This window comes from Cantharellus anzutake (assembly GCF_015039405.1).
Source record: "Cantharellus anzutake strain C23 chromosome Unknown EI90scaffold_20, whole genome shotgun sequence".
Lineage (NCBI taxonomy): Eukaryota > Fungi > Basidiomycota > Agaricomycetes > Cantharellales > Hydnaceae > Cantharellus > Cantharellus anzutake.
In genome coordinates, this window is record NW_024066970.1 from 341697 (window position 1) to 409449 (window position 67753).

General features: G+C 48.8%; 13 protein-coding genes across 13 annotated transcripts; 10 read left to right on the forward strand and 3 right to left on the reverse strand.

Moving 5' to 3' along the window:
- Positions 1-2151: 2151 nt before the first annotated feature.
- EI90DRAFT_3289032 (uncharacterized protein) lies at positions 2152-4253 on the reverse strand (the record flags this gene model as incomplete). The annotated part of the gene is made up of 7 exons (XM_039067140.1): positions 3850-4253; positions 3786-3818; positions 3347-3707; positions 3160-3294; positions 2892-3106; positions 2549-2832; positions 2152-2500 (listed from the first exon to the last, which is right to left on the reverse strand). The coding sequence occupies exons 1-7, from the start codon at positions 4105-4107 to the stop codon at positions 2152-2154; spliced, it is 1635 nt and encodes a 544-aa protein (XP_038916735.1). The 5' UTR covers positions 4108-4253.
- Positions 4254-4406: 153 nt separating this feature from the next.
- Positions 4407-4988, forward strand: EI90DRAFT_844621 (uncharacterized protein). The gene is made up of 3 exons (XM_039068146.1): positions 4407-4544; positions 4601-4921; positions 4974-4988. Exon 2 carries the CDS (start codon positions 4608-4610, stop codon positions 4857-4859), a length of 252 nt encoding a protein of 83 aa, XP_038916736.1. The 5' UTR covers positions 4407-4544; positions 4601-4607; the 3' UTR covers positions 4860-4921; positions 4974-4988.
- On the forward strand, positions 4906-7175 carry EI90DRAFT_3122726 (uncharacterized protein; the record flags this gene model as incomplete). Its single annotated transcript, XM_039063540.1, has 12 exons — positions 4906-4921; positions 4974-5015; positions 5071-5262; positions 5318-5373; positions 5430-5504; positions 5557-5853; positions 5908-5923; positions 5976-6061; positions 6118-6578; positions 6630-6813; positions 6866-6966; positions 7025-7175. The coding sequence occupies 12 exons, from the start codon at positions 4906-4908 to the stop codon at positions 7173-7175; spliced, it is 1677 nt and encodes a 558-aa protein (XP_038916737.1).
- Positions 7176-7588: 413 nt separating this feature from the next.
- EI90DRAFT_844652 (uncharacterized protein) lies at positions 7589-8553 on the reverse strand. The gene is made up of 2 exons (XM_039068147.1): positions 8242-8553; positions 7589-8171 (listed from the first exon to the last, which is right to left on the reverse strand). Exons 1-2 carry the CDS (start codon positions 8298-8300, stop codon positions 7655-7657), a joined length of 576 nt encoding a protein of 191 aa, XP_038916738.1. The 5' UTR covers positions 8301-8553; the 3' UTR covers positions 7589-7654.
- A 2407-nt stretch (positions 8554-10960) lies between these two features.
- EI90DRAFT_844841 (uncharacterized protein) lies at positions 10961-12789 on the forward strand. The gene is made up of 10 exons (XM_039068148.1): positions 10961-11151; positions 11204-11248; positions 11304-11489; positions 11544-11599; positions 11656-11730; positions 11783-11799; positions 11888-12077; positions 12131-12146; positions 12199-12287; positions 12344-12789. Exons 1-10 carry the CDS (start codon positions 11136-11138, stop codon positions 12683-12685), a joined length of 1032 nt encoding a protein of 343 aa, XP_038916739.1. The 5' UTR covers positions 10961-11135; the 3' UTR covers positions 12686-12789.
- On the forward strand, positions 12334-13498 carry EI90DRAFT_844971 (uncharacterized protein). Its single transcript, XM_039068149.1, has 4 exons — positions 12334-12794; positions 12846-13026; positions 13079-13179; positions 13238-13498. Exons 1-4 carry the CDS (start codon positions 12664-12666, stop codon positions 13389-13391), a joined length of 567 nt encoding a protein of 188 aa, XP_038916740.1. The 5' UTR covers positions 12334-12663; the 3' UTR covers positions 13392-13498.
- A 3911-nt stretch (positions 13499-17409) lies between these two features.
- EI90DRAFT_3122728 (uncharacterized protein) lies at positions 17410-19833 on the forward strand (the record flags this gene model as incomplete). Its single annotated transcript, XM_039063541.1, has 15 exons — positions 17410-17489; positions 17555-17582; positions 17635-17974; positions 18029-18084; positions 18142-18219; positions 18250-18281; positions 18337-18565; positions 18610-18625; positions 18678-18763; positions 18820-19067; positions 19121-19234; positions 19287-19364; positions 19433-19472; positions 19525-19625; positions 19680-19833. The coding sequence occupies 15 exons, from the start codon at positions 17410-17412 to the stop codon at positions 19831-19833; spliced, it is 1680 nt and encodes a 559-aa protein (XP_038916741.1).
- A 4193-nt stretch (positions 19834-24026) lies between these two features.
- EI90DRAFT_3054932 (uncharacterized protein) lies at positions 24027-26508 on the forward strand. Its single transcript, XM_039060118.1, is given in 14 exon segments — positions 24027-24211; positions 24218-24233; positions 24286-24336; positions 24388-24618; positions 24673-24728; positions 24785-24859; positions 24912-24928; positions 25017-25210; positions 25328-25407; positions 25464-25912; positions 25964-26052; positions 26091-26131; positions 26184-26284; positions 26343-26508. The coding sequence occupies 13 exon segments, from the start codon at positions 24218-24220 to the stop codon at positions 26491-26493; spliced, it is 1551 nt and encodes a 516-aa protein (XP_038916742.1). The 5' UTR covers positions 24027-24211; the 3' UTR covers positions 26494-26508.
- A 6988-nt stretch (positions 26509-33496) lies between these two features.
- EI90DRAFT_3015909 (uncharacterized protein) lies at positions 33497-34160 on the forward strand (the record flags this gene model as incomplete). Its single annotated transcript, XM_039056939.1, has 2 exons — positions 33497-33688; positions 33771-34160. 2 exons carry the CDS (start codon positions 33497-33499, stop codon positions 34158-34160), a joined length of 582 nt encoding a protein of 193 aa, XP_038916743.1.
- Positions 34161-34774: 614 nt separating this feature from the next.
- Positions 34775-35548, reverse strand: EI90DRAFT_3015910 (uncharacterized protein; the record flags this gene model as incomplete). Its single annotated transcript, XM_039056940.1, has 5 exons — positions 34775-34908; positions 34962-35041; positions 35203-35260; positions 35316-35401; positions 35463-35548. The coding sequence occupies 5 exons, from the start codon at positions 35546-35548 to the stop codon at positions 34775-34777; spliced, it is 444 nt and encodes a 147-aa protein (XP_038916744.1).
- Positions 35549-36323: 775 nt separating this feature from the next.
- On the forward strand, positions 36324-37942 carry EI90DRAFT_3054940 (Mov34-domain-containing protein). The gene is made up of 5 exons (XM_039060119.1): positions 36324-36379; positions 36451-36478; positions 36610-36840; positions 36902-37080; positions 37140-37942. Exons 1-5 carry the CDS (start codon positions 36356-36358, stop codon positions 37767-37769), a joined length of 1092 nt encoding a protein of 363 aa, XP_038916745.1. The 5' UTR covers positions 36324-36355; the 3' UTR covers positions 37770-37942.
- A 1396-nt stretch (positions 37943-39338) lies between these two features.
- EI90DRAFT_3054948 (uncharacterized protein) lies at positions 39339-41960 on the forward strand. Its single transcript, XM_039060120.1, is given in 8 exon segments — positions 39339-39968; positions 40037-40330; positions 40391-40908; positions 40964-41166; positions 41220-41295; positions 41357-41790; positions 41836-41921; positions 41941-41960. The coding sequence occupies 6 exon segments, from the start codon at positions 39691-39693 to the stop codon at positions 41782-41784; spliced, it is 1797 nt and encodes a 598-aa protein (XP_038916746.1). The 5' UTR covers positions 39339-39690; the 3' UTR covers positions 41785-41790; positions 41836-41921; positions 41941-41960.
- A 22518-nt stretch (positions 41961-64478) lies between these two features.
- On the forward strand, positions 64479-66584 carry EI90DRAFT_3122737 (uncharacterized protein; the record flags this gene model as incomplete). Its single annotated transcript, XM_039063542.1, has 7 exons — positions 64479-64572; positions 64635-64809; positions 64862-65155; positions 65211-65734; positions 65787-65995; positions 66046-66121; positions 66178-66584. The coding sequence occupies 7 exons, from the start codon at positions 64479-64481 to the stop codon at positions 66582-66584; spliced, it is 1779 nt and encodes a 592-aa protein (XP_038916747.1).
- Between the last annotated feature and the right edge of the window lie 1169 nt (positions 66585-67753).

Consider the following 67753-nt stretch of genomic DNA (forward strand, 5'->3'; position numbering starts at 1 on the left):
CCAGCCCCTCTCATCCCTCAAGGTCCAGACACCATGCCTAGTGAGATAGCCAAACTCTGGGCCCGGATCTACTCGCAGGACCTCTTCGAATACAATCGCTTCCAGATCATGACGACGACAACCAACTCAGGATGCATATTGTTCAACGTGATTGAGGTGATGTTCAGATCTGATGTGCTTGAAAAAATGTGCCTGCGTAGGCCCCTCGAGTTGAGTGAAGAGGAATATCTAGGTCTCCTTCGTTTCTGCCTCATCCTTTGTCGCCTTCGCCACTTCAAGCGTGCATTCCGCCAAAGGATCTACCCTGCGGAAGGTTCTATCTACCCCCGTGTTGTTCGTTTCATTGCCGATTCTGCAAGGCACCTTTTTGAGGGCATCGAACTTCGAACAACGGAGATGTTGAAGAGGTCAGGAAACCCGCCTCAAGATGAGTTTGAGTCTATTCACTGGCAGCCCAAAACTGGCCTCTTTGCACTTAAAGTGGCAGAGAGCCCTCCTGCTCCCCCAAACAGGCCGACTGTGGAAGAATTACACTCCCATTTCCAGTTGTAGACGCAGTGGCCATCTGTGGCCGTTTCCTATGTACGCTAAAACCTGCAAGCTGCCCTACTCCCGTTACCTGTTGCTCAGCCCATGGGTTGGGTTCTATAACAGCGTGTTTATTGTAAATAACTTCGAAAATACAATCTATTACTCTGGCAACATGTAGGCCCACATATTGATAATGTCTTCCTCCTCGCCAGCCTCGATCTCATCAAGCAACTGTAACACCTGCATTGCAACGCCCCCGCCATCGGCACCCCTTTCGCAAAGCTCCTGTCCAGCAGTGTGAACCATTCTCCAGTGTTGCCCAATGTTCAAGACATTGGGAGGTGGCTCCCGCCTCTCAACATACTGGGCGACGATGTCAATCCTCACAAGGAGTTCAACATCTTCCGCCGCTAGCGCCTGCAAACGAAGGCCTGGAAGGATTCTCTGTGCGCTCCGCCACACTGAGTGGCGTGCACACTTGAAGAAGGCATCAAAGGTAGGAACCTCGCCACTCATGCTCGTTGTTGAAGACGGTGCCTCCGATGGTTCACGAGCCGCTGTCCCTCCATTCACAGCAAGGTGTGTGCCTCCGTTATTTATGATCCTTGACACCTCTCGAACCCCAACAGGAGTACTAGCCACTGTCCCTTCGTTCACAGTGAGGTGCGCGCTTCCAGTATTTATGATCTTTGGTGCCTCTTGAACTTTGACGGGAGTACTGTGCGGCGTTGGATGGATTAACCTAATAGGCGGGATGACCATTGGCGTAGGTGGCTCCATATTCGATTTACTGGCCTGTGCTGTGAAGACGTCGTTTTCCGGTTCGTCAGGGAGTCGCGGCCCACATTCATGCCAGGGGGCTTGATGTGCGGCCTGCAGAGATCCAGCTAGGTCTATCACCTCCATTTTTACTGGCGAGGAAGACGTGCTCAGTTCAGGCGAGTGTTTGGGCAGTGTTTCAGGCACTGTTCCCTCATCCTGTGGACCCGATGCCTTGCACTCAAGTAGGGCAGTCTTCCTTGCCTGTTTCTTGGCCCTAGGTGTCGCACGAGGACGTTTGGTTGAGGTGCGCGTACGCGTGGCTCTAGACCCCCTTTTGATTCGCTTAGGAGATGGGGTGGGTATTGTGCCATCTCCAATTGAACCTCGTTCCATAGACACAGTGGTAGGGTCTGGGGTGCTTCCCTTACGTTTGTGGGATGATGCCGGGATGATGGCCGTTTTCCCAACTGCTCTCCTTACTTCATTTTGAGGTAACGCATATTTACTGACGTTGCCGTTCCCATCCGGTGCATAGTGTAACACCTCACACTTCAGGTACTCATCTGGTAAGCCCATACCCATCAATCATGCCTTTTGAGTTTCATTGACATTCACCGTACCATCTGTCATGTGTTCCACCCTTAAGGTCTGCACTGGATCCTCATGATCGAACTGTAACATGCACCGTGCAGTTTCGCATGGGGTCCAATCACACGGAAGCCCTCTGTTTAGGTGTCGAACACCACGATGCCAACTGGCAAAACGGAGACGGTGTTCAAGCAAGAACGGAAGTATGTTGACGCCTCTCCAGTTGTGCCCAAGGTCCATTATGCCTGTCGCCTCCTCTACAAGTAGACATCACCAATGAGCAAAGCGGATAGTGCTGCAAAAGTAGGACATACAAATCATGGCTTTGAGCTTCCCAGCACAATCAGTGCGGCGAACGGTATGCGCCCCATATGCCCAGTCTATAGTGCTCAGGCCTTCCTTCATCTTCAATAAAGGTGTGTGATAATCCACGTCCTCTGCATCACACTCAACCTCTGATTTCGCAGTAGTGTTACCCAAATATCGGTCCAGATCATCACTGAAATGGACGCTTTGCTTCGCCTGCGTCACAATGGACTTCATGAGACCAGAGGCCCCAAACACCTCGCTGGTAGACGTTTTGGAGTTGTTAAATGCTCCAAGATGATGAAGGAAGTCTCTGCAGCAATTTCAGCCTGTGCAGACTGCGAGGAGAAGTCACTCATACCTCTGTTTGATGGCATCAGGTTGATATGGGCTGAGGGGATACAAGTAAGCCAACAGTACCCTTCTAAACATAAACCCGTACCTGAATGCCTTTATTCCATCGTAAAAGTTTCTCATCGCCAATGTGGCATCCTCTGCAAGGGGTAGGCCCATAGCTTTGACCATTTCCGCGATCATCGGAGAGCTAGTAAAAGCGATAGTCGAGTCTCGAGGGGAAAGTGTGTCATCTGCTATGAATCCCACTACAGCCACACCAATGGGGTGAATGGTGCTGAGTGCGGCAAGCTACCACAAAGCCTTAGTTGAACCAAATCTAGTAGTCCCTAGAATCCTGTCCACTGTACCTGAGCGGCGTACTTTCCGGTTACCTTCTGCAACAGATAGAGGCCTTCGTTGGGTTTAGCATCCCTTTCATCCTTTGACAAAACAATGTCTCCACAATGTATCAGGACTTTTTCGTAAAATGCATTCACCTCTGCCGTGCAATCGGGGTAGTGCTTCTCAACAGCTTCTTGGTGTGATTTACGCAGCCTTGCAGCCTCTTGACTATCAATTCCAGCTGGGAAACAATTAGTCCCGAATATGGGCTGCAAGTATTACGGCTAAACTTACGGTGAAGCTTGAGCCATGCCTGCCAGGCCGTTTGGCCCGCTTCGGAAGGATTGTGTAATCGGAAACGTTTCATGACTTCTTGGGGTGACCTCTCCCTTTTCTTGGCATAGCCTGCGATGCAAGCTTCCAAAAAAACTGTGCAGTGGCTTCTAAGTGTTTTTAAACATTCCAATAGGTACAAATGTACCTTCGAGGCTCAAATCATCTGTGACGTGTCCGTTCTCTAGAATCTCGCCAATATCATCAACTGTCTGAACAGATGAATGACCCCATATCTTCTGCACAATCTCCTTCAAAATTTTCTCCGGGGGGGCGAGGGGTTGAAATCGTGGTCTGTTTGCAATTGAAGTATGCTGCATAACTAGCTCTTTCAACTCCGCAAATGGACCCTCTGTAGCTCTGAGGAATTCATTGGCAGTGGGAGCTGTTGTCAAAATGGTGAGGCCACTGGAAAAGTCGGCCTGAAGGGTGAGGATTGACGCGTCAAATGTGCTAGAAGACGCATTCTGCAAGGGGGAGGACATTCTGGTGATCTCTTGTCTTAGCGGCTGCTAGGTCAAAATTGCATCCGATCCATCAAATTAATCAAGCTAAACAAACATAAAGGTAGCTGCCTGTATCCCCACCGTTTCACCCTCTCCTGCCCCGTTCAATACACCCTGTATACTGCAACATTGTAGACACAAACACCGAATAAAGTATTTGCCATTCTGCCCATCCCTGCCCATTATGTGGGCCACATCCATCCGGAACCATCCAGTAGCCGATTTCCACCCCAGCTCCCCGTTTGACTTGCCTGGAGTGTTCAGTGCCCTGGGTAGAAGTTCTAGGTGGTGCCCGGGAAATTTGGTAGGCGACGATCAAAGCCGACATTTGTATTCTGAGAATGTCGGGGATTCGATGAAAATATTCTGTGTGCGCACAATATTGCTCCTGAGTCCTGCTCATGTGAGTTGATACAGGCCATCTGCCGTGGGGAACATCTTTCAATGAGCCAAACGGCGGGATCTGCGGAAGGCCTGCATGTGGTCAGCCTAAAGCGCGGTGGCAGTGCTACCGCCGTTTGACCACATTCATACCCCATCACTCATATATCACGCGACCACATGCATTCCCTCCAAACGGGACAATGCCGGCTGATAGATATCCACATGCGCATTTGAAGTGAATACGTTGAGGAGCACTGCCCGTGAGAAGCACTGGCACGGTAATTACGGTACACATGTCAATCACCATTATAAGAACAAGCGAGGTAAACTTTTGTCCTGCGCGCGAATCACCGGAAATATCCGGGGCGTATATGGAAGATTTTACTGAGCTAAGCTATACACTTAGACTGTGAGTGAACCGCTGGGAGACGGGTTGGAGCGTGGTTCTAAGAGCGTGTGTGTACAATGGATTACCTTACTTTACATCAGGGTAATTTTTGTCCCTGTGCCAGACCCATTATGTCACGCCGACGCCGATGCCGCCGGCTGCTGACACTTGTGGTGGCGTCTTTGAATGGTGGGTTGCGGTGTCATTCAATGTGTTCCATCAAACTGGACAATGCTGGCCGTTGGTATCTATCTATAGAGGCTGGTATCCTGCCTACTGTTGGTACTACTGCTCCAGTTTCGAATGAAATGCCCGTTAGGGGTGCGCCATTACTACGGGTGTCTCTTTCTCACTTAGGGTTCCCGGGATTCCCAAGTTCATAAAGGATAAAAGCCAGCTGAGAGTGTGATTAGGTTCCCCCCCGGAACGATGGCAGACGAAAGAGGTTAGCGTCTGTTTCTTTGCTAAAGCGTTGTACCGTTGATCTATTTCCGTAGCCGACATCTACCTACAAACGCCTACACCTGATACCGGTAGTGGTGAGCATGATAAACTCACCACCGCTGCACTTCTATTCATCCGTCGCGGAAATAGCTGATGTGGAAAAGACTCAGGTTGATGGGAGCGACCTCCAGCGCCCATCTCAGGAAGGCACACCCGAGAACAACCCTGAAACACTGGGGCTACCCAAGTCCCATTGGTGGAGAACAATTCCATTGGGCCTCGTCTTCATTGCTATCGCTGTCGGATCGGAAGTCGTATTAGACCACACCCGCAACGGAATAGGTGGAAAACTACCGACTCTGGTGTATGAATAGTCAGGCTCATTCATCCTCACTAGGATTTGAAATCATTCTCAGCGATGCCGGACTCTCTCGCGCTAAACAGTTCCTGAAGGTATGGCTTTCCTACTTCATGACCGCATGCGTGGCGACTGAAATGGGGTTCCTCAGTCATTTGGGCCATCTATTCTTTTCGGTCCATTATTCCATTGGTTCACAAAGCCCTATGTTATCAAGCTGCTCAAAGTACACCTAATCATTCCTAGTTGTTCAATAACGCTAATGTACACTATGATAGCCCTTCGAAACGAAGAGGTATGATTCTAAATCTGATGTGCCTATTATTTGTTCGCACTTCATACTTCTTTTCGTGGTCCGGGTTGGGCTGTCTTTCTCTAATTTTAGGATGCACCATTGGGCGGTCTCCATACTCTCCTGGATCGCAATCAGCGGTAGCCTTTTCCATGCTCTGGCTGGAGCATATTTCGAGATTGTTCCGGCGCTCCCGCAGCAGGAAGTGAAAGTGCGTATCTCAGGTAAAACCGCTCTGGGCTATGGCGATCTCGAATTCACCCCGTTCGTGAATGCTGCAGGGGTGCGTGATTCTGTGGTGCACCATTCACCTATGACAACTGATCCTACGTTCCAGTTTGTGGGCACCGCTAGTTAGTCAAGATCATGAGGAGTCCGTCAATAGGTACTGAGTTATCTCTCTAGGCAGGATCGGTGGTATGTATTCTCCATTTATCCTTAATGACACCAATAGCAAGACTGGGAACATCTGGGTGGTGCCGGACTTTACTGTGCGTATTCGTTATCGGCTCGTCGCTATGCTACCTTTGATCATTGCTGCCTTCAGCTCGAGGATCCAAGTGCATCTGCCCAAGGTGGGAACGTGAACGTCACACTCAGGGGATTCTCAGTGCAAGCCAGATGTGCCCCGGTTCCGTCACCAGTAATATCGGGTCCAGACACCGCCAACAGGTACAACATAACAGGGACTCTTTCCCATAACTGCTCCGCTACATCCAATGCCATCTCCAATGGCACAAAATGGGATGGCTGGATGGTCTCCGCCCCTTTTGGATGTGTGCGAAGCATCGACCCTGGTAACAACAACCCAGTCCCTAGTGACCCGCGGTTTTCTCCCGTGGCATTCTCTTTCCTCAAAAACATATCGAGCTACTCAATGGTCTTCTGTTACAGCCTGGTAGAGGAGCATGATCTCACCGCTACACTCGCACTCCATGATGACACTCCAGCCATTTCCGATGTCGTGGATCGAGGTAACGTCTCATTCCTCAGTTGGGGTCCCAGCGGGTAAGGCGTTCGAGCAAGCGTATTCGCATTCATACTGATATGCAGTTCCAGGATAGACTGGCCAAGCAGTGACCCCCGGGTGGAAGGCATCGGAGACGCAATCCGCTTTGCCTTGGCTGGTTCCATCATGAACCTTGCGGGTTTATACGAGATTGGGGCTGAAATAATCACATCACTACAGGACAGCACTCTCAGGGACTCAAACTCCGTGGTTGGACTTGCCGAGGAGGCCGTTGTAAGTGATGCGAAATATACAATGTCTACTTTCCCCAATGTCTTCATTACAGAGAATTTTCCAAGCAACCGTCGTCCCTTCCATGCTAATCGTTGGGCCACCGTATTTCCCAAATGCCATACTGGTGGTGCAGGCATATGGCATGGTTGCCATGTACGTGTTCATTTCGTGTATCTTATCACTCGCAATGTCTCACGCTTTGGAACCTTAGCCCTCATGTGGCACATGTGATAACTGTCCTGTGCGCTATCGTTGGATCCATTCTTATCGCGCTTTCCATATATCATTTCTGGCGGCGCAAGGAGTTATTGACCAATGCCGCACCTTCAGCGACTACGACGGCTCCAGCGTTGGCTTCATGAAACGAAGCCCCTGGCTACAAGGTTGTCGGGATGTTGATGCTTCAACCTGCTGGTAGCGATATGTGGCAAGCGTGGAGTCAACTGGCCCGGCAACCTCACATCGGCAGCTACGGAACATATCCGAATGGATTTTTTCCCTAAGTAGTCGCATGTATTACCTTGTTTGTAGGGTCAGCCTGGAATCTCTGTTCATAAATGCCTCTAAAGGAGCGAAGCGGTTTCGATATAAATAGATGTCATTCATAATCTGTTCGATGATATAATCCATGAATAATTTCCCTTCACGTCTTAGACAGACCTTGGCCGAAATATGTTAAGCCGCCGCGCCTTTCTCAGGTGCCGAGGCTGGACACAATGCATCAAACACGCGGCAAACGCGCCGCAGCAAGTGTTCAGCAAGATGAACAAACAATGGTTGATTGGATCCTAGACCTCAGATATTATATATTATTATGAAGTCATAGAGGCTGGAGTCCTGCCTACTCAGATATGTGACAGTCCAACAGGAGACAATGAGGCATGCCAGGCGTAAGAGAGGACTTCGAGAATGAAGCCACCTTCTCAAGTGCGTATATGCATATCAGTACAAGGAACGGGAGCCGCAAGGTGGAAAATAGCCTCAGCATTCCCATTTCTTGACTTTGTACTGATGAAAGTGGCGCCAACTCGGTGGGGCTGCAAATGGTCAAACATGACAGCTTGTGTGACAGTGTCTGCAACTTGGCGATGGAAATGGCACCTGCAGAGATAATGAACAATCCTGAACATGCGCTCGCGGCGATGCAAGCGTCTTCCTTTCCATTACAGTCACCGATGTCCCTCAATGGATTAAATCGCGCTGTCACTCTAATGAGTTTCCCGCCAGCTCTGATTTCGAATTGACCGGCGATGTCAACGACGGTTGGCAGGACTGGGGTACTTATTCTGCTCTGTCTATCTAGGGCCAACGTCACGAGCATTAGAGTGGTAGAAATTATCCTGCATCCAACTCTTGGGCTATTTACACATAAAAGGAAGGCCATGTCAAGATGGGTTGCAAGTGGGGAATGCATCGATTAGAACTCACCACTTGAGCGGCTCTGCAAGTATGAAGTATTTGATCAGGGGAACCGCTACCTGTGCCATGTTGGACACGAATATAAACAGTTTGGACGGGCAGACATGGAGCGCATTCCAATGGAAGCTTGGTTGTGACTGGTGTTGGCTGTATCGGCCTGAATGGATTGTACATAATAGAGTGCGTGTGTTCACACGCGTAACCTTCACAGCTTGGTGTGGACATTGCGATTGGCGTTCGAGGTCAAATTGTAAACATATGGGCGGTTCCAAGAGAAGGCATTCGATGCAAAGGAGTGGAGGAATCAACAATTCCTATCTTTCCCATTCAACAACATTATAAACATGTGAAATGGGGCAAGAAGGTAATTGAAGGACGGCAAATAACGGTGGGTGGTGTGTGCTCGTTCACCGATTGTCGCGGTCAAGGTCAAAAAGGGACTCACGGAATCACGATCCAAACTACTAGGGTTTCAAATTGGCAGACCTTGTTCCATGCTACCAAGAAGAGTAGAGTCCTTGCAGACTATTGGCATGAGGTTGTAGAGTGAGGTGAATGTCGCAGCTACCTGACCAGGAGGTGCAACTCAACTTCAGAAGGTCATACCCCAAGCATGACTTGGATCGAAGCCGCACTTGCGATTCCCCCCATGTCTGACCACATGAGCACAATAGGGTCATACCCCCGACGCACCAGAACCGGTGCGAGCGCGATACGATGTGTTGGAATCATGAGTCACCGGAACCCTCCGCAGTGTTCTGGATTGCCGTGGGAAATCCCCAGATATTTTCAGTGAATTCCTGCTTGGTCTGTGCTTGCGTAGTAGTTTATTTTACAGATATTATCGTTGTAATACATTTCACGCATGTATACTGTACTGGCACGACCAACAACCTGTCACGCGTCACGCGAAGGTCTTGGATTGAATTAAAAATCAACAAAATTGAATTGATTTATGGCTCCGGTAACTCCCGGAGGTCGTGGGAAGAGGTTGTTGGTCGTGCCAGTACAGTAAATACGCATGGACGAACCCTGCTAGGGCCTGCTCCTGTGCCGGCGAGAATTCTGCAAAGAACTCAAAGCCTAATTAATGGCTCTCTATTGCCTGGAAGCAGCAGTACAGTAGTAAACAGAGGGTTGAGGTGGGCGTACCGGCGGCTCCGAGGTGAGGCTGGAAGTCTTCTCCCTAATTGACAAAAAGGAGTTACCTTGCACTGCCTAGCGCGGTATTTACGTACTCCCAAACATTGAGTTCTCAATGAGGAAGTTGCAGCCCTTCCTGTCAACAACATGTCAACAGAGATGCACGAGTAGGAGCCTGCAGTTAATTAGAGTCAGCGTCGAGGTGGATTCAGTGGTCTCAGGGTCATTGGCATGTATCCTTCATGTCTCTTACTGGTCTCTCAGGCACTGAGTCTCCAGAACCCAAATTAAGAAGTCAACAACAAACTAGGGAATTCTATTATGGGGGGTTGTCGATCAGGGTGAGTGATGTGCGCGTAAATTTGAAAATAGTTGTCCGATTTGACAACGCAATGCCTCGTTTTTTGCAGTGAAGGACAAAAATATACCTTGCAATGACGTAAAACAACGTAATTCATTGTGTTAGTCACTTCTCTTCATTGACACCTCACAATTAGATTTGGCACAAGTCATATGTTACATAACTTACTACGAAAAACGAAATATCGGGGAAAGCGAGAACCCCGTCCACCCTCAAATCGGCAAAAAGGGGTTACCTTGCCGCTAGCACGGTATTTACGTACTCGCACTTAGGCCCTCTCCCCATGCATCTCTGTTGACATGTTGTTGACAGAGCTAGAGTCAGCCTTGAGTGGTCCACGGTCATTGTGTTTATCCTTGAATCTGCGTGAGCATGAGTTAGGAGTTTGTTGAATCTCAAAATGACCTAGTGTTTTCTGCATGTAGCGAGATGGCCAATAGATAGTACTTAACATTATCAAATTGGAGAAGGCATGGGGAATGTTGGGGCCGTACCAGACTCAAAACTGTTGTCTTTCCCCAAATCCCCCTTCGAGTTGCCTACTTACATGCAGACTGGTACCAACTTTCAACTAGAGAAGGTACCTGCACGGGTCATGGGCAGCCTGCCCACCAATAAACGAGGGGCATGTTGGTGGAATTATTTGTGCTCAGCTGGTGTGTACGTAAATTTGCAAATAGTGGTCCAATCTGATAATGCCTCCTACTCCATACAAAGAACACTGGCAAAGTTCTGGCTAGCACAGCTTTTCCCCGATATTTCGTTTTTCGTTATAATGGGAAAACTAGCAGTTGTTGAGATTGAGGCTGGTCGTGTGCAAGCATTTTGGATATTTCCCACGGTGAGCTGCATTCGGGCAACCAACAAAAGACTATTTGACAAATGCTTATTTTGTCGTTAGCATACTTAGGGCATCAATGCACCTACCCAGGTCCATTGGGCGTGAGAATTTAGGCCCCAAAATTGCCCTTCTCACTCTTCCCCTCATTTCCTCTTCGCTCTCATTCATATCTACATGCAGAGACTTATTTGAAGCGAGTATATCCATTTGTTGAGGAGCAGTGCTCTGGCAGTGCGTGCATTGAGTGGTAATTACCAAACCGGACAATGCCGTTGGTACTACTCCAGGCCGGTTCGAATGCCATATCGATCTAGCCTCGGTCCCAGGCCATCTGGTTGTGGATTGAGACTAATATAGATCACCTAGGATGGTGCTAGTCGATCACTTATCTCACTTGAGGCATTCATTGCAGCGAAAATTGAAATACCCTTCCCAGCATCTTCTGATGGTGAGGGGAGCATTGCTGCGGTTCCTGAGTTCGCTTTTCGCTCTAAAGTGTCAAGTTCATAAGGGATAAAAGCCAGCTGAGAGTATGATTAGTCTGTCCCCCCCCAAACTATGGAAGACGAAAGCGGTTAGCCTCTGTTCCTTTGCTAAAGCATTGTACCGTTGATCTATTTCCGTAGCCGACATCTACCTACAAACGCTTACACAGGCTGATTCTGGGAGAGGTGAGCATGATAAACTCACCACCGCTATACCTCCATTCACCTGTCGCCGAGATAGCTGATGTGGAAAAGGCTGAGAGCGACCTCCACCCATCTCAGAAAGGCATACTACACGAGAACAGCCCTGAAACATTGGAGCTACCCAAGTCCCATTGGTGGAGAAAAACTCTTCCATTGGGCCTCGTCTTCATTGCTATTGCTGTCGGATCGGAAGTTGTCTTAGACCACACCCGCAACGGAACAGGTAGAAACTACCTACTCTGGTGTATGAATAGTCAGGCTCATTCATCCTCGCTAGGATTTGGCATCAATCTCAGCGACGCCGGAATCTCTCGCGTTAAACAGTTCTGGAAGGTATGGCTTTCCTACTTCATGACCGTATCCGTGGCGACTGAAAAGGGGTTCCTCAGTCATTTGGGCCATCTATTCTTTTTGGTCCATTGTTCCATTGGTTCACAGCGCCCTATGTTATCACGCTGCTCAAAGTACACCTAATCACTCCTCGTTGTTCAATAATGCTAATGTGCACTATGATAGCCCTTCGAAACGAACAGGTACGATTCTAAATTCAATGTGCCTATTCTTTGTTCGCAGTTCATACTTGTTCTCGTGGTCCAATTTGGGCTGTCTTTCTAATTTTAGGATGCGCCATTGGGCGGTCTTCATGTTCTCCCGCATCGCGATCAGCGGTAGCCTTTTCCATTCCCTGGCTGGAGCATATTTCGAGATTGTTTCGGTGCCCCAGCAGCGGGACGTGAGCGTGCGTATCGCAGGTCATACGGGCCTGGGCTATGATGATGTCGGATTCACCCCGTTCGTGGATGCTGCAGGGGTGCGTGATTCTGTTGTGTACCTTCACCAATGACAACTGATCCTACGTTCCAGTTTGTGGGCACCGCTAGTTAGTCAAGGTCATACGGAGTTCGTCAACAGGTACTGAGTTATCTCTCTAGGCCGGATCGGTGCTCTGTATTCTCCATTTATTTTTAATGACACCACTAGCAAGACTAGGAACATCTGGGTGGTGCCGGACTCTGCTGCTGTGGGTATTCGTTATCGGCTCATCGCTATGCTGCCTTTGGTCATTGTTGCCTTCAGCTCGTTAATCCTGCCCAAGATGGGGACGTGAAGCTCACATTCAGGGGATTGTCGGTGCAAGCCAGATGTGCCCCGGTTCCATCACCAGTGATATCGGGTCCGGACACTGCCAACTTGTACAACATAACGGGGACTCTTTCCCATAACTGCTCCGCCACATCCTATGTCATCACCAATGGCACAACATGGGACGGCTGGATGGTCTCCGCCCCTTTTGGATGTGTGCGAAGCATCGACCCTCGTAACAACTACTCACTCCCTAGTGACCCGTGGTTTTCCCCGTGGCGTTCTCTTTCCTCAAAAACATATCGAGCTACTCAATGGTCTTCTGCTACAGCCTGATAGAGGAGCACGATCTCACCGCCACACTTACACTCAATCATGACACCCCATTCATTTCCGATGTCGTGGATCGAGGTAACGTCTCATTCCTCAGTTGGGGTCCCAGCGGGTAAGGCGTTCGAGCAAGCGTATTCGCACTCATACTGACATGCAGTTCCAGGATAGACTGGCCAAGTAGTGATCCCCGGGTGGAAGGCATCGGAGACGCGATCCGCTTTGCCTTGGCTGGTTCCATCATGAACTTTGCAGGTTTCTTTGATGTTGGGGTTGAAGACCCATCACTACAGGACAGCACTCTCGGGGACGCAAACTCCGTGGTTGGACTTGCCGAGGACGCCGTTGTAAGTGATGCGAAATGTCCGATGTCTACTTTCTCCAATGTCTTTATTGCAGAGATTATTTCAAGCAACCCTCGCCCCTTCCACGCTTATCGTTGGACCACCGTATTCCAGAAATACCAAGCTAGAGGTGCAGGCAAACGCCCTGAAGGCCATGTACGTGTTCGTTTCATGTATCTTATCACCTGCAATGCCTCACCCTTTGGAACCTTAGCCCTCCTGTGGCACATGTGATAACTTTCCTGTGCGCTATCGTAGGATCCATTCTTATCGCGTTTGTCATACATCATTTCTGGCGGCGCAAGGAATTATCGACCAATGCTGCACCTTCAGCGACTACGACGACGGCTCCAGCGTCGGCTTCATAAATCGAAGCTCCTAACTACAAGGTTGTTGGGATGTTGATGCTTCAACTTGCTGGTAGAGATATGTAGCAAGCGTGGAGTTAATTGCCCTGGTAACCTCACATCCCCAGCTACGGAACATATCCGAATGGACTTTTTCCCCTTAGTCGCGTGTATTACCTTGCTTGTAAGGTCTGCCTGGAATTTTTTGCTCCTGAAATTGTTTCCTGCTTTTCTGTCAGCTACAGTCATGTCGTGATGCCGAAATGCGAAGATGCAGCACATCGTTGCGGAATATGAATGTCTCTAAAGGAGCGAAGCGGCTTCGATATAAATAAATGTCATTCATGATCTGTTCGACGATATAATCCATGAATAATTTCCCTTCACGTCTCAGACAGACCTTGGCTGAAATATGTGAAGCCTCGGGAGGAGCAAATGGGAGTTTGCTCACTGTCAGAAGTATTGGAATATCGACGATAATCATGGTGACCGTTTGGCAGCTGTTCGGCAATATGATCTGGCACTCATGGGCAGTAGCATGTGTGGTGAAAATCGATTGGAGAACCCTACCTTAGTCTTCTGCGTGTCTGGGGTTCAATGAATATGATATGCTCACCTCAAAATTCTGGGTATATACTTCGACACTGTAGACGAGAACGTTTATTATCAGTTATCGACGATCGATAGCAGGTCCATGGAATGGGAATTCAGGGGCTGACTCACGTCATGTACGTTCAATAATGGGGCTTGAGACCGTTCCTCTCCGCATCGTAAAATATCCTGACAAGTTGTGTCTGGCAATTTTCGTACTGTATTGCCAATCTGATCGCAGACTCTTTATTCGCTTTGATATCCTAGAGTACAAAGTCAACAATCAGAGCTCCGCCATTCGAACGAATGGTGCCTGAGCTTCGCCCATATCCATTCTTATGAGGATACGACGAGATGCTAACATCTGTAAGTGCCCATATGGCGCGGACAGATTCGAGGAGCGATGCACGCGCCGTTCCGAGAGCGAATTTAGTGGCCAAGAGACAGGAGCTGGTTTCACAATCGGAAGGGGGGGGTTCAAGCAAACCCTCGTAGAAATCATGCCGTTGCCTTTAGAAATAGATCTCACAGATGATATTCATGTCGCACTGGTCTTTGGCGCCTATTCCTAGGCCGATGCTAATTCAATTGGAAGCGACAAAGGCCGGTTGCGTAATTGGCTCCATACATCGGATGGTAATAGTCTCGCGCCTTTCTTAGGGCGCCGAGGCCGGACAGAACGCATCAAACACGCGGGAAATGCGCAGCAGCAAGTGTTCAGCAAGATGGACAAGCAATGGTTGATTGGATCCTAGAAATATGAGACAATGAGGCATGCCAGACGTGAGAGAGGACTTCGATAATGACGTCACCTTCCCAATGCATATGAATACAAGGGACGGGAGCCGCGAGATGGGAAATAGCCTCAGCATTCCCACTTCTCGACTTTGCACTGGTGAAAGTGGCGCCACTCGATGGGGCGCAAATGGCCAGACATGACAGCCTGAACGTGCGTTCGTGGCGACGCAAGCGTCTTCCTTTCCATTGCAGTCACCGATGTCCCTCGAGGGATTAGACCGCACTGTCACTCCCGCCAGCTTTTGATATCGGATTGATCGGCGATATTAACGACGGTCGGCAGGACTGGGGTATTCTGCTTGGTCCATCTCAAAGAGTCAGAGGGCCAACGTCACGAGCATTAGGGTAGTAGAAATCATTTCTGCGTCCAACTCTTGATCAATTTACATTTAAAAGAAACGTCATGTCAGGATGGGTTCAACGATGTTAGAGGTGGAGAATGCATAGATTGGAACTCATCACTTGAGTAGCTCTGCAAGTGCAAGTGTGAAGTATTTGATCAGGGGAACCGCTACCCGCACCATCTTGGACGGGGATATAAACAGTTTGGACGGGCGGGCATGCCAGAGCGCATGCCGAGGGGCAAGGCGGAAGCTTGGTTGTGACTGGTGTGGTTGTAACTGGCGTGGTTGTGGATGTGACTGACATTGGGGGATCCCAGGGTACCGATGGTTCCAGTGTGGGGTGGGAGCGGCTTATGAGCAAGAAAGAATCGAAAGACGTTACTTGACAAATCTTGCGCTTTTCGTATCGAATAGTCCAGTACCTGCTGGACAGGGAGGGAGCAGGCTGAGCAGTTCTCCACTGGACTGCATTGATAAACCAAAGTTATCAAAGTGTTTGCGCACGAGCGAGAGCAGGGGCCTACCATAAGTCTTTCCTGGGTGGATAGTAGAACTCGTAATTGGTGTTGCCCCAGGGAAGGCAATAGGGCCACTAAAAAGCTAAATGAATTTATTGGGGTGAGTGCTAATGTCATGTAAATATGACTCTGAAGTACCGTACTCTAGTCGGGTGGTAACTATCACTGTAGGTGGCACCAGTGACAGTACGCGTGTATAAAGCAACACCGCTGAGCTAGGCAGGGCTCATATTCCGTGTGTTGCTCGTGATGAATTAGAGTCACTTGAAAGCCTTGAACTGGGGTCTGAGAGAACGTCATCTCCACGAGGGCGGCAAGGAGGAGAGCGCTCATGAGAATCGCGCCGCAAGTGCGATCGAACTCCCCACTTGTGTACTGAAGGAAGGAAGCCCTCTTTCAATCCACGGGTGGCGGAGCCACCGACTTTTACTAGTAATGCACCATGGGCACTTTTACCATATATAAAGTGGCTCTTCTCCGTCAAAAGCTCCTCATCACTCATCCCGAGTTGTGAATTCCTCGGTTGCAGCGAACATCGCGTGGGTCCACTGCGGGATTGGACTATGCGGATCTTCCGATCTACTAGTAACTTGCGCTTTGTTGGGTCACAGCAGTGGTGGTACGTCGATAATGTAAAAATACTAATGCTCTGCGCTTGGCACCGGATTTTGAGCCAAATCAGCCAGGCCCAATAATCATTGATGCTAGCACGTCGTGGGTTCGAGCACTGGGTCCTCATAAGATGAAACCTTACCCCTTCAACCATTAAACTGAGGGAGTATATGTCTCGTTTAGGTCTCCACCATGAGCACCTGCTTCAGGTTGGGGGGATTAACAGGATTCACGCAGTTGCGGGGTCCTGCCCGCATCAGCGTCAACCATTATAATCCATCCAAGCAACCAAGCATGTTAATTAAAGGTGACATACCATGAACAGTGCGCCACTGATCATCTCCCTCTACGTGATATTCACCACCTCTGTTAGTGTAAACTGGTTTCACTTGTTGTCCAGCCTGACGGCAACGATGATGCATTGACCTCCTTGTCAATGATGCCGGCTCTCAATGAAAAGGAGATCTCCCATGGCAGGGAGAGTCATAAATGCAGTAGAACCAAAGTTAGAACCAACGTAGACATCAAAAGTGACGGATCTAAGATACAAAAACAAAAACAAAATCCATTTGCTGTAACTATTGTTAGTGTCTGTGGTTGTTCAATCACAGCAAATGTACCTTATGGAAGGAATCCCGGGAAAGAACCACCCAGGATTGTTTTCTGTGACATCGCCGGCGACAATGTTCCGGGAAACCTGGACGTCGACTCCGCGGAGCTTAATGTGCGTGCTGTGGCAGTCAGTATAGCTGATATCGCTTGAAGATGACCTCGCCAGGGTCGAAACCAGTTTTCGTATCTTGGAGGTTGTTCGACATGGGGTTAGAGTCTCTGTACTGAGCTATGAACTCAGACACTGGAGTAGATAGTGCTCAGTTTCTGGTAACGACTCGAGCGATCTGATCTGCGACTATGGAAGTAGAGTTCCGTATTACATGATGTAGAACCACGTGCACTACCAACCACAGAGTCTTCGTGGTGCAGAATCTCATGTTCAGGTACATTAAATTTTTGTCCTTGTGCGATTACGGTGAGAACGACGCTTCTCCTATTTTTATATACTATGTAATTATCGATCACTGTCATTGCAGCAAAAAAATGAAATGCCCTTTGTTCCGAGCCGAACTGAATTGGCTGGAGCCGGAAATGCAATCATCCTTCAAACTGTCACAGAGTATGAGCCAACCTGTTATCGCGTTTGCAATTTTAAGACCTTCGGTTCCGCTTGGAAACCCCTTGATATCGGCTGCCTCCACGTGTGGGATATGTAATTATTAACGTCCTTCTCCTTTTAGCTGAACGGGGTTCCTGTTCTCTAAAGTGTCAAGTTCATAAAGAAAACGAAGGCGGTTAGTGTTTGTTTCTTTGCTAAAGCGTTGACCCGTTGATCTATTTCCGTAGCAACCAATTTTAAGGGACAGAATGATCTATCAACTCCAACAAAGTCCGACATCTACGTACAAACGCCACCTCATACTAGTAGCTGAGCATGATAAACTCACCACCACTGCACCTCCATTCACCCGTCGTCTAGGATATCCTGGAGAGCACGCTGATATGGAAAAGGCTCAGATTGATGAGTGCGGCCTCCGCCCATCTCAGAAAGGCATACACGAGGACTACCCTGAAGCATCGGAGCCCCCCATGTTGCATTGGTGGAGAGCAATTCCATTGGGCCTCGTCTTCATTGCTATCGCTGTCAGATCGGGGGTTGTATTAGAGCAAACGCGCCGCGGATTAGGTAGAAATCACCGACTCTGGTATATGAACACCCAGGCTCATTGATCCTCCCCAGGATTTGATATCAATCTCATTGACACTCAACTCTCTCGCGTTAGACAGTTTTTGAAGGTATGGCTTTCCTACTCTATGACCGTATGCGTGGCCACTGAAAAGGGGTTTCCTCAGTCATTTGGGCCATCTATTCTTTTCACTCCATTATTCCTCTGGTTCACAGCGTCCTATGGCACTATCAAGCTGCTCAAAGTACCCCTACGCTGATGTACACTACGATAGCCCTACATTGGCGCTGAGAAAGATAGGGTCGAGTACGAAAAGAAAAGGTATGATTCTAAATTCATTGTGCCTGTTATTTGTTCGCAGTTCTCGTAGTCCAGGTGGGGCTGTTTTTCTGAGTTTCAGGGACCGCCATTGGGCGGTCTTCATACTATCCTGCATCGCGATCAGCGGTGGTATTTTCCATTCCCTGGCTGGAGCATTTTTCCAGATTGTGCCGACGTCCCAGAAGCAGGAAGCGAGAGTGCGTATCGCAGGTAAAACGGATCTGGGCTATGATAATGTCGGATTCACCCCATTCGTGGATGCTGCAGGGGTGCGTGACTCTGTGGTGTACCATTCACTGATCCTACGTTCCAGTTTGTGGGCGCCGTTAGTTAGTCAAGATCATAAGGGGTTCGTCAACAGGCACTGAGTTATCTCTCTAGGCCGGATCGGCGCTTTGTATTCTCCATTTATTCTTAATGACACCACTAGCAAGACTGGGAACACCTGGGTGGTGCCGAGCTTTACTGTGGGTATTCGTTATCGGCTTATCGTTGTGCTGCCTTTGATCATTGTTGCCTTCAGCTCGCTGATCCAGGTGCAGCTGACCAAGGTGGGGAGGTCAACCTCACATTCAGGGGATTGTCGGTGCAAGCCAGATGTGCCCCGGTTCCATCACCAGTAATATCGGGTCCGGACACCCCCGACTCGTACAACATGACGGGGACTCTTTCCCATAACTGCTCCGCCACGTCCAATGTCATCTCCAATGGCACAGTATCGACTCTGGTAACAACTACCCAGTCCCAAGTGACCCGTTATTTTTCTCTCCCGTGGCATTCTCCTTCAAAAACATATCGAGCTACTCGATGGTCTTCTGCTACAGCATGATAGAGGAGCACGATCTCACCGTTAAACTCGTGCTCAGCTATGACGGCCCATTCATTTCCGATGTCGCGGATCGAGGTAACGTCTCATTCCTCAGTTGGGGTCCCAGCGGGTAAGGCGTTCCGAGCAAGCCTATTCGCACTCATACTGACATGCAGTTCCAGGACAGGCTGGACAAGTAGTGATCCCCGGGTGGAAGGCATCGGAGACGCGATCCGCTTTGCCTTGGCTGGTTCCATATCGTGAACTCTGCAGGTTTAGATGAGATTGGGGGTGAAATAGACACATCATTACAGGACAGCATTCTTAGGGACGCAAACTCCGTGGTTGGATATGCCGAGGAGGCCGTTGTAAGTGATCCGAAATGTACAGGGTCTATGTTCTCCAATGTTTCCATTACAGAGATTATTTCAAGCAACCCTCGCCCCTTCCACGTTTATCGTTGGGCCATCGTATCTAGGAAATGCCACACAGTACGTGGAGACATACAGCTTGGTTGCCATGTACGTGTTTCATGTGTCTTATCACCCGCAATGCCTCACGCTTTGGAACCTTAGCGCTCCTGTGGCACATGCAATAACTGTCATGTGCGCCATCGTCGGACTCGTTCTTGTCGTGCTCTCCATACGTCATTCCATGTGGTGGCGCAAGGAATTATGGGCCAATGCCGCACCTTCAGTGACCACGACAGTTCCAGCGCTGGCTGCATGAATCGAGGCTCCTACAAGGTTGTTGGGATGTTGATGCTTCAACTTGCTGGTAGAGATATGTGGCAAGCGTGCAGTTAATTGCCCTGGTAGCCTCACATCGGCAGCTACGGAATATATTCGAATGGATTTTTCCCCCCTAAGTATTACCTTGCCTGTAAGGTCTGCCTGAAATCTCTGCTCCTGAAATTCTTTATGCCTTTCTGTCAGCTACAGTCATGTCGTGATGCCGAAATGCGAACACATCGTTGCGGAATATGGGTGCTTCTAAAGGAGCGAAAGCGGCTTCAATATAGATATTCGAAAATAGATGTCATTCATGATCTGTTCGATGATATGATCCATGAACAATTCCCCTTCACGTCTCAGACGGACCTTGGCTGAAATATGTTAAGCCTCGGGAGGAGCAAATGGGAGTTTTGCTCGCTATGAGAAGTATTGGAATATCGATGATAATCATGGTGACCGTTTGGCGGCTGTTGGCCATATGGTCTGACACTTATGGGCAGTAGCATGTGTGCTGAAAACCAATTCTCCATCATGTAATACAAAACTCTGGCTCCATGGTTGAGAGAAGTTTTGGACGCGCTTTTTTTCTGTCAGCTCTCAGCAAATGCTAAGAGCTGTAATACTGGCGTAAAATACGGTCAGATAGACCGTATATAACCTCACCGGATGAGAAGAAGGGAGTAGGGGCTGTAAGTTTTATAAGCCATGAACATGGTGAAGCGCAGGCGCTTCCACAAGCCAGCTCTCAACCAAAGCTGGAGAGCTGTACTGCTGGTAATAAAACCAATAGAAAGATAGTCGTACAGACCATCTAAAACCTCTCATCATGAGCGGAAGAAGTAGGGGCCGCGAATTTTGCGAGCCCTGAAAATGATGGAGCTCACGCGCTTCCATGAGCTGGCGCTCAGCAGGGAAAAGCCCCTTCCCTGACGAAAACCAACGATGAGACGATTGTATAAACAGTCTCTACGCACTCCTAATGACTGGGAGTGGGGGGTGGAAGGACAGGGGCAGTTTATTCAACTAGCCCTGAAATCGACGAAGCGCGACGCGCTTCCGCGAACTGGCACTCAGCAGAGGCTGAGCCGCCCTCATTCCGGTATAAATCCGGTGAGGAGAGGATCGTTGGAACCATCTGAATGAGTGGGAAGGGGAAGGAGTGGACTAAGTGATCCGCGCGAGTTTCATCGCGCGAGTTTTTCGCGGTCGCTAAGGGCCGCGGAATTGTGTGTAAACCGCGGCCTCCAGCGGTTATTATAGGGGTCTCAAGGCTGTTGCTGTTTTCGTGGCCTTGAACAATGGGAAGCCCGACATAGTCGGGTGCGGGAGGATCTGGCGCGTGGGACGCGTCAGCGAGTGGTGAAGCTCCTCAGTAGAGGCCGAGAAGCTTCTAAGAATGGGGCTTCTAGTCCATAGCAGTGAAAGGGGCGCGGCCTCCCCATTCCGACGGAGAGAAGATCTTTACTTGATCCTCTCCTGATAATCGCGGTCTCCCTTCAGGTATGAAGGGAGTCGATCGGCTATATCAGCTGATCGCAGATAGTGCAGCCCAGTATGTCTACTGGGCTGAAGAAGGATTGTGCTTGCCGGGGTGGCAAGCGCAGAGTTCTCAACGAACACACACTCCCCCTGGGGCTATGGAGGTGGGAATTTGGCGGGTGGGGGGAGCATGAGGTTGGGTCTGGGACGGATCCGAGCCCGGGGAAGACGGTAGGAGCCCGTGAAGGTTCGGAGATCGTGGTCCGTGAGCTGGCAGTCCGCAGGCGCCGGGCTGTCACCAACCTGGCATAGGCCAGTTGAGGTTGAGAGACAGTCGCTGGGACTGTTTCTGGTTTCTCTAATAAAACCCATTTGCTGCATGAAGGCATACTAGTGAAGATCAAGAACTCTTGTAGTTGTGGCTGCACAGAGGCGCCATTCAAATCGAAATGTCGGTATTACATAATGTAGAACCGCTTTCCGGCAAGTACCAACCGCAACTGCTAGACCAATGGCCAGACTCAGATGAGTTTCGTGGTGAAGAATCTCATGTTCAAAAGAAGCGAAGGAGTTGATGAATGCAGATCAGAAGACCTGCATGCTGACCCAGAGAGAATTGAAAGACTAAGCGCTCATAGATGCACGATATTGGGACGATCCAGGGGCGAGATGACACGTACTACCAGCTGCAGCTGTCAGATCAATGGTCAGAGTCAGCCGAGTCTTGTGGTGAAGAATCTATTGTTCAGAGGAAGCGAAAGAGTTGACGAATGCTGATCGGGAGACGTGCGTGCTGACCCAGAAGAAATTGAAATGTTAGGGGCTCATAGGCGTGCGATATTACATAAGACGATCCAGCGGAGAGGAGAACGATATCTCCGACGGTCCATTTGAAGAAGAAGACGTGCTACGCATTGATTACAAACGGACTCACGGAATGATCCAAACCACTTAGGATTTCAAATTGGCAAATCTTGTTCTATACCACCAAGAAGAGCAGAGACCTTGCAGACTGTTGGCATGAGGTTGTAGTATGAGATGAATGTCGATGACTTTCGCACTTCTCCACCTGACATAAAAGAGATAGAATAGAGTGCTAGTACTTATCCCTGACACGCCAAAATTGCGGCAGAATCTCCACATCGTTTGTTACTATTTTCCAGTGCAGGGGACGCACGTCCTTATGCGCTATTTCTTCACTCTCCTCCATACTCGATGTCTCATCCACCCATTGACACTTAACTCCTCTCCATCCACTGGCTCCTTTCCAAACATTTTTCGCATCATTATGGTACGGCATATGCCAATAAGCACGTCCATTACACGCCAGAATTGGTGAGCATGATACGACGTCCATCCACGCAAACGGTTGTCTCAATTAAGAAGGAAGCATCAGCGGTACTCGGTTTCTTCTCACCAGAAGCGCTCAGCTAGCAGCACCTTCAACGACGATGCTATCACAGGAAACCCTGCTACCTGCTCCTGTGCCGGCGAGAATATTCTGCAAAGAACTCAAAGCCAATCTGATAGCCCACTATTGGAGGATAGACCCTGGAAGCAACAGTACAGTAGAAAGCAGAGGGTTGAGGCGGGCGTACCGGTGGCTCCAAGATGAGGCTGGAGGTCTTCTCCCTCATTCAAACACAGTCACCTTCGTGGACACTGCGAAAAATGAAATTTCCGGGAAGGTTGTGAACCCTGACCGCACTCAGATTGACAAAAAGGAGTCCCCTTGCGCTAGCGCAGTATCTACATACTCCCAAGCAATGAGGAAAGCGCAGCCTTTCCTGTCAATAACATGCTAACAGAGATGCATGAGGAGTAGGAGCCTGTTAATTAGAGTCAGCGTTGAGGTCGATTCAGGGTCATTGCATGTGTCCATCATGTTTCTTACTGATCTCTCAGGCACTTGAGTCTCCAGAATCCAGATCGAGAAGTCAGCTAGAGAATTCATTCATGGGGGTTTGCGTTCAACTTGGGTTGTCAGGGCGAGTTGATGTGTGCGCATATTTACAAATAGTTGTCCGATCTAACAATGGCAATGCCTCCTAATCTATAAGAACAATGCTAGCAGGGTTCGAACTTCTTGCTCGCACAACTTTAAGTAATTCGTTATTTCATAGTAAAGGACAAAATTTTACCCGTAAAACAACGTAATTCATTGTGTTGCTGTCAATGTCAATATTACAACTTCCACTTAAGTAATATTGGCACACAAGTCATTACAAGATGGCATGTTACAAAATAAGAGGCCCATCCGCCTAGTAGTTGTTGAGATCGGTGCACAGACATTATGGGTATTCTCCCACGGTGAGCTGTCCAACAAGAAATTATTTTATTTTGTCGTTAGCATACTTGGAGCGTCAGTGCACCCAGGTCCATTGGTAGATTCATTATCATGGTATTGAAGGCATTGTTGCATTGAGTGGGCGTGAGAATTTGGGCTCAAAAATCGCCCTTCCCCCTCATTTCTGCTTTGCTTCTCGTTCTTCTTTGGCGAAAATGTTGATATTTACACGCACGAACTCATTCGAAGTGAATTATATCCACTTGTCAAGGAGCAGTGCCTATGGGAAGCGCTGGCAAAGCAAGAAGTTAGTGTGCATTGAGGGCGGTTGCGAGCCTGGTTGAATGTGGGTGGTGGTGTCATTCCACATGTGTCCCAATCAAACCGGACAACTTGAATGCTGGCCGCCGGTACCGCCGCAGACCCTTCACGGCATCTTCTAATGGCTAGGGGAGCATTACTACGGGCGCATCTTTCCCCTTTGATTGCTGAGATAAGGCGAACGGGGTTCCTGGGTTCAACCATTGCTCCATTTTTCTCTCTAAAGTGTTAAGTTCATAAAGGATAAAAGCCAACTGAGAGAGTGATTGGGTCTTGCCACCCCCCCGGACTGATGGCAGATCAAAGCGGTCGGTATCTGTTTCTTTTCTAAAGCGTTGTATCGTTGATCTATTTCCGTAGCCGACATCTACCTACAAATGCCAGTGCTTACACCTGATGATACCGGTAGTGGTGAGTATGATAAACTCGCCACTCCTGCACCTCCATTTACCCGTCGTCTAGGATATCCTGCCAAGATAACTGACGTGGTTGTCGAGACAACTGATGTGGAAAAGGCTCAGATTGATGAGAGCGACCTCCACCCATCTCAGAAAGGCAAATACAAGGACCACCCTGAAGCATTGGAGCTACCCAAGTCCCATCCGTGGAGTAAAACTTTTCCGTTGGGCCTAGCCTTCATTGCTATCGCTGTCGGATCGGAAGTTCTATTAAACCACACCCACAATGGAATAGGTAGAAACTACCGACTCTGGTGTATGAACAGTCAGGCTCATTCATCCTCGCTAGGATTTGGGGTGGATCTCAGCCGCACCGGACTCTCTCGCGTTAAACAGTTCTGGAAGGTATGGCATTCCTACTCCATGACCGTATACGTGGCGACTGAAAAGGGGTTCCTCAGTCATTTGGGCCGTCTATTCTTTTCGGTCCATTATTCTACTGGTTCACAGGGCCCTATGTTATCGCGCTGCTCAAAGTGCGCCTAATCACTCCTAGTTGCTCAATGATGCTAATGTGCACTATGATAGCCCTTCGAAACGAACAGGTATGATTCTAAATTCGATGTGCCTATTCTTTGTTCGCAGTTCATACTTGTTCTCGTGGTCCAATTTGGGCTGTCTTTCTAATTTTAGGATGCACCATTGGGCGGTCTTCATACTCTCCCGCATCGCGATCAGCGGTAGCATTTTCCATGCCTTGGCTGGAGCATATTTCGAGATTGTTTCGGTGTCCCTGCCGCAGGAAGTGCAAGTGCGTATCGCAGGTAAACCGGGCCTGGGCTATGATAATGTTGGGGTCACCCCGTTCGTGGATGCTGCAGGGGTGCGTGATTCTGTTGTATACCTTCACCAATGACAGCTGATCCTATGTCCCAGTTTGTAGGCGCCGTTAGTTAGTCAAGATCATAAGGAGTTCGTCAACAGGTACTGAGTTATCTCTCTAGGCCGGATCGGTGGTCTGTATTCTCCATTTTTTTTGAATGACACCAATGGAAACTTCTGGGTGGTGCCGGACTCTGCTGCTGTGGGTATTCGTTATTGGCTCATCGCTATGCTGCCTTTGATCATTGTTGCCTTCAGCTCGTTGATCCTTCAGATGGGGACGTGAAGCTCCCATTCAGGGGGTTGTTGGTGCAAGCCAGATGTGCCCCGGTTCCGTCACCAGTGATATCGGGTCCGGACACCGCCAACAGGTACAACATAACGGGGACTCTTTCCCATAACTGCTCCGCAACCTCCAATGTCATCACCAATGGCACAATATGGGACGGCTGGATGGTCCCCGCCCCTTTGGGATGTGTGCGAAGCATCGGCTCTGGTAACAACTACTCAGACCCTAGTGACCCGCGGTTTTCTCCCGTGGCGTTCTCTTTCCTCAAAAACACATCGAGCTACTCGATGGTCTTCTGCTACAGCATGATAGAGGAGCACGATCTCACCGCCACACTTACACTCAATTATGACACCCCATTCATTTCCGATGTCGTGGATCGAGGTAACGTCTCATTCCTCAGTTGGGGTCCCAGTGGGTAAGGCGTTCGAGCAAGCATATTCGCACTCATACTGACATGCAGTTCCAGGATAGGCTGGCCAAGTAATGATCCACGGGTGGAAGGCTCCGGAGACGCGATTCGCCTTGCCTTGGCTGGTTCGATCATGAACCTTGCGGGTTTATACAAGATTGGGGTTGAAATAATATCACTACAGGGGACGCAAACTACGTGGCTGGACTTGCCGAGGAGGCCGTTGTAAGTGATGTGAAATATACAATGTCTACTTTCTCCAATGTCTTCATTACAGAAAATATTTCAAGCAACCCTCGCCCCTTCCGCATTTATCGTTGGGCCACCGTATTTCAGAATTGCCGCACAGGAGGTGCAGGCAAACGGCCTGAAGGCCATGTACATGTTCGTTTCATGTATCTTATCACGTGCAACGCCTCACGCTTTGGAACCTTAGCCCTCCTGTGGCACATCTGATAACTGTCCTGTGCGCTATCATAGGGTCCATTCTTATCGCGCTTGTCATACATCATTTCTGGTGGCGCAAGGAATCATTGACCAATGCCGCACCTTCAGCGACTACGATGGCTCCAGCACCGGCTTCATGAATCGAAGCTCCTAGCCAGTTGGGATGTTGATGTTCCAACTTGCTGGCTAGAGATATGCAGCTGGTGACCTCGCAATCGGCGGCTACGGAACATATGGATTTTCACCTAAGTACTCGATTTTATTACCTTGCTTGCAAGGTAATATCTTTTCTACATGCTCCTACAATTGTTCCTGCTTTTCTGTCAGCTACAGTCATGTCATGATGTCAAAATGTGAAGATGCAGCACATCGTTGCGGCATTTGGATGCCATACTCGGCTCTAAAGATGTCCTTGGTGGTTGTACTTCCCAAGGTACCGAGTGGTGTCCTCAATTCAGTAATCTCAGTGCAACTGTCTTCACGCTGCAACACCTTGAGCTAGCCAGTTCTGCATAAAGACAAGCTTGCAGGACCAGATTGATAGGCAATGTAGAGTCAGCCAAGGGCCGTGAACGAGAAAGGAATGGGGAAAGGCTAAATAATTACACTCGGAGATACAGGCCAGATACAACGCTGAGGAGTACTGGCGACGCGAAATGATTATGACAAGAATAGCCGATCAAGCAGAGTTCGCAATCTTAGTAAGGAGGGGGCTACTGTGAAGCAGGCGCCAAAAACGACAGTTTCGCGTCCCAGATACCTGAGGTGTTGTACATGGCGTTGCGGATAAGGCAACCCGGTTCCCAGCGGCTCACTCGTGGCACAGATGTAAGATAAAAGCGGGAATATAACTAGTGATTTGGGGATAATGTCCGTGCGTATATACCTTGCTTGCAAGGTCACTTTCCGGGTCCACAATTCGTGAGAATCTTCACTTTCCCATGCCACCGTTCTGTGATCCCATTGGCTACTGCTGTTGTCTCGCGATCACCTCACGTGTTTGTAAATGCAGAGTTGTCCGATTCCTATGTGAGCCCAGCCTTGGCCAGCATGCTAGAGACAACGATCGATCATGATGACCCAGTCTTGCTACTGGGATCCGCAACGGGTGTAGGATGTGGACTTGCTGTTTTCGATGACACTCCCAACCGACTGTTATCATTCGTAAAAGTTGAATCATATCATGGCCAGAGCTCCATCATGATGCTACATAAGTGTTAAATGGCATTAACCCTCCTGTTGGTGGAGGTGCTAGATCGATGATGGTCTGTCAGATTGTTTGGCCTTGGGCTTGATAATCTGTGAAACCATATGCCCCTGGTTGTCGACGCTTCACTGTCTTCGATTTCCCATCCTTCATTCTTATCCGGTACATCCATTCTTTTGGGAACATTGGTAAGACTCCTTGTCCTAAATTCCCCACTCTCTTTTTGCTTGCATGGTCTAGCCTGACTAGCTACAAGCTAACACCCTTCAACAAGGTTTGTTATTTCCATGTATAAATACTGGAAGTTTTCACCATTTCTATTACATTTCTTCCCTTTCTCTGAAAGGCAAAGTGACACTCTGTGATCCAACACTGAAGGGATCTGATCTGAGAAGCCCATCTTTACCTTCTTAATATTTTGGGGACCCTCTAACTAAGTGGCTCAGAATTTGAAGATACTAGATCCACACCTCCAATGGGTTATGATGGTGGACAAAGTCCATGTTCCTTGCACACTTGAAGGTTATACAGACGCAAGGGTAGCAACAGTGATATTTGAGTCCAAATCACGGAAAAGTTGTCCAAGTGTTATACACAAAGATGGCTATCTTGGGCTGGAATTTGGACTTGAAAGTTGGCCAGTTTCACAAGAAAACATACTTATTCAAGACTGTATGGTAGCATCCAAAAAATATCAAATCAAACTTTTGTGATGTTATTGTGAAGGATCCAATGTGGTCATTCCATCTTCCGAATACGAGTTTGCTCTTCCTGGTGCAACTGTTCAAGTGTCGTTCACTACTATCTGCCATGTCATCGGATCAAAAGAGGGCAAATGTGCAATGTTTCTGGCCAAGATCAATGCAATGATCATTTTGAGGAAACTGGAAAGATTGACGATGAAGGACTGAGGATAGAATGGTTCTCCCTCTAAGCACGCATTTCGTGGTCCTTCTTTCTCACCCACTAAACATCAATGCCTATAGGTTTTTGACTGTGATGTGATACTCATGTAAAATATCCTCTCCAAATTTATAATAGGGACGTTCACGGCTGGAAAACTCTGCCAAAACTATGCCAAAACTCGAACTCACAAGTGGCTCAAAAGTCAGGTGTGTTTTGAAAAGTGTGCCACAAGATGGTGAAAACCACAACTGTCTCTTTTCACAACTTGGTTTAAAGTGTCTTAATTCCGTCCTGTATTCATCTGTTTGTCTCAGATGTAACTGTACAGTCCCTCTTTTCCTATTCAACACTCCCACTCAGGCTGCCTCAGTGTCACGACCCAACATATCCGTCACTTCTGTCTACATGTCCTAGTGCCACTTGGCCCATCCCTCCCGCTATCATCATCATCCGTCCATCCATCCGTCCACCCGTCACCCTCATCTGCACTTCCTCCCCCATGCGTGTACCTTCCAACCTAGGTTGCCCGCTTCGTTGTTGTCCGCCCACCAGCCGGACAGCTTGCTAGATGGCTGGATGGCCTTTTCTCTTTTGTCCACTTGCGGACTATTGTTCCTCCTTTTGTTCCTTGCTTGCCTTTTGTTGACCAAGTTTGCCAATATTAACTATTTGTTTCTTTCTTCATTCATTAATATCACGCTTGATCCGCCACTCCTTCCGGGCCGGTCCTATTTAGTTACTTGCATTTATAATGCATGTAGGTTACACCGGATGTACCTCAGTTCGTATATCGACTTGGATTCCCCCTCTAGACTCCTCTCCTCATTGTAAGGCTTCTGTCTGAAATTGGGACACCAACGTAAGAACGAAGTGCAGCACTCCACCTGAGTCGCTGAAGCTAAAGTCCCGCCCCTCTGACCTTACGAGCCTGGACGACTTCGCGCGCCTTGCGGGTCACCTGGATACACGTCTGACACGTTCCTGACACTCAGTCACACCAGCAACATCATTGCCTACTACACTCATTACTATAACTAATTACAGCACTGTACGCTCATTTCCTTTGTGACCAACTACAGGACCAAAGGGGCCTGCTGCTGCGGATCCAGAACTCGTGCCACTTCCAAAGCGCCCAAGTCGTTCATCAAAGCTACCAAGCTGAACCACCCCAGCCCATCATGTTCAGTGGCTTAAGAATCCCTGTCATCTGGTATCATGCCTGCTTAAGAATCCAAACATGTAGTTGAAACCATGCAGCGACTCTATTCAAGCTGCATCAGCAAAAGTCCGTTATGCTCTGGAGCATCAGGAGTGGCTGGAGCATGTGGGAGACAAAACAGCAGATTGGGCACTCCTGGAGCCAATAGTGTTCTCCTGGGAGGGGGTTCAGGAGCGGCTGGGAGTGGTGAGGAGTATGCAATGTGCCAGGAGCAGTGGGAGGAAAATTTTGGTCTCTAAAAAGTTGAAAAAAAAAAAATTAGGGAAAAAAATCAAAAAAAATTCAGGAACTATAGTGCCTTTAAAGTGCTTTCAGGACATATAATTATTTGCGAAATTGAGGAAGAAATGATGGAGAAAAATGGAAAATACTTTTGGAGACCCGAGAAGTAATGAGAACTGAATTGATGGGAAAGTCTGAAAATTGAATAGGAAAGTGAGGGGAAGCCTTGTAGCATTGTTATTTTCTGCTGTTGTGATTTTTCCTGATTGTTCTTGGTCTCACTCCCAGCTGCTCCTGGACCCTCCCAGGAGCTTTCAGGAGCTTCCAGGAGTATTGAGGAGCAGCTGGGAATGAGACCAAGAAGAATTGGGAAAAATCACAACAGCAGAAAATAACAATGCTACAAGGCTTCCCCTCACTTTCCTATTCAATTTTCAGACTTTCCCATCAATTCAGTTCTCATTATTTCTTGGGTCCCTGAAAGTATTTTCCATTAGCTGCTCCTGGACCCTCCCAGGAGCTTCCAGGAGTATCCAGGAGTATCCAGGAGCAGCTGGGAGTGAGACCAAGAAGAATCAGGAAAAATTAGAACAGCAGAAAATAACAATGCTACAAGGCTTCCCCTCACTTTCCTATTCAATTTTCAGACTTTCCCATCAATTCAGTTCTCATTATTTCTCAGGTCTCCGAAAGTATTTTCCATTTTTCTCCATCATTTCTTCCTCAATTTCGCAAATAATTATATATCCTGAAAGCACTTCAAAGGCACTACAGTTCCTGAATTTTTTTTGATTTTTTCCCTAATTATTTTTTCAACTTTTTAGAAGTCCCTATTTTTCAAATTTTCCTCATTTCCCTCTATATTCCCCCCTCATTCTCCCCCTCATTCTCCCCCTCATTTCCCCCTCATTCTCCCCCTCATTTCCCCCCTCATTTCCCCCCTCATTCTCCCCCATTTCCCCTTCCTCCATATTCTGCAAGTCCGAAAGTGATTAAGTTGCCAGATTAATCATATATCAGGCCATAAATTTTGACTGTGTATTGGTGAGTTTCAGTGTCCTTGATGTATAGTATAGTGTTTGACCTAAATGTTAAGTAGTGTCTTGTTGTGTTAGTCTTGTGGTAGGAGGTATTCATGGGGAGTCTTCCCTCTTTTTTTTCCTTTTCATTTTCAAATGCTCCAGGAGCTCCCAGAAGCTTCTCACCCCTATACATTTTGAAGCATTAAATTGTATTTACTGGATATGTTTGTGCACAAAGCAATGCTCCATGCCCTCCTGGGAGTGCCCTGGAGTACCTGACCAACTCCAGAGGAAATGAGCTGTTCCTGGACCGGCCAATCTCCTCCTGATTCTCCCAGTGCTCCCCATACTCCAGAGCACTCAGGAGCATAACAATTTTTTGCTGATGTGCAAGAACATCTTATTCTGTCCCAGGTGCCTAATGGTGAGAAAAGAGTGTGTGAATTCTATCTTGAACCAATACACTACAGTTATATACATGTGTAGTAGATAGGAAGTGCCAAACATGGCACATTGACCATGCATGATTTTTTTGCAGGCCCGGGACCTCAGCATGACTGGATTCGGAGTCAGCTAAGTAGTGTGAAGATGTAGCTTGAGTACCAGAAGCTTGGCTCGAAGTGGAAGTGCTGGAGGAACTGGAAGTAGAATCGGAGAGCTGCTGCTATCAGCCTAAGAGGTGTTGGGTCATTGTCAGACTCGGGGTTGCTGAGAGACAGGAGGTCAGGCTGGTCAGGTGTCTCTGCCCATAACAAGAGACGACGCTGCTAGTGGCTAGTCTGGAGGTGAGTAACATGCTTCAGTGCAGCCCGGATTAAGCGCTCGCTCGCGTTCATGGAGTGATGGCATGGAACTGTGCAGTCATTACATAATACATCTACATGGCTCCAAGGCTGGCGGACTTAAGGGGTGATTCACTGAACCTGTTGTGACAGTGTTTTGGACTTGTTGCTGTGAACACCCTTTCACCATGCTCAAAACTTACACAAAAGACTCTGAAAACTGTCACACATCGGTGGTGAGTTTTGGCACTCTTGTGACTTAGTTTTGGCTGAGTTGTGAGCGCCGTGAACATCCCTAATGAGCACTAGGCAGGTTCCCAGCCTCTACTAAAGTAGAAATGAGCACGACTCTTCCCTGAAATGTTGTAATCACGAGTCACGAGGACCGGACACAGCCAGTGTTTATGAGATGTCGGATACTGTCAATTAGTTAGGTAGTATTGTAAATACAACGATGGTGGACTTGCCTGAGATGTCGGATACCGTCGATTAGTTGGGTATCCGCATCTGCAGGCTTCGCCCTTAAATACATGCGTGAGTGGCAACAGTGATACACGAGAGACAAAAGGAAATGAACTACAAAGGTAACTGGACGCTTTGTGGTCCAGTACCAAGTTGCAGGAGCGCCCCGACGCCTCTCCCAAAGCTCAATTTGTCCGGTCCGAGCTCCTCCAATCCGGCTGTGACGTACCGGGTGGATTACCGCCCCTGACCGCCTGTGGCGTTGGACTGCTAACTTCAACAGTTTATGTGGAGGACTATGTGGAGGGAATTACTAATTCCGTAGTCGCACAGGAGTTACCTTAACAGGCCGCTCCGCAATAGATTTACATTGTATATAAATACGCACAGACGGGCGTTGACAAAAATCATCAGATTTTACCTTAGCTTACATCTGGTCTCACGAGTGTTACCGCTGAGGTAGCGGATTGCCTTATACGGAATTCCTACGTTACAAGAAAATCCCTGTTCCCTTTGCTGCCATGGGTTCAAGCAAGGTCGTGGCTGCGAAAGCGGCCCTTCTAGTATATACAAAGGAATGAATAAAGAGGGAAATCTACGTAGGGCAATTCTTGTGCGGACTGCGCGCTTAGTAAAATCCTCCACATGCGTCCCGGATATCTCCGGTGACTCGCATTTCCAACACGAGGACTATGTACAAAATCGGATGCCGCATACTCACTCTGTGCTGACCAGCCTGGACTGTACGCCAGTCGTAGGGAAAGCAGTACTGTCACGAAGTCACGGGTGCAAAAAACCCACCCTCGTGGACGCGGCGCGCGACGTGCAAAAAAAAAACGGTACTAGTACTTCAACCGATCTGTCCAATGCATCATCGCGCAGCGTATGAGAGGGGGGCCAGGCAATCTCTCCTCCCAATCCGAGTTCCAAATCCCCGCTTGGCTTGCCCATCATATGACATTCGCGGATCATCAACGATTAATTTTCATATCCGAGCTTATATAAGTAACCTTGTTTGCCTCGAAAGGAGGGAACTAGCCACTATGTTTTGAATATCCGGGGCCATCCACTTTCGAGGTCCGAGTTCAGCCCGGCTTCAATGACGGTTTGTATATGAAGAGAGGGCTCTCGCGGTCAGGCACTGGCTAGACCCATCCGTGTCGATCAGGATCGTTCGCTTCATGTCATGCATGAAAGGAAGGTTTCCATTACCCCTTTGAACAGAAAGCTACATAAGACCGTTGGGGTTAATGATAATATCTTTCCAGTCTTTTTCCTCCGGAGGGAAACGCTGAAACTGGGAGTAAGGTCAGCTCAGAAAACATGACTTTCCGGGATGAACCCATGATCCATGCATCCTTATGCCGGTGTGATCATCATCTCCCAGATGGCCATACCCATTTGAGTTCAGATGAGACTAGTCTGGAAGAAGGAGTATCGTCGGAGCCACAGACCCCTCGCCTCTGGGATGTTCGCATACATCCCATGCTCTGTACAACGCTTCATGACGCCCAGGTTCGTAAATCCGTTCCTTTGTCCCATTGTACCCTAACGCGACATTTGGCAAATTTGTCCTTCCCCCTTCCCACCTTACTAGCCATTATCGGCGAGGATAGTATCCGCCGGACGGAGTGGCCATTCGCATTCACGGCCTCACAGCGGCGTACCCCAGCCTAATGACGAAGCTACCTTTCAAAGCTCCCCACTGACGCGTCCTCATTCTTCGCTCCCAGAGACATTACGACATCCTACCCACTCCAATCCATCACCCTCCATCCCCGTTTCAGACCGGGACAAGCTAGAAGTAACCTTCCTCGTCGCCATGCCTAACAAATTCAGATCAAGCCATTTCTCACCCGACTCGTCGAACCCTGTGTACCTGGATTCGGAGGGGAATGACGACGATAGCCCATCGTTCGCTCTAGGGACAGCAGAGGCCGTTTGGGACGGAAAGAATGGGCACTTCGTCGAGTTAGAACATTGTTGATGAACTTCACATAACGAACCGTCGATTTCGACCGAATGGTAGAACTGTAGTACTTCCGCGAAGATAACTTATGTATGTACGTGAGGATGGTTGTTCCTGGTAGTGACGAAATTATTATCAATACCCGCTCTTCGCTTAAGGCCCAACTTCCATTCGTGCGTCGTCCGCAATCCCTGCGCCTGCCTCGCGCCTTGATCAGTTGGCTTTAAACTGGAAAGTGGCTCTACTCCGATGATCTCGACGTCCATTGGTTCGGTTATGAAACGAAGTCTGGGCTGGACCCTGGGCTCTGTTCTGCTTAGCCATGGCACAGCCGACGGATTAACTGCACTTGGTATACTGTCGAGTGCTGCTCGTGCCCAACGGTACTTATATTGAAATCTCTCTAAGATGAACAAGAATGCCGACAATGTACCAATGCAGAGTGTGTATGTAGGTGTACAGGTGAATGTATGAGTGTGTATGTGTAAAGCCAATGCGCACAAGTCCATCACGTCCATCTCGTCGGAAAGAAGATACACATGCAGTTTGATGAAACCAGAAGACGAAAATTCTTGATCCGTATCGAAGTGTGATAGGAAGGAAACAAAAGTAAGACGTGGCTTGCCCTAAGCTCAAATCTGGTTTCCAGCACTCCCACCGCGAGCAGGCCCAGAGGTGGATTCGCCTCCAGGGGCAGCGTTATCAGAAAGGACGTCCAGAACGGAGATAGATTTATCGGTCTGTGCATTTCCTCCTCCAGAAGGACCTAGAGTAGTAAGACGGTGAGGAGAGTTGGTTATCGAGTGGTCGTGGACTGACCGGGTGTACCGCTGTAAGCAGAGCCACCCGTAAAGCCGCTGCTTGTTCCATGCTTTCCACTCTTACGGTTAGTAACAAGACTGATGGGAAACGAAACGATGAGGATGAGCATCGGCAAAGATAAATCTAGTCCGCGAGGGAGGGCGAGACGCGTCACGGCGCGTAAAATACAAGACGGAAAGCAGCTTCCACAGAGAAGATGCGGTCCACCACGTTGAGGAACATGAGAAATGTCACATACTCATTGCCACCCGGTCCGGCCGATGAAAGGCCCGTCGAGGATTTTCCACCATTTTGGGCTAACGCGAGGATCAGAAATGGGTTATTTCCCTAAGGATACGCGTCCTTGCGCACCATTGTGAGAGAGAAGTTTGACGAGATGAATCCCACCATCGCCAGACACGCTCCCACCGTTAGCTTCGCCAGTTGACCCAGAATAACTACGTTTGCCAGAGATATGTAACGCCTAGCGCGACGACGGGACAATAAAGGGGAGCGTACCTAGAACCGCCATCATGAGGCAGGGGAGAAGCAACGATGAAGAGAGGGAGAGAAAAGGCGAACGCGATGACGGTGAAGAAACGCATCACGAAGAGTCTCAAGAAGTTATTTCAACGGATACTGGCCGTTAGTGTGTATGGGAAATTCGTTCCAGACGAGAGGAAGAGATGGAAGTTTAGGGAAGGGGGCCCATGCAGAATAAACGGGATTATATATTCATCCCCTTAGAATTTGGGTCCGGAGGCAGCTGGCTCTGGACGAGAGATGCGTCATGGAATGGGCGTCATCCACTGCGAGGTCAGGATGGATGGTTCACACAAGCAACGCCAGCAAATCATACATCCATTCGTGCAGTTTAGGCCAGCACCAGTAGAAAAGAGCAGCGCCTTAGCATCAGAGGCATAGGGATTGCGTTTCTTCCCATAAAAGGAGCGACAGTGTACTGAAGATGTGAAGACGATCGATCCAGACGTTCAGAGCTCTGGACAATGCACTACATGAACAGAAAGGGGAAGACCTTCCCTACATCTTCATTAGGTACTGGGGAGTTATTCAAAGCAGTCACTCATGATCAATGGGAGCCCCAGAGAGTACTCTCGAGCCACCACGGAGAAATCTCTGTGGCCACATATTAGGTAAGCAATCGAGTAACAGCAGACTCGTCAGATTTAAGGGAAGGAAAATCACATCTCATTCCCCGCTTCCCCCCCTTCTCCTTTGGTCTTCATTCGCACCTTTCGATACGGCGCGGCCGTTCACTGCTGTCTCCAGAGAGTGACTGTTGAGCCGATTCAAAGAGCGTGGGAATCGGAATCTCCCGAATAGGACTTGCGCGTCGCGCAACCACCCACTCAAGCCTCCAGGAACGCCCTAAAGCTGAATCACAGTGAAACATGCCAGCAACATCAACGCAGCAGGTCTGTAGGGGATGTTCTATATTCGACAAAAACGTATCCTAAAAAGCTTTGCTGATAAGTATTCCATATAGCTCACCGATCTTGGCAGCACGACAGTTAGTACGTGTTGCATGTCATCAACCTCCTCCAAGAACTAAATTTCGAACACCCGCTTGTTTGTTGACTCTGTTATTGTGCCAAAACAACACGCCGGTCACTATCTCATGGGGAACTCCGTTGAATCTCCACAGTCGTTCACCCATTGGTGCTGTTGTCTGTTGCAGACCACCACGCGCGTGCAGCCGCACGCGCGCCAAATAAGCGTGTCATTGGCGTTCTTTTGGGGCAAGATCATGGGAAGACTGTAAATGTCGCCAACTCTTTCGCTATTCCCTTCGAGGAAGATGAGAAGGACAGTAAGACTTGGTTTTTGGACCATAATTATATCGAGGGGATGTGGCAGATGTTCAAGAAAGTGAATGGTAGGCGGTTCTCTTTGCTAAATTGGGTACGGTCTCTGTTGAGCATATTCTATGATAAAAGCTAGAGAAAGAATGATCGGGTGGTATCATACCGGGCCGAAGCTACGAGGGTCGGACCAAGAGATTAATGACCTCTTCAAGCGATTCATCCCTCGACCAGTGATGGTCATCGTGGATGTTCGTCAACAGGAAGTTGGCATTCCAACCAACGCCTACTTTGCCGTCGAAGAGATTAAAGACGTACGTGGTCACATCATTCCACTAATCTTTTCTCACATGTCAACTTTCAACGAAAAAAGGACGGTACCGAAACCCGGAAAACGTTCTTCCATGTCCCCTCCGCTATCGAAGCAGAAGAAGCAGAGGAAATTGGTGTAGAGCATCTCTTACGCGACATCAAACACAGCACTACCACAACTCTCACCACTCGCGTCGCGGAACAACTCTCCTCACTTCGTGGACTCACCTCGCGTATATCCGAAATTCGCGATTACCTCCATGCGGTAGCTAACTCCCAGTCCACCGTAACCCCATTCAATTCTACTTCACCCTCTACATCTGTTTCATCACTTTCACCAAATCCCCTCCCTGTCAACCATCAAGTTATTTACCACCTCCAAGACGCACTCAATCTCCTGCCCGACCTCGACAACACCTCACTCACATCAGCCTTCACAACAAACACAAACGACCAACTATTGGTGATATACTTGAGTGCTCTTGTTAGGAGTGTGATCGCGTTAGAAAAGTTAGTTGAGAACAAAGCCCAAAATGGTGTTGCCGAGCTCGAGGATGCACCGGGTGGTGCGACGAATGAGAAGACCAACTCGGCAGGGAAGAAAGGGAAGGCACAGCTCAATGGGACGGCAAAGGAAGGGAAGGATGGCAGGGAAGGGGCCGGGAAGGATAGTAACTCCTCCGATAAGTAAATGATAGAATTACCTTTAACACCTTCCGCACGGATCAAAAAGGCTTGCGACGATCGGTTACTTTAATTTGAGATTTGCTAGAGTGCTCGCCATGCTTCGCAAGAACCTGCCTGCATTATTTCAGCCCAATGAACACTTATTATCGATATTGATTATATATACTGAGTATTGCGCATATTGGCAAAGGATACCTATAAGAGAGTGCAACTTTCCATGCTTGATATGGTCACATTTCCTACCCTCCATAATCTGTGCGCATATTGCACCATAGTGTAAGCCCGATTAAAAATCAGTGAAGCAGTGGCAATAGACAAAGATGAATTTGAAGCATGGAATATATGTAAGTAAACCTAGTGGCCTTCTACTTTTTGGAAATATTCTAAACTCTGGATGCACTGACCCGCCATAACTCCGCTCCCAGAAAGTACATTATGCATAACTCTCGATCAAGAGTGCCTTGCCTTGGTGCAAGATTGGGATAACGCCAAAAATGAAGAGATATCGTTGCGTGTACATACGCGACGGATCTTTCCGGCTCACTTTATGCTTTCCCCCCACTTCAAGCCACCATCTTTACCCGTTCTTCTTCGTGCCTTCTTTTTTGCCTCATTTCCCACCTGTATTTTGGATAGTGGATTCGCTCAAATCTATTTTGGCTAGGGCCCGGTTCGGTTCGGTCCCGGTCCGGCGGAAGAGTTCCTGCACCACTAACCGAGTAATGTAATTTTTAATCCGTATGGAATCCGCTTTCAGGTCCCCATTGGTAGGATTTGCCTAAAATTTGCCAGGACTACCTTGATCTCTGAAGCCGTGAACAAAAATGCTTTATGAATGTGTGCGCAATATCGATCAACATGGTGCAATTAATCCTTCGGTGGTTCGGTTCGGTTCGGTTCGAACCCGTTTGCAATAACCCCCCGACTTAGAGAACTAAGTTCCGAACTCCGGTTCACGGTTCGGTCCCGGTGAGAACCGCGGCACCCTAATTTTAGCCTCCATCGGGAATCTGTCGGTAAGAATGAAAAATTGTGCCAGCGTGAACTTCAGGGGACTAGTAAATGTCCGTGCAAAGTGCAATGCCCATTCTTTAAATCGAATGCTACAGTGTAGTGAAGGGTGTTGGTGAAAACTAACCAGTTGTTGGGTGACACATAATTAAATGATGTAGCGTGCCCATGGCGCACAAAAGAAGAGGGGAAAGAACATCCGCGACCGCAATTCGATGATCGATGATTTGCCGGAAAGTTCCGCCGCGACGGATTTCGGCGCTCAGTCTCCTGTTCAGTTAGGCCCTCTGACAAGTCGGACCTGTGAAGAAGACTGATTCGGTATTTTTTTCGCTCCAGTTGAAAGGCCCGTCGAATAGGGAAATGAGTGATGCTGTATGTTCATGCGGTCAAACTCTAAAATGAACCTTTTCACTGCTTTGCTCACCTTCATGCTCAGAGGTTGCCCGAGAGGCGGACTAACCCATTAGACTGTATCGTGTCGCCTTGCGATCAACTGGTCCTCGCCATGCCTTTCCCTTTTTCCTGATTGATTGTTCACGGGAGAAATGGTTGTTCCTGAAATGCCATCTTCCGAACTGCCCGTTTCTTATAATCAACTCTGATATCATGATCTGGTAAACACTCGTCTCCACATGCTTCTTCCACTGATGCAGAAGCAAATGAGATGTGTTCCTTTCATGGGTTGTCCAAAGTAGGAAACCAAGGAAATGCATAGCACGATAACCTGGATATAAAACGTGGGTCGTCGGGTACTCGAGTATCCCCTCATTACCTGGGGAACATATAGCGCAACGCCTGGAACATCTTTGGTACGGTCTCTTGGGGATAACCATAAACAGATCGTCTTTGGCGAGCCCCCTAGTTTACTAGAAGAAATTCGAGTTTGATCCATCTTCTCATGAGCCGGACGGATGCGGATACACATCATGCGTGGAATGCTTCCAGACGACGAAGAGTTTAGCCATGACTCTGCCCATAAATCCACAGCAAGTCCCAATCGCCAATGTTTTTCAAGGTTACCAGGCATGTTATTATTTGCTTGTTCTCTCTGCATCGTATTCGTGCTTGCATGGTCGGCGCATCGTAATTACATCATCAACACGACGACGGTTATCCCTCAGCTCAGGCTTCTCCGTCCCAAACGCGATGGGAAGAAGCTTCAAGGAACAGCAGTGGTGGCTGGAGGAAGGTAAGTCCCACTTTGAGAGAAGTTCCTACCTTGTTACAGTCCCTTGTCGTGTCTTTATCATTTCCCAGCATTGCAGGATATGCAACTGCTCGCGTTCTGTCCGATTACTTTGCACGCATTGTTATCATTGAGCCGGATTACCGAATCGAGAGAACTGCAACGCGTGTTGCTCAGCGTGGTCACTGCCATGTCGCGTTTCCACTGATGGTTATCATCTGTCGAGCACTCTATTCGAATTTTGATGAGGTGGCCGCAAAGATGGGCTGTCCAGTTCATCCTTGCTTCCGAAGGTGGATATTGGGTACGTCCTGGAACTGCTGGCCCACGGCAGCACTCCCTGGGTGTGAGTATCAGAGGGTCATGTGAGTGATCAAGTTGATTACCCTGGGTCTCCTGAAGTTAGTAATCTTCGTTGATGTTAGAGTGGAAAGGGTCCTCCGCGAACTTGCTGCCTCTTACGCAGGGGATTCTTTGGAGGCTATACAAGGAACCGTTACCAGTTTGCATGCTTCCGTGCCATCTTCGGCTTCTATCTCTGCCGTGTCCTACAGACCTTCGATGGGATCAGCCGAAACTGTCACAATGCCCTGCGTGTTTTTTGCGGATTGCAGTGGAGGAAGTGCAATAGCATCGAAATTGCTTCCCCGAGCGACTAGCAATCACCTAGAGGCTCGTTCCACAGCAGCTGCGGTGGCGCAACGCTGGGGCCCATATACTCGCCGTTCCTATGCTCTGGACGCCATGTACAGGTGCTTTTATGTTCCCGTGAAGGACGAGAAGTTGAAGCACCGAATTGCTGGCCTAGTACCACGGAATGACCCCAACTGTGGAAATTGGGCCGGACTGAAAACGTTATACGCCCAAGCCCCTCGTCCTGATGAAGCGGGCAGCGGAGGTCCAAAGGAAGGGATCATCATCCAGAAGGTTCTGGATAATGAATGTGTGTCTCTATCTCTATATTCGTACTTGACATAAACATACTTTCCTATTTTTAGTGCTTATCAGTTACGGCGCTTTGGGTGATGTGACGCCACCCAGCAATCTTGCTCAGCTCGACCTAACTGTTCGTGACACGCATGAGAAATTATTCAAGCTCAAGCCGTCGCTGAAGGATATTTCTCTTTGGGTTTATGCCCTATTTGACCTTCTCCGAGAAAGTCAAGTGGATGACAAGATCCAAATCCTTTCTTCTAAAATAGTGTGTATTCGGGTGGTCCAATGTTGTGGCAATATCCTTAATTTTTTTTAAAGCGTCCCTCGTGTTACATTGACTATTTATCGGCGCCTACCCCCAACAATTTCGTAGCCATCGGAGATTCCGCCATGTGTACGATACCCACTTCCATAGTGGCCACATAACTATGTACTGACGGTGAGCTCTCCCTTAGGCACGAATCCTTTCTTCGCCCAAGGGATGCCGAACGTATTCAAGAGCGTCGTTATGCTAAATACGACCTTACACAAGCACATCACTGGCTTCCCCAACCATACCAACATCTCCTCACTACCGATTTCGCGTTCCTATTTCGCGCTAGCCAATCAAATATGCGGGTACACCTACAATGTCATTCGTTCATTTGACTATGGCCACCCAGCGACGAAGCCTCAAGAAGGAGAAACCCTGGAATACGGTGCCAGATTCAGGGAATACTGGAATTATCTAGATAAGGCTAGTCAGTGGAGTACAGCGGTGGCAAACGCCGTTGATGAGGTGCGTATAGGAACCAGCCCATATGTAGATTTGTTTAGCCCGCTGGTGATGGGGATGGTCTTGTGGGAACAACTCCGAGGTCGAAATGAAGCGGGGACATGTTGAACTATTTGCCTGCCTCCATCCAACAGTCTGCTGCAGACTCGGTCCTTTCCACCGGGTATTCTGGCCATTCAAATACCCCCACCTGAGGCGAACCCTTGCCGAAGTAGACGCGAAGCCCCTATGTGTATCCAATCGCACAAACAAAGTAGAAGCTAGTTATCATGACATAAACATTACAAATTATAATCTCTTGTCCATGGTAGTGTGCTGCACGGATAAACCAGAATAAGCCTGAAGCTTCCCAGACGTACGTGCACACCAGGTCTGAATGGATATGGTCCCCAACTAGGTGGATGGCAATGCATGTCTTCGTAATTTTGGATCCGCGGGTGGAGAAGAGGCAATGCATCACTGTGCGGTCAGCTACGGACCGATGGAAAATTCACGAAGCAGACCAGGTAAGATCGATCGATGATAGAGAGGGAAAATGTAGCGCCCCTTGAGGCCCCATAATCTAGCTCTACCACAGAAGTGATACAGGGTTCCAACACCATTACTAATTTTAACAGACTAGCTTTTCGTCTTAATAATAATGCATTCCCGCTTCAGCCTAAGAAGCCACACAGGGACACAAGCCCGAGTGAGGGCTGTCCACTATACAGTCTCACCGCCCCGCTGCCGTCTGGGCTGCTGGTGCCAAGTGCTACGCCGCTACGCTGTAGGCGGGCTGTCAGGGCAATAGCCCCGAACCCCGAGTCATATGTAAATTAGATACATATAGTCACGTGGGTAAGCAGGAACCTCCGGGTAACTGCTTACACACCACCGTAAAATACACATACTTGTATCACTTACGGCTTTGTGTGCTGAGCTACCCAAAGACCTCACACTTTTTTAAGTGCAAGAGGTGTGTTTTACAACACAACTACATAATCTTAACATCTGACTCGGAAGCGCCTATGGCGCCTAAACACGCCCACAAGGGCAAAGTCACATCTGCAGCAACACTAAAAAGAAACGAGCGGTTTATTAAGAAACCGCAATCTCCCATCATGGGAGATTCAAACCAAAAGCTGTCGTCAGACGACGACGAGGATCAACATGATCCGGCATTAGCAACCACCTCAGGGCTGGTCCCTGAAGGTTTTAGAAACTTACATGGAGTAAGTGCGGGGCCAAATACCCCCAGAACTCCACGACATACCGATCTAACCCAAGCTGGGGAAGATCCCTCACCTCCTCACGAGGTGATCGACTTGTGCGAAAAATGCATAAACGCCGAATGATCAGCCCAAAAAGCTGATCGGATAGAGTCGCAGGAAACTCCAGGGCCCCACTATCCCCTGGAGTCCCCCTCACGTCCCCAAGTCAAGCCCCAAAGGCAGACAAAGGGAAACAAAGGGAAGAGCCCCCCAGTTGGCTATCCGAAAAACTACTGGACTTGTTCCAGGTTCCATCTGAATGGAGGATGGAAAGTGAAGACCAACTTCTTCTCAGGCTAAAAGCCTGAGAAGGCGCGAAGATACGCCCTGAGAGCAGGATCTCCCAGAGCGCGGAAGCTCCAAAAGAACTTCTGCTGTTTACACTCCCACACACCATGCCAGACAAGGCAAGGTCACCAACCTCGGAGGAGGTCTCCGAGATAATGAAGAGGAGGCGAACTGAAATGAGGGAGTTCGCTGAGGAAGCCTTACGCAAAAGTAAGGAAAAACCAGCGAACAGACCCCTCTATGAAAGGGAAGCACCCTCTGCAACGGCCTCGCCTAAACAAAGCGAGCGTGGAGTGTTCACTCCAAGAACCCATTCTGGAACCCCCAGAAGCGGAAATGTCAACTGGGGAGAGTCTCTGCTCGCCCAACCAAACTTCCTCCTGGAAAACCAGGAATTGTGCATAATAAATGTGATAAACTTGATCCAAAAAAAGATCAAGGAAATGAACCATAATAGTATGGCTCGTCTAGAGATAACTCTAGAACGAATGGCCAATGCAATCGATGCGTTGACTGAAAAAATCAGCGAACAGACAAACTTGCTGAAGGAAATAAATTTCTCACAGAAGAGTGAGGAAACAAATAAACACCCCTGGACCACGGTCCAGGACATAAATAGAACTTGTGAAAAATTCACGAAAAGAACCACCAGTGAAAGCACACTGGAATATCATCAGCGACTCGACAGAGACGCTAAGGAGATCCTTCTCCCAAGGATAGGAGAAGATGATGCCAAAAGAAGGCATCGTTCAGAGATTAGGAGGAGAATTGGCACGTACCAAAGGTTCGGCCAAACATCCACTTATGACGGACCTCTCGAACAGAGAGGTAACTCAATCACACCCTCTCAAAACAATGAGAGAATACAAATACAACTTCAGGCGAATTTGCCTGAAACCAAAGAAATGCTGCGAGGAAGATTTCCCCCAGCAAAAACCCCCCCAAAGGAGAGATCTCCATTGGATAGCGACCCTGCGAAGGCAGGGGAGCAAGAAGAGTACCTGGAGAAATGGTACGAAAAGGCCATAAGAATGGCCGAAGTGAGAATACTCACTCCCTACCCAGAAGGAGTGAAGCCTGAAGCCCTAAAGAATGGGCCAGCATTCCCTGACAAGAAATGGTCAGGGGAGAACGACATGGAATCGTTCTGGCAGTGGTTCACAGAACTACTGGGATTCCTTGCCTCGCGAGGATGCAAAGGTCCCCAATTCGATGAAGTCCACCTGGACTGCTTGATTCGTGGATTAGGGGGGCCCGCGTTCGACCTCGGAATTAGACTCCGAGACAAAACTCTCCTCAGAGGAGACGAGGGCATGTTCCTCGAAGTTCTCAACATATTGATGAGAACTTTCATTAAAGCCTCTGCCATGCTGAACGTGACAAAGAAGTACCGCAACATCAAATACAAAGCGGAAAAAGGCCTAAAACAGTTCTACCTAGAACTGTCCAAAGCAGCGTCCCAGATGGTGACGCCGCCAGACCAGGCGTCCTTCAACGCCAGGTTCCTAAACTACATTCCCCTCGAATGGAAGAGGGAAATGATTGCTCATGATAGAATCAGAGCAGACTTCTCCTCAAACAAGGAGATGTTAAAAGCAATATCTCGTGTAGATGAGATAATCGACGGGCTGAAGATGTCTTCAGCCTACAAATCAGGTTACTATACCCGAACAACTACCATGGCAACCACGAGCTGCGGTAGAGCCCTCCCATCAGGAAAGAAGGCTGAAGAGCTGAAACCCAGATGGAAAGAGGATACATCCTCAAAAAACTCGAGGAAAACTGACCAAAAGTCAATTCCAATTTGCGGCAAATGCGGCAAAATAGGGCAAACGAAAGATTGCCCAAGACACAATGTAACAAGCGATGAAAAACCAAGGCACATAGCTGCCATGGAGATCGTGACCTCAACGGATGAAGAGTCAAAAAGCTCATCAGATGAGAAACCAGAGAACAACCCTGGTAACTCCGAAGCATCAAGCTTCGAAGTAGAGGACCCATACGAAGGACCTCAATACTCACCTGACTCAGAGGGTGAGGAAGTCAACGTTGGGACCATAAGGATGGGCCCAATGTCAGTCGTCGACCACGACGACATAAATTACAAAATCAAACTGGCTGTAGCACGCCAGCTAGAAAACACGGCAGACGAAAAAGTCGCTGAAGCCTTGGTGGAAGCACCAAGAAAAGACGCCTTGGGGAAATACACCAAAGTACCCAAGGAAAACAAGGACAAAGGGAAGAAGGACCAAAAGTCCATCGAAACCCAGTCCCCCTTGTTTGATGCGAAATTCTGCATCTCAAAAGATGTGGGAAAATACCCCGCAAACAGACCGCTCTCAACAAAGAGAACGCTAATGGCTCACATAAAATAGCAGGCATAAAAGCCTATGTGCTATTCGATAGTGGAGCCAAAATGGACGCTTTATCACCGGACTTCATCCGCACGGTCCACATCCCAATTCTCCAATTGGAGAACCCAGTCGTCCTTCAAATGGGGACGAAAGGAACAAGATCACAGATCCTGTTCGGAACAAACGTGGACATTGAGATCAACGGCCACGTAGAAAAACACTACTTCGATGTAATCAACATTGACAGATACGACGCCATCTTCGGCGCCCCCTGGTTAAACAAAAACCAGGTAAGCTTAGACTTCCGGTCCCACAAAGTGAGAACGGTGAACAAGGGCAACATAGACACCCTTGGAATAAGCGAAGACCGTGTGGCGAGATCACACAGATGGAAAACTCGAGCAAGAGCTCGAGAACAACCAAAAAAGAAGCCCCCCTGACAGGGAGGCGGGATTGAAACACACCTCAGGGTAATCAAAAGAAAATACCCTGAAGGTTGGCCCAATCCTAGTCCAGAAGGACTAGAACTTCCAGACGTACCACACCTGGAAGGTCTCTCCATGAACAACCCCGAGTTCGAAACACTCAGGGAGTGGTGGAGAGAAAAATTCGAAACCGTAATGGTGCCAGCACCATTAGAAATGCCTCCCTTGAGGGAGGTGAACCATCGAATCCCGTTGAGGGGTCTGAACAAGAAATTTTGGGAAAACACCCTGAGATGTCCTGCAGCACTGCAGGAAGCACTAGCGACCAAAATAGATCGCTATGTAAAAGCAGGATGGTGGTATCCTGTGAACAGCAAGCGAGCATGCCCGCTACTGTGCATCCGCAAAGCAGATGGATCTTTGCGCATGGTAATAGACATGAGGAATTGTAACTCAAACACGATCCTCGATGTCACACCAATGCCAGACATGCGACTGATCCAAGAATCAGTCACCAGAGCAACATACCGATCCAAGATTGATATGTCGGATGCGTACGAACAAATACGCGTGGACCCAGACGACGTCCATAGGACAACATTCTCTATGCCCCACGGGATGTACAACTCGAACACGATGCAGCAAGGAGACTGCAATGCTCCCTGCACCTTCCAGCGCACACTGACCTGGGAACTACGAGGAGAAGTAGGCAGACGCCTACACATCTGGTTCGACGATATATTCACCAGCACAAGCTTGGTGGAAAACCACAATAAAGCACTATTGTGGTTGTTCACTCGCCTAAAAGGGGCGAAATTCTACATAAGCCGGAAAAAATTCCAGCCATTTGCCCCAATCCTAGACGTTCTAGGAAGCCGTGTGGATGAACAGGGCATCCATGCTCAAGCGGATAAAATGGAAAAAATCCGCAACTGGCGAGAGCCAGTAGACCACACAGGAGTCCTAAGATTCCTGGGAATGGTAGAATATCTATCGATATTCATGCCAAACGTCAGCGGTTACACAGGACCACTGCAAACAATCTGCTCAAACAAGCAGACATTCAGGTGGACACCACTCCACCAGAAATGCTTCGACGAGATCAAACGTCTAGCATGCAGGGCTCCGATCCTGAAGCCCGTCCAGTGGAACCCACCGGAAAGCCTCTCAGAAGAAGAGAGGACCAAACTCCATGTCTGGGTCATAACAGATGCATGCCCAGCGGGCATGGGTGCATTAATTGGACAAGGCGAAAGGTGGCAGACTTGCCGCCCGGCCGCATTCATGTCCAAAAAGTTCACCAACACACAACATAGGTACTTCGCCTACGAGCTCGAGGCACTGGGTGTCCTCGAAGCACTCATGAGATGGCAAGACGACCTCATGGGAGGCCGTGAATTCACAGTAATCATGGACCACAAAGCTTTGGAATATTTCAAAGCGAAAAACCACAACTTAGGTAGACACCTGAGATGGCAAGCCTTTTTCGCAAGCTTCAATTGTGAAATAAAATACGTGGAAGGCCACAAGAACAAAGTGGCAGATGCACTCTCACGATACTACGACTCATCAATGGACGAGGATCTGCATTTCGACGACTATGTGTCGGCGGACATCCACCTGGACAAAAATGCAGAAGACATTATCCCCGACAGAATTGAGGAATACGAAGAACTGCTACTAAGCAGTACCCTGAGTAAAAACTCAGAGAGAAAGAGACTCGCAGTGATATGTGTGAGAAATACCCTAGAGGAAGCTCTAGGGGGGAGCGCCCAAAATCTGGAAGAAATCATAATTCCAGAAGAGAACCTTCGAAAACAATTCGAAGAGAAAGACCTCATTGAGGCAATAAAATCTGGACACTTGAAAAGCCAGATCCACTGGGAAATCCTAGAGAACCCGGGAAACTTCAAAAACTTCTCCATAAAAGATGGGCTGATAACCTGACTTGGAGAAGGAGGAACGACCCAAATAGTAGTCCTGAAAGGGAACTACGAAAGGAAGTCCATTCGAGGAATAATCCTCGAGAACATCCACGAAACACTTGGACACCTAGGATCCAAGAAAACAGTGGAAACCCTCCGTCGACACTTCTGGTGGAAGTCGATGAGGAAGGATACCCACAAGTTCTGTAGGTCTTGCGGAACTTGTCAAACGACAAAGAAAAGCACCAGGAGAAATCCCGGAATGCTTCACCCACTCCCGACCCCGGAGACACCATGGTCGTCAATAGCCATGGACTTCACAGGTCCATTCCCAACAAGCTTGGGATATGATTACCTCTGGGTAATCATTTGTAGGTTGACGTCCAACGTCCACCTAATTCCAATAAAGACAACAACGAACACACTAGAACTAGCATTTGTATTTCTTCGTGAAGTTGTAAGACTCCATGGTCTACCACACTCGATCATATCAGATTGAGACTCAAAATTCACGTCAAAATTTTGGCGCGAATTACACCGAATACTCGGTGTGCAGTTGAAATTCACAACTGCATTCCACCCGCAAGGCGATGGCCAAGCAGAAAGAATGATACAAAAAGTAGTACAAATACTATGCGCGATGGTTAGACCAGACCAATGCGACTGGGCAGCGAAACTGTTGATGGCAGAATTCACGATCAATGCGAGCTCGAACACATCGACAGGATTTGCCCCGTTCAAATTAATCTACGGCCATATGCCAAAGATGTGCCTAACAGCACCACTCTCGGACTACCCGGGAGTAAATGACTTCGCCCAAAAAGCGAAGGAAAACCTCATGGCAGCACACGACGCGATAATACACAATCGCGCTGCTCAAACAATCCAGGTGAATAAGAAAAGATGCCCGGACCCGCCTTTGAGAAAAGGCGAGCTTGCATACTTATCCATGGATAAGCTGAACCTACCCAAAGGGAGGGCAGGAAAACTAAAGCCCTTATACATAGGGCCTTACGAAATTCTGGAAACATTTCCAGAGACATCAAACTACGTCCTCAAGTTGCCACCACAACTTGAACAATGCGGAATCCACCCAAGATTCCACGTATCCCGGCTCGTGCCTCACGAGCCGAATGACCAGGAAATCTTCCCAAATAGGGAAGTAAACATATTCTACGATTTTGGGGAAGACCCCGATCGCGAAGCAGTAGTTCGTGAAATCCTAAACCATGCATGGGTTCACAACGAACTCTGGTTTAAGGTCAAATGGGAACTAGGGGACACCACATGGGAACCCCTAGGAAATTGCAACGACCTTGTCCACCTGGACGAGTACCTCACCTTACAAAATGTAAGGGAACCAGAAAAACTCCCTATCAAAGAAGACAGGGAACTCTCGGCATCACTACGCCCCCAAAAACGGAGGCGGAGGAAGTAAAGCTGAGGGATGATGGCCCACAGCCAAGAGCGTGGGAAAGTTCTGGGCGAGTAACTCGCCCGGACAGCCACACCATGTACTAGAGATCACATGGGCTAGGCAAGTAACTCGCCTAGACCACGTGAACCACAGGCTCACATGCAAAAGAACACACAACTGCAGCGAATCCCATGCATGCAAGAACGAAAACCCCTCCCACCACCACGAGAAACATAATGACGAAATGTCGTTCTCTGGGGGAGGCAACCCTTGGTTCGATCCAAACAAGCCACCGGACATCGAAATACGACAACCCAGGGAGCAAGGCTCCCCAGAACAACAACAACACCAGGCACAGATAAGCGCCATGGACTACACGACGCACGCAGCACAAATGAGTGCCGTGAACCAACAACCATCTGCATTGCTAACAGGCATCGCATACCCTCAGCCTCCTCAGAGGGGCTTCCAACCATATGCGGTGCAAACTGCACCGATGGCGCAACAAGCGCCATTCCAGGGGCAGCATTTGCTGCTGCAGCCCCAGGCATACTCCCCAGGGAACTTCCCTGGCCAGATTAACCCCTGGATTGGCCAATTCGGCCCAGGACCAACAACACCCCAGCCAAATGCAGGCTGGGAATCAGCCATTGCATCAGTGGTAGCTGCTCAGACAGGTCAGCTCCGTGAGGAGCTGAAAGAAATGAAGTCCCTTGTAGGAGGGAGACGAGGGAGCGACAGCGGCTCCTCGTCCAGACCGTCCAAACGGGCACGGTCTGATAACTCGAGGGCGTCAGAAGATGCCTGCGACCATTGCGCCCACTGGAGGTGCGAATACAACAGAGCATGAAGAGATGCTGAGGGCATCTTCGACTCTCTGAAAGACACAGAGAGAGAAGTCGATCTCCAAAAAAGGGAGATCGAATTACTGAAACGCGAGCTCAGAGAGGCACGCGCACTGGCAGACCTCGCTGCCAAACCCATCATGACGGGGGCCTCCCAGGTCAGGGGGAGGGGATATGGTTCCGGGCCTCATGAGGCGTGACCCCACATGGGGACTAGCGCATCAAGGGGTGGGGCACTGACTATCCCGCCACCCTGTGGGCAGGCGACTCTGTCCGGGTTGCATAAGGGCCTGCCCTCAGAAGGGCAAACCCATGTTGAGGGGAAGAGGGAGAGCGGTAGGCAACCGATGGCAGACCCTAAAACGGGGACCAATGCCAGAGGCGGCGGGCTGCTGAGTACCTCAGCACCCTATGGGCAAGCTACCCTGCAGGGAAGTGTCCACATGCTATACGAGACCACCGAACTCAACGAGTTCAGCAAAGTTGAAGCTCCAGTCAACGTAACATTTGACCCCAACTTCCCCATGAGGAGAATAGCGGGGTCAGAAGCGGCGCACGACGCCGCATACGCTTGGTGGACAAGCGTGAGTGGGAAAGAATTCATACACTGGTACGAACAGGCCGAAGCCGCCTTCAAAAGCGGCAAGGTACACAGAACCCTTTGCGATAAAGCGAAGGAAACCGAGAAATACTTCTTGGGACTCCCGAGTATTGCAAGACTTGCGGAGGAGTATAATTCCCTGGAGAACAAGGGAAAAATCCCCTGGGAAAGTCTAGGCAAAGCCACCTATCTAAAGTCCCAGTTCAAACCACTCAGGACTCCTGAGGAACGTGCCGCAAGAACTGCGGAACGGGAAGCGAAAGCTTCCAAATACCGGGAAAGAGACGCAAGTCTCCGCGCTGGACAACCAGCCCAACGACCACCCTTCCCCACGGGAAGAACGGTAGACCTACCGTACTCCACACCTGAGCCAAGTAGCTCAGGAACACAACAACACGCTCCCACCCGGGAGCACCCACTTCGTTGAGCCCACAGCCTGACAATGTAGCCCAGGCTATGTCATCGCATCCGACACAGCAATCGGATGTCCAGATGAACAACCCGGAGGAAAACCCTCCTCCGGGGCAATGACTCCACCCTTGAGAAAAGGGAAAGTGACACGGTAATATGCCATCGAGGCGCCTGTGAAAACACCTTCCCCCAACTCGAGGCCCCGCACACAATACTGTATGCGAGGAACTGCAAGTAACAATTGCAGAAATCTCCACTCTGCCAAAAGACCCACATCCACCACCGCTCATGTGTAAACACCACTTACACATGAACCCTCACGGAACAAGTGAGGAACACCAAAGATATACAACCTTTGGGTTGAAATTCACTTTCGACAAACTCCACTATTTTTCTCCCTGCGATACCCATGTATCGCCGTTCACTTCAAAGTAACGGCCCACACTCATTTATTTCTTAAACCCTCCCTCTCTCCTTCACCAACATGTATAAAATCGCCCACTTTAAAGTGGCGACAACAAAAAACACTCATTGACAATTCCAAACTCAATGTAAATCAATTATTAAAAACTTGTTTTATTTCACTATCAACCTTGTATGCGTCGCAAATGCAACGCAAGGGGGGAGAATGTCAGGGCAATAGCCCCGAACCCCGAGTCACATGTAAATTAGATACATATAGTCACGTGGGTAAGTGGGAACCTCTGGGTAACTGCTTACACACCACCGTAAAATACACATACTTGTATCACTTACAGCTTTGTGTGCTGAGCTACCCAAAGACCTCACACATGGGGACCTGGGGGTCATCCCCTGGCAATCTATCCATGCACCACACCAGTGCCTCCAAGTCCCATGGCAACACTGTGGTCATTGTCTGTTTCATCCAACATATGGGAGAGGTTAGCCAATTAGCAGTAACTTGCAAAAAGTGTAATGGTGGTTCATGAACCATCATGGAAGTCATGACATTTCATGAATGGTCACCAAACTTCATGAAGCAGCATGAAGTGTCATACACAGTCATGCCAGTTCATGACAAACCATCATGGAATTTCATGAGATGTCATGAACCTGCATGGGGGGTCATGATTGCTCGTGGTTCCAGGCAGGTTTTGAGTGGTTACATGCCTGTCTATGAAGTGTCATGAAGTGTCATAAAGGGTCATGGACCCTCATGGACCTTCATGAGTCTTCCCAAGAATCATTGTGATTGATCATAAATTAGGATTCTTGGTACAACAATGACAATTGGGGCTATAATGGTTAATTACATGTTACCCTTAAGTTGAAAGTGATATGAAAGCATCACACAAGAGGGGGGTTGCTCTAGTTGATTTCAGACTAAGGTCCCTGAAAGTATTTACAAGGTATAAATAAGGGAGAGAAATCATGGGAAGGGCCAGTTGGTCCAGTGCAGAAATGAGTGGGGATTGTTAAATTGAATCAAAGACAAGAACCCAGGTGAAGAATGAATAGGTAAAATATTGACACTTGATCTGCTACTATATTGGCACCCAGGTTGTCAGTTGCCTCTGTCAGAGATGGGATTATTGTCAGAGACTGAAATATTGTCAGAGTCGAAATATTGTCAGAGTCGGACATACTGTCCGAAGGAAGATGGATGGGTCTCTGTCTGAGTCAGGGTCGAAGATTGTGGCGGAAGCCTGTTGGAGCACGCACGCATGGATATGTGGGCAGAAATATGCGGTGCATCTGGAAGCACTGTTCAAGGTTAGCAGAGTGGGATTGTGGCCTCAGCGACTCAGGTGGAGCACTGTGCCCTGAGCTTGACGTTTGGGGGAGATCCTGTATTTACAGACTGACACTTACAGTGGACTTCAAACAAGACTTGTGGGCAGAGCGGACCTGTAGGAGGAGCACGGACTCAGAGGGGGGAAGCCCCCTTCGCAGAAGGAGGGACTCAGACCAGACAGGGGGGGTACTCTAGTTGATTTCAGACTGAGGTCCCCGAAAGTATTTACAAGGTATAAGTAGGTAAGAGAAATCAAAAGAGGGACCGGTCGGTCCGGTGCAGAAATAAGCGGAAATGAGTGGGGACTTATCAAACTAAACCAAGGATGAGAACCTGGGAAATGGGAGGCAAGGAATGAATAAAGTCAAAGCAGATCAGGTACCAATATTGACAGATTAAATGAATGAATAGGAAAGTGCAATAGCACACGGATCAAGTCCCAATATTGGCAAGTTAAGCAAATGAAATGGGTGAACATAATAGGCACTCGGCAAGGAATGAATGAATGCTGCCGAGTGGCAAAAGGCCAAAGGAAAAGTGGGGTCGGTGCACAGCACCAACACAAGTCCACGAAATGGGATGTGGGAATCAGCATGGCGCTGATAAGTCCGCAACAGAGGGTGGTCCGTCAGTGCTGTCACAAATGAGGACAGCATGATGGCCAGCAATGGTACAGAGGGGAGTGTTGACCTGACTACAGGGTGTGGAGGTCAACCAGGAGTGGCAGGGGTGCAGAGGGTGCAGAGGTGGGCAGAGGCCCAGATGTGGAAGATGCGAAATATGTGGAGGATGCAGAGGCAGGGGTGTGAGACCGAGTTGTGCTATAGGCCTAGGAGGAACCAGAGGGACTGGATGCTGGGAGCACCAAAGGCTCGGGAACTGGAAGTGAAGTTGGAATGCCAGCAGGGTCCAGGGTCTGATTGTTGGCAAAGTCTCACTCGATAGGGCAGGGGGCCAGACATCGGATTGAGGGCTGGTTGGATCGGGTTTTGGGTCAGCAGATTCACCTATCGGCTTTGATTCGCCGCTGATGGAGCCCTGGGAATTGTTGGTTGTGACAGCCTCCCTACTTTGCCTCTTTGTTTAATTGTTCATTTCATTCTCTCACTCTCTGTCTCCCTGGTTCTCATCCCTCATTTAGTTTGTCACGTTCACCACTCTGCCTCCCATTCAGGTGCCAGACTGACCAGCCCCTCTTCTGTTCTCCCTTTTGTATTTATGAATTGTAGATAGTATACTACCTATGTACCCAAGTTTGAATGTCAACTAGAATACCCCCCAAGTCCTCTTGTCCATAGTTCACCTCTGACTTTGTCTTCACTTGAGCCTACATCGCCACCAGGTTCCCTCTGCTACACCTGAAATACAGGATAGCCTAGAGCATGTGGCACAACACTCCCACTGAGTTGTTGAAACCAACATCCCAACCCCCTGATGCCTTGCAATGGAGTAACCTGATCACTCACACTGCCATACTCTGCTCCACTTCCCATGAATACCCTCAAGCACCATTTCTGACACCAAGCAGCAAAGGTGGCTGGAGGAAAAGCAGAGTTCAATGCAGTGCCAACACAAGTCCATGAGTTGGAGGTTGATCAGTCAGTGCTGTCACAAATAAGGTCTGTCACATGACAGTTCATAAGTGGACATTATAGCATTTTACATGATGGGGAAAGGTCAAAATAAACATATGACACTGCATGAACCTTCATGACCTGTCATGAAAGGTCATGAAGGTTCATGAACATCATGACCACTCATGAACCTCCATGAGGCATCAAGTCATATTGTGTCACCAGCAGTCATGAACCTTGTCAGCACATGACAGTTCATGATGGTTCATGACAATTTGTCATGAACTGTCATGAAATCCAAAATTTTCAATGTAAAAAATGTCTGATTCAATTCAATTGTCATGACATGTCATGACACCTCATGATTTCATGATGCAGGATTACACTTTTGGAGAGTACCTCCCAATTAGAGTGCAGACCCCAGGGCAATTGGTGTGCACCTTGCAGAAGTTTCACTTGCATCAAAGGTAGAAGTGCCAAAAAGATGTAAGTACTTCTACTAAGTCATAACAATGCACCATGTCCACTCTTATTCATTCGAAGTCATGCACAGTTGTTATAAAAATGGGGCCAAATTGGCCCATTTCTATAGTGTTCAGGTGCAGGGGATAGGGTAGACATAGGTCAGGTTTACAGATATTATGACAGAAGTGGGTTTATGTCATATCCATACAACTCCAGACCTCCGCTCCTGTTCTGGACCTCCATCTCCTCCTCCAGAACTCCACATCCTCCACCACCTCCCCCCCCTGTTGGTTGTTGAGAGCCCACTCTACCTCTGGCTCCAACACAACGTCCAACACTACCTCCGGTCCAACTCCAGTTTACTCTGGGTCCAATCCCAACCTCGTACCTTCCAGACCAGAGTTTGCAATGCTCCATACCTCTGGCTCCAGACTCCTGTACCAGAACCCCATCACACCTCCACCTCCAGACGTCACATCTCTGCCTCCAGACTTTGACCTCTGTCAGGGCACACCCACCTGACCCGCCTCCACCCGGGCCCACCTCACCCGGTTCCCCTTCTCCCACCCTGCACCCCTCCTTCATACCCCTTCCCCCTCTATCCCTCTCCCACTTCCCCTTCTATTTCCATTTCTATTTCTATTTCTATTTCTACTTCACACGGACGACCTTTCCCTTATATCCATGTATTATTGACCTGCCCGCGACGCACACACGACGTGCCTAGCCCTGGACGACCCCGGATGGCTCTAGGGTGCAACCTAGTGCGCGCGCGTGCAGCATACACCCTCGGGATCCCCCACGGGGACACCCGGGTGACTGCGGCTGTATGCGGGGTGACGTGGCGGACCTCATGTGACCCAAGCCGCATGTATATAAACACACCTGGGGTGGGAACCGAAGAAGTAACCTTCTTCTCAACATTCCCACTTCAGTCTAAGTGGCCAGGGATCGCCGTCCCGCATCGGGGCTGCCAGTACGCACGCCCGATCCATCCCCCGTGAGGTCCTCAGCACCGGACGCTACGCCCGGACCGCCTCGACCACGGACGCGACCCTGACAACCTCCTCCTCTGTCTTATCTCCTTGTATTCCTTATTACATTTCATTTATTACGTCTAGCCAATATTCCGGACTTTGACTTCCAACTCCGGACCTCCAGAACTTACTCCAGACCCTGCAGTCTCTACTGTATGGTGTCATTTAATTCTCTTGTTGCCTCCTCCTTATTTAGACAGCTGCTTCCTTTCCATATTAGTCAGCTGTCATTCCCCACAACCCCCTCCACTCCTTCCCCTCTTGGCCTTGCCCTTTTGGGAAGCACCATAGAGTTCCAACCCTTGGCCCTTGGGGTTGTTCCCTCATCCAGTCCCCCTTTGTCCTCCTTCCAGTTCCCTTTGTTCTCTGACTCCACTCCTGTATCATTATATATATGTACTCTGTACATAGATTCCTGTACCCCCAGTCTGAAATCGACAACCATGACGACTGGATTGTCCCCCAAAGAGACTCTCCCTGCTAACCTGAAGTTAAGGACCACCTTAGACAACAAGCAGTGGCACAGCACTCCACTTGAGTCGCTGAGGCCAAGGTCCCTCCACACCTGAGTCCCTTCTCCGCTTCCTGACAACTCCGCACGTTCATCTAACAGTTTACAATGACATAGACATGGGGCTTTTTGTAGGATGGTAGATGGATAAGTTGTTACTATTTACATGTCACATGATAATATAGTACACAGGGCCCATAAGAGGCTAGAAATGGGAAATTTCCATTTCCATCACAACAGTCCCTCCTATGCCCTGGCTGCCACTGCCACTACTCCTGTGGTGTCAGCATTGACCTGTCAGGGACGCGTCTGGGGTGGAGGGGGTGTCACGGCCATGCATTCCGGCCTGTTCCCCACCTGTCCTGATGCCACCTGAGCCCGTTCCCACTATGCGAGCGTGAGCACAAGCCCCAACCCCGGCTCTATCCTCCATGAGGACTCCCTGCTCACTCCCCCGCTTGCCCCTAGGCTCCCCTGCCCCTGGCCGACTCCCCTGCTGCCACACCAACCTTCCTACCCCGAGTCCACCTCCGGCACCATGCCCAGCGCGACTCCTCTACCCTGCCCACTTGGCCCCTACAGGGCCGCTACCATTCCCACGCCTGACTCTGGCCCAACTCCGAGTCCAGTGCCACTATGATACCATCGCTGCTATCATGGCCCTACGCTCCTTCCTTTATTTATCTGTTATTGTTTGTTTTGACCCTCGGTCATTGCTGGCTGCTATGCAGCCAACCCCACTCCTTATTCTTGTTTGCTTCCGGACCCCTCGGCCTCCGGCCCGGGTCCGCTTCCATTCATTTCTTCCTCCTATATATATCCTGTATGATACTTTATTGTACCTTAGCTCTAATATCGATGTGACCACGACCCCTAAGTCCTGACCCCAACAAGGCAACCCCAGTGAGTCTGAAATGAGGGCCAAGAGACAGCTAGGGGGCACAGCACTCCCTTTAGAGTTGCTGAGGCCAAATGCCCTACCCTCGGGCCTTGTTCAAGGCATCGTGGCCATCATGGCCAATAGCAGCCTGCATCGGCGACCTTCGGTGCCGACCCCAGACCAGTGTCTAACAGGGGGCCCGGATGTAGCGCCTGGCAGAGGGACCCTCTTGGGGAACGAAGTGGGCATGCATACTGACGGGCCCGATCTGGGACTGTAGTCCCCTTAGACTGAAGTGGAAAACGTGAATTGTTATTAAAAGGAAGAACTACACTACTTACCTGAAGTGGAAAACGTGAGAAGAAGGTTACTTCTTCAGTTCCCACTTCAGGTACATTTATGTACATGCGGCTTGGGTCACATGACGGGTGCCACATCATCTACGGAGAGAGCTGCAGCCATCCGGGTATCCCCACGGGGATCCCGAGGGCATCCGCTGCAGGTGCATGTGCTAGGCGTAGCAGGAAGTCATCCGGGGTGTCCAAGCCAGATGGGTCAACAGTACAATGATACAAGGGAAGGTGGTCCGTGTGGATAGAAAGAATAAACAGAAAGGGAGAATGAAATAAAGGAGAAGAGAAAAGAGGGAAAAGGGAGGAAAGGGAGGAAGGGGAAGAGGGAGGAAGGAGGAAGGATGGGTAGTGGGGAGCAGGTGAGGTGGGCCCAGGTGGAACCGGGTCAGGCGGGTGTGCCCTGACATGACCCAAGAAAACATACAGAGCCTAGAGCAGAGCAGTTCACAGTTTGGCATGACCAACTTGATGGTGGTGACTCTGTCAGAACACAGCAAGGAGGGAACGAGCATGTCTGGACCTTTCCCCAGAAGGGAGGCCAGAGGTAGAGGACAAGCAGAGGGACCATGGCCTCAGTGACTCAGAGGGGAGTGCTGTGCCAATGTTCGATAACGCTAGTGTTGGGTCCTTAACTTCAGAACGAGAGGGTGCGAACTCTGGGGGGATCTAGTCATTGATTTTGCACTGAAATGCCATCAACTACAGTACATGACCTATATACATAATACAGGACAAATAGGAGAAGAAAGGGAAAACCCAAGATGAACCCACCCACTTGCTGGGTTGGCAAGCTTGTGAGAGAATCGCCTTATTGAGCACTGTGGAGTGGGTAGGTGAAGGGTGGGATTAGTGACAGCTATTGAGTAATGGGAAAACCTTTGCAGGGTTGGCGGAGGTCCTAGGAGGTCTGTAGTAATGTTGGGTAGATAGAAATATTAATAATCTTCTATGATGAGGATATGGGGTACTGGAGATCAGAAGCGGAGGTGGACCAAAAATATACCAGAAGATATGGCAGAGGTGAGGGAGAGGAAGAACTGGAAGTGAACCAGAATGGTGGTGGAGTAGGTCAGAGGTTGGGTGGAGTTGGTATGGATATGACAGACTCCATCAAAGGACCCAAGGCATGCACCACCCATTTCCACATTGCATGCTGGAAAACTCTATGGATATCATGACAAGGATTGAGAGCTTACTGAAATGGACATAAGCATCATCAGCAAACCTGGTATGGACCTCTCAGAGCTGAGCTCTGTGAGCAAATTGAGTCTTTTGCTGTGCACCCTCTACACATAGAGTCAAGAAAATGAAATATATATGGTTTTATTTTCATAAGGATGCAGAAGTGCAAAGATAATATGGATATCCATTTTTGGAAATGCATGTAAAATAGCCATCATCATCACTCGAAAAGCTCTATGAGCTCATAGAGCTTTGTGTTTTTTTTTACTAATGAATGGTCTTCATGTCTCCATGGAATCTGCTGAGTTATCTTGGCACCAGTAGTGCAATGGTAATATGGATATATGTTTCTGTAAATGTGTGGAAAATAGCCTTCCTCATCACTCCAAAGGCTCCAAAGGCTCTATGAGCTCTATGATCTCAGCAGGCTCATAGACCTCATAGACCTTTTGTGTTTACTGATGTATCCATGGAATATGCTGAGATACAGCACCTTGTTTATTGCTATTTGCAAAATTTGAGGAAAACTCCAAAATTCAAAACTTTGCACTTTATCTTTCATCTCATTTCTTGCTCAAAACTCATCCAATTTTGATGATTCTATCTATGTGCATTGGAAAGCACTTAAGTGTGGCAATGTAACCATGCATGTTATGTAGGGTATAAATCAGTTTTAAAAAGTGTCCCAAAAAGAGTAAATTTAAAATACAGCCCAATAAAGCAAACAGAAAGCTGATGTATCCTTCAGATATCATCCATACATCCATACCAAGCCTTTTGAATTGTCAAAATTGGTTGAGTTTTGGGTGAGAAAGGAGATGAAATATATAGTGTAAATTTTTGGATTTCGGAGTTTGCCTTGAAATTTTATGATAGAAAGGTGATTTCAATTTTTTTAAATTATTTCTAAATGTCCTCAAATTTCTCTCCCTAATTTCACAAGATTTCTGAATTTTCCCTGATTTTCCCTGATTTTTTAGAAAATTTCCTTTTCTCAATTTTTTTTGAAAGTCCCCCATTTCTCCCTGAATTTTCTGAATTTTCCTTAATTTTCCCTGACCTTTTTTCAAGTTTTTAGAAACCCCCCAGTTCCCCCTCATTTCCTCCCACCAGTGTCCCCCCATGATTTTCCCCTCATTCTCCCCCTTGTTTCCCCCTGTTTTTCCCCCTGTTTCCCACTCAGTTTCCCCCATTTCCCCCTAAGTAATTTCGGATTAACCCTATTTATAACCCTAAATTCAGTGTATATATCAATTGGGTTGTGTGCCCTTGGTGTGCAGTGCCACATGAGGGGTTGCAAGTTAAGTAGACTGTTGTCCAGTTGACCCTAGGGTAGGGACTTGACTGTGGCCAGTCACATGATACTGTAGTCAAGCTTTTTAATTTTTTGAATATTTTGCGAATTAAACATGGGCTCAGGGTGCTCATAGAGCTAATAGTCCTCTGTGGGCAAATGTCATATCCATACAATCCCGACCTCCGCTCCGGGCTCCTGGAACTCTGAACTCCGACTTCCGGAGCCCTACTTCCCTTCCGTCACCTTCTCCTTGCCGACTCCCAAGAGGTTATCCCACCTCCAGCTCCAACACCACCTTTGGTCCGACTCCGGAACATTCCGGGTCCGACCCCAACCTCGACACCTTCCAGACGAGTATGCAACACCTATGCTCCCGACTCCAGACCTCTGCTCCGGAATCCTGTTTGTGTCTCCGTCTCCGGAACCTCCGGTCTTAGCTCCGACCTCGGACTTTGACCCCACCTCCGCTTATACCCATTGTATTGGTTAGCTCATTCCATTTAATTATGTTTGCCAATATTCCGGAGTTTAACTTCCGAGTTCGGACTTTCTGGACTTACCCCGGACCTTGCAACTATTGCATTGTCCATTTCAATTCCGCTATTCTCCCTCATTCCTATTTGGGCTGCTGCTTCCTTCTATTCAGTCAGCTAGCCATTCCCGACTCCCATCCTCCTTCCTTCCTTCTTGGGCCTTGGCCCTTCATTCCTCCTTTGGGAAACACCATTGAGTCAAACACTTGACCCTCGGTGTTGTTCCTCTTTCCATCTCCCTTTGTCTCCTTTTGTCCTACCCTTGTTCCTTTTGATTCCGGACCCCTCCTTATATACAATGTACCTAGTAACTTGTAACCTCAGTCTGAAATTGACATGAATTCCCCCAAGAGACTTTCCCCCTGCTAGATCCGAAATTAGGGACCCCTAGGACAACCAGCAATGGCACAGCACTCCACCTGAGTCGCTGAGGCCAAGGTCCTTCCACGATAAGTCTCTGATTCCACTCCGGAGTCGTCCGAATCCGCAAGTTCTAACAGCAAATATATCTCTATGAGCTCTCAGAGCTTTGAGCTACTTTCCCAAGCTCTCAGAGAGGGGGACCTGCATTTTTCAAAGTTCTTAGCTCTGTGAGCTCTGAGGGTAATATATTGAAATGGGGGGGTGGTTACCATTGGGGGAGTGGGAGGAGATTGCAGGATCTGGGGCTCCAAGGTTGGAGATGAAGGAGTGGAGGCAATCCAGGATGGCTGGAGGTGGTGGCAGTGGATGGATATGACAATCACAGTGAGATAGGCCATGGGTAGATATATTACACTATCTGCAAGTATAGTACCTAGTCTCCCCCCAAAGCCACAAACCCTGAGGTAGGGCTCCAGGTGGATCGGATTATCCCAGATGATCCAGAATTTTCGATGCTGGATGCCGGATTAGGATTGGGGGTCAGGATGTATTCTTGATCCGGGATTGGCATCCTGGATGATTGTTAGGTATGGGGTCAGCAGCTCAAGGAACAAGGCCCCAGGGGGGTTGGGCTTCAGCCTCAGCAACTCCATGAGAGCGCTGTGCCCACCTACTGTCTCAGTGCCCACATTTCAAAGTGGCTTGGGGCTGCCTTGTTAGGGGGACAAACCATGTCACTAAAGTTATGATGATGTAACATACAAGTATATATATAGTAAGGAAACTGAATGGGTCAGGTGATAAATAAAACAAAAGGGGGCCAGCATCTGGGTCAGAGTGCATGGTCATGACAATGATCCTAGATGATCTGGGATGGAGTCCCATTGCTAGCATGCAACTAACTGCCCCCTTATTGGTTTGGGGGCCTCCTGCAATTGCAATTATTGTATTGTAGCAAAGTCATCTGAGATATTTTAACTCCTGACTCATTGTCCGTGCACATTGCTGGCTGCTGTCCAGAGGGGTGTCAAGACTGTTTCCCACGGTCTAGACACACTTTACATAGTTGGATAGCCCCATTGAATAGATTCCATAATATACAATTTGAGAGTGAATTGACCAATAAATTATTGAGAAAAATGCAAAATACTTTTTTGGACACAAGTCTGCAAACACTTGTGGCTGTCCAAACTCACTGTCTGTGCACAATGCTGGCCACTGTCCAGAGGGGTGTCAGGGCTGTTTCCCACGGTGTCAACACACTTTACACTGATGGATAGCCCATTTGAATAGCTTCCAGAATATACAATTTGAGACTAAATTGACCAGTAAATTATCGAGAAAAATGCAAAATACTTTTTTGGACACGAGTCTTTTGGGGTAAGTCAATGTCTGTACTCATGCTGACCACTGTGTAAAGGGGTGTCAGGACTGTTTCCCATGGTGTCAACACACTTTACATTGATGAATAGCCCATTTGAATAGCTTCCAAATTTATTGTATGATGGGAATTCAGGTAAATCATGGTTTAATAATCTTATTTCACACAACTAATCTCGACGATAATTGGCGCTGAATGGTGCCACATGGTCCTGCATTGTTGCAGTGTGGATGGGACTTTGCAGGTGTTCACTATCCTGGGTTTTTTGCGTTCCTCACATGTTTTTTGACGTGCATGTGACACTGGCAGAAGGTTACAGTTTCCTTCCACCTGCTCCCTCAGCGCTGCCTTCACATCTGCTCCATCGGGACTGGTAAGTCCTCAGTTGGTTGCAACAGGGGCTGGAAGCTTATATGTGCGCCACGGACAAGTCATCTGCATCTAAGCTCCATTCTTAAGTTCATATTTGTCAGGGGATGGACCCCAGGTCCCCATGACCCCTCTCTATGGCCCACAGGCTAACCTGTAACAGCAGCCCATCTCAGGGCATAACACTACTGTGGGTAAGAAAGTGTATAGATAAATAGAAAGTAGGCTACACTTGCCTACTGTGGGTAAGGTTAACTTCTCACTTTCCCACAGTGGCCCCAATATGGCGAAAACTTCCGGGGATACCCGGAAGTCACATGAAGGTAGGATCCGGGGACCGGAGCATGCGGCGCACGGATCATGTGGCACAGGAAGCGCGCACGGGAAGTGGAGCGGGTCCGGACGCGGGTCCGGGTCCGGGCTAAGTCAGGGTATGTGCCCTGACAATATTGCGCTGTGCTTTCAAGTAGGTCTACTTTACCTTGTGCAAACTCCGTGCAGGTCTCACTGTAGCGCCTGTGCTACTTATTTCAGCTTCTTTTAGTTGTTTTGCCTTCTGTCGCGTCTACCCACCACCTCCCCTTTCACCAACCTGTATCTGCTGTATCTCGCTGAACTGTGTATTTGGATATTCATGTATTCTGTTGTACATTACAGGTCGCACAATGCCTGCCTGCGCGCGCCAATTCACAGGCCGGGACCGCTTGGGTTCCGGCCGTTTCCACTAAAAGCGCTTACACCGTCTGATTAGTACATGTTAAAATACAAAGAAGTCTTGAGATGTTATTATCCAGGATCATCCGGGATGTTCATCCGGCGGATCCGGATTGGCCATTGGGAGGTATCCCAATCCGGGATTTCTGATCCTAATCCGATCCTATCCGATCCACCCGGACCCCTACCCCGAGGATCTAGGGAAGCCACACTACCACCACCAAGGGGCCGCAAGGTTAACAAGACAGAGTTCACACACACCAGGCCGCTGATGACCCTCAGCACTTGGTTTTATCGCTCAGACTCCCCAGGACCAATGTCATGATGACTGGGCTAACATGTCCGTGCGTTATGACCAATAGCATCGCATATGCGAAACAAGCCCGCCCAACTCCGCATCTGGGCAGGATGACTCCGCGTCCTGGCGGGACGTGCAGCGATCGGCAAGTCAACCAACCTGAACAGACTGTGCCCGCCCATGAGACCTAAGAATCAGGATGAATAGAGACCGTGTGTCGCATCAAATCTACTATTAGTTTGATCCGAAACCGGGTCAGCACGTCTAACGACCAAATAAAAGGTGCACGCGGCCATCAACGAAGCGGCACAACGCAAAGATACAGATACGCGTCGGTTAGCATGATAATTGGTTAGTGGTAACAGGCCGTTCCGTTCCGAACTGGACCGTGAAACGAAATGCGGGTTTGGTTCGGTTCTTCGACATTATCGCCAAAATGCGGAACCAGTTTTCTCAAGTAACCGAACCCAATCGTGACACCCCTAGCCCGGACAGCAGACTGCGGGCCCCTCGATGACCAAATACACCGTATTTTTCCGAATCTCGTGTTGAGCCCAGGTCGCAGGTTCTCCCATGGATAATCGATCCATTGATGAGTCGGACAAATATGGATGTACACATGCGTGGAAAACAATTGATATGTGCAAAGGACGAAGAATTTGGGCATGTACGCCCTACCGATATATCAAGGTCGTTGCGGGGATCGCTGATGTTCTTCAAGGCTCCCAGACATGCTACTTTTCTTTTATTCTCTTGCCACACTCTGTATCGTGTCAGCGCTTGCATGGACAGCACTTCGGAATCACATTATCAACACGACGACGGTTATCCCTCAGCTCAGGCTTCTCCATCCCAAACGCAATAGGAAGAAGGTTCAGGGGACAGCAGTGGTGGCTGGAGGAAGGTAGGTCCCTCTTTGAGATGTCTATCCTCGTCTCATACACTTATCCTCTCAGCATTGCAGGATATGCTACTGCTCGCGTTCTGTCTGATCATTTTGCACGTGTTGTAATCATTGAGCCGGACTACCGAATCAAGAGAACTGCGACGCGCGTCGCTCAGCGTGGTCACCCTCATTTCCCAATGCCGATGATGATTCTCATCTGCCGAGCCCTTTATTCAGATTTTGATGAAGTCGCTGCAAAGATGGGCTGTAAAGTCCACTCACCCTTCCGAAGGTTGATAGTCGGCACGTTTTGTAACTGGAGGACCACAACAGCAACCCCTTCACTCGAGTATCAAAGGGTCGAGTGAGTAATCAAGTAGATTATCTAGGGTGTCTCGATCTATCTCCTTTGATATTAGGCTGGAAAAGACCCTCCGCAAACTTGCTGCTTCTTATGCGGGGGATTCTTTGGAAGTTATCCAAGGAACCGTTACCCGCTTGCACGCTTCTCCAAGGCCACTTTCCGCTTCCATCTCTGCCGTGTCCTACAAAGCTTCGATGAAATCATCTGAGACCGTCACAATACCCTGCGTATTTTTCGCGGATTGCAGTGGAGCAAGTGCAATAGCATCGAAATTGCTTCCCGAGGCGATTGTCAATTACTCAGAGGCTGGTTCCACAGAAGCTGCAATGGGGCTGCAGTGGGGCCCATATACTCGCCATTCATATGTCCCAAAAGTCATGGCCAGATGCTTTTATGTTCCTGTGAAGGACGAGAAGTTGAAACAACGAATTGCCGACTTGTTACCACGGAATGACCCCAACTGGGGAAACTGGAATGAACTGAGGACATTGCACTTCCAAAGCCCTGGTATTGATATGGATGGCAGTGGAGGAGGTCCAAAAGAAGGGATCATTATTCAGAAGGTTCTGGATAATGAATGTATGTCTGTGTTTCTACATTTGTACTCGACCCTGATGTGCACTCATTTCAGTGCTTATCAGTTACTCCGGTCTGGGTGATGTGACAATGCCTAGGAATCTTGCTCAACTCGATCTGGTTGTTCGTGATGCACATGAGGAATTATTCAAGCTCAATCCGTCACTGAAGGACATTTCACTTTGGGTGTATGCCCTATTTGACCTTCTCCAGGAGAGTCAAGTAGATGATGAGATCCAAATCCTCTCTGCCAGTGCTAAAATGGTGTGTATTTGGCAGTCTGATGTTTTGCCAACATCCTTAGTTTTTTATAGTATTCCTCATGGTACATCGACTACTTATCAGCACCCACACCCAACAATTTTGTTGCTATCGGAGATTCTGCTATGTGTATGATCCCCCCCTTCCATGGCAGCCACATAACTATGTACTGATGCGCTTCCCAGGCGTTAATCCCATCTTCTCCCAAGGGATGATGAAGGCACTGCAGAATGCTGTGATGCTGAACACAACATTACACAAGCACATCACTGGATTTACCACTGATACCGATGCCACCTTATTACCGATTTCACGTTCCTATTTTGCGCTAGCCAATCAAGTCTGCCTACACATGTACATCTTTAACCGCATGTTTGATTATGGCTACCCAACTACAAAACCCCAAGAAGGGGAAACTTTGGAATATGGTGCTAGGTTCAGGGTATATTGGAAGTATCTGAATAGAGCCAGTCAGAAGAGTACAATGGTGGCAAATGTCCTTGAGGAAGCACTTGGGGGACTTAGGCCAGGTCTAGATTTGTTTAGTCCTCTAGTGGTGGGAAGGGTTTTGTGGGAATGGTTTCAAGGCTGAATGTCAGGGCACCAAGCTGCTTGGATTGAGGATTCTGGAGGTGTTGATGGAGTTATCACTCAGAAGTATTACATCATGTATATTATGCACAACATACCTGAGCAGCAAGGGGGAAGTGGAAGAAGAAAACTACCTTCCTCACTTGCTACTCAGAGAATGATAAGGTCGGCATACCTGGCCATGTGGGGCTGCTTTACAGAAAAGATACAGTACATTGTGCTAGTCCAGGGTTGGGTTGGGTTGGACACCCAAGTACACAGACTTCAGCGGTAGTGGGAGGGGGGGGAATCTGGCTTTTTCATTCCCATGTCAGGGCACACCCGCCTGACCCGGCTCCACCCGGCCCAACCTGACCCAGTACCCCGCCGGTCCACCCTTCCTTACCTCCTCCCCCTTTCCCTTCTTCCCCCCTCATCCTCCCCTCCTCAGTTTCTCCTTATCTTACTTCTTCTTTATTCTCCCTTTATTCTACATGGACGACTTTCTCTGTATTGTCAGGGACCGACCCAGGGTCGAGAGCGCCCGGGTGTATCGCCCGAGGCTGAGGGTCCGGTAGGTATGACACGGGCACGCGTAACAATGGGCCCGAAGCAGACAAGGGTCCCTGGCCACTGAGACTAAAGTGGGAAATGTGTTATTGTTATTATCAAGGGAAGTGTAAGCTACTTGCCTAAAGTGGGAAATGTGAGAAGAAGGTTGCTTCTCAGTTCCCACTTGGGCTGTGTTTGTATACGTGTGGTTGAAGGCCACGTGGGAAGCGCCACGTCATCCCAGCACACAGCCACCTCCGTCCAGGTACCTCCGTAAGAGGTCCTAGGAGTCGTCCGGTGTGTCCAGGTTCGGGCGCGTTACACTGCAGCCGGGTCAATGGTACATTGATACAAAGGAAGTTGTCCGTGTGATAAGAAAGGAATAAAGAGGAGAGAGAATAGAAAAGAAGGGGAAGAAGAAAGGGAAGGGAAAAGAGGGGGAGAGGGGGAGGTTGGGAGGAGCGGATGATGGGGCACCGGGTTAGGTGGGGCCGGGTCAGGCGGGTGTGCCCTGACATGTATCAATGTACAATTGACCCATCTGCAGCGCGCCCACCATGTACCCGGCCTGGGCACCTTGGGCGACTTCCCGCTGTGCCCAGCACGCATGCCTGCACCGGATGCCCTTGGGATCTCCCA

Excerpts from the sequence above, each read along its gene's own strand:
- EI90DRAFT_844621 (XM_039068146.1), top strand. The coding sequence starts at position 4,608 with ATGTCACGCCGACGCCGATGCCGCCGGCTGCTGACACTTGTGGTGGCG.
- EI90DRAFT_844652 (XM_039068147.1), bottom strand. The coding sequence starts at position 8,300 with ATGGCACAGGTAGCGGTTCCCCTGATCAAATACTTCATACTTGCAGAG. Across the intron at positions 8,172-8,241 it reads CTTGCAGAGCCGCTCAAGTG|CCCAAGAGTTGGATGCAGGA; the intron begins GTGAGTTCTAAT and ends ATGTGTAAATAG.
- EI90DRAFT_844841 (XM_039068148.1), top strand. Across the intron at positions 11,490-11,543 it reads CCACACCCGCAACGGAACAG|GATTTGGCATCAATCTCAGC; the intron begins GTAGAAACTACC and ends CATCCTCGCTAG. Across the intron at positions 11,600-11,655 it reads GCGTTAAACAGTTCTGGAAG|TCATTTGGGCCATCTATTCT; the intron begins GTATGGCTTTCC and ends GGGGTTCCTCAG.
- EI90DRAFT_844971 (XM_039068149.1), top strand. The coding sequence starts at position 12,664 with ATGGTCTTCTGCTACAGCCTGATAGAGGAGCACGATCTCACCGCCACA. Across the intron at positions 12,795-12,845 it reads CTCAGTTGGGGTCCCAGCGG|GATAGACTGGCCAAGTAGTG; the intron begins GTAAGGCGTTCG and ends ATGCAGTTCCAG. Across the intron at positions 13,027-13,078 it reads GACTTGCCGAGGACGCCGTT|AGATTATTTCAAGCAACCCT; the intron begins GTAAGTGATGCG and ends TCTTTATTGCAG.
- EI90DRAFT_3054932 (XM_039060118.1), top strand. Across the intron at positions 24,337-24,387 it reads ACCTGATGATACCGGTAGTG|GATATCCTGCCAAGATAACT; the intron begins GTGAGTATGATA and ends CCCGTCGTCTAG. Across the intron at positions 26,053-26,090 it reads TTCGATCATGAACCTTGCGG|GGGACGCAAACTACGTGGCT; the intron begins GTTTATACAAGA and ends ATATCACTACAG.
- EI90DRAFT_3054940 (XM_039060119.1), top strand. The coding sequence starts at position 36,356 with ATGCCAGCAACATCAACGCAGCAG. Across the intron at positions 36,380-36,450 it reads CAGCAACATCAACGCAGCAG|CTCACCGATCTTGGCAGCAC; the intron begins GTCTGTAGGGGA and ends TATTCCATATAG. Across the intron at positions 37,081-37,139 it reads CCGTCGAAGAGATTAAAGAC|GACGGTACCGAAACCCGGAA; the intron begins GTACGTGGTCAC and ends CAACGAAAAAAG.
- EI90DRAFT_3054948 (XM_039060120.1), top strand. The coding sequence starts at position 39,691 with ATGCGGATACACATCATGCGTGGAATGCTTCCAGACGACGAAGAGTTT. Across the intron at positions 40,331-40,390 it reads TGTGAGTATCAGAGGGTCAT|AGTGGAAAGGGTCCTCCGCG; the intron begins GTGAGTGATCAA and ends CGTTGATGTTAG. Across the intron at positions 40,909-40,963 it reads GAAGGTTCTGGATAATGAAT|TGCTTATCAGTTACGGCGCT; the intron begins GTGTGTCTCTAT and ends TCCTATTTTTAG.